Genomic DNA, 72,089 nt, shown 5'->3' on the forward strand with positions numbered 1-72,089 from the left:
GGCAGGGGATTGGGAATATGTGTTATTGTTCCGATGATCACACAAACAAACAAGGCTGGTGATTCAGGATCTGAAATGTATCCTGAGAATGGTTATGGCTGCAGATGGCTGGCTGGGGACTTCTGAGTGAGGTGTGTAATTGAGCTGCTGTGTTGTGTATTTGGATGGCTGCTGAGCCCCACTCCCCACCCAGTGTACGCCTCTAGTGAGGAGACCAATGAGGTGAGGTCTGGAGCCGAGAGGAGACCCCCTGAGGTGTAGCAATGAGGACTCAAGGCTTCCATGGTGGAAGAAAGACTCAGAAGAACAGTTCCCTCAGGAAGCAGGTGTGCACCTCAATGGGAGAAACACTCAGGGGGTCAGGCTTGGTGGCAAGGACTTTAGCCTGATGAGCCATCTCCCTTGCCCTTTTCTGGGTCTTCATGACTTTCTTCTGGTGACACCTAGCAGATTCTCCAAAGAGTCTCTGTGTAAATTCCAGAGGGACTCTCCAGTACCAGCTTCACGTCAGCACATACATTGGCTGCACAGGGGCAGGAGAGCTCAAGTCCTTTCCCTAGGCCCCTCAACACCCAAGAGGAAAGATCTACTTTTTCTAGCTGCAGCCTGATCTCTGTGCGGGTGTCAGAAGCTGGTGGAGATGAGGCACAGCCCCTGCACTGGCTGACTGTTGGCCCTGTGAGCCTCATTTGCTGGGCAGGTTCCAGGCTGCTGTAGGGGAGGCCATGCTGTAAGCTCCTGGGTCCTCTGCCTGCCTCCTGGGTCCTGGCATCTCCTGGACCCCTCAGTTCAAAATGGTATTCTCCCCTATTGCTCCCTGTCTATGTTGCCTCTGCTTCTGTCTACCTCTGGCTGTGAGACTCTAGGAACCCTGGGACCCTTGGGTTTCACCTCTGCCCAACATGGGTCTTCCTATTTCTGTAACTGGTCAAGATATGTGTGGCTTCAGCTCTCTCCAGTGAATGCCTCACACACACTTCAGTGAGAACCTCTAAGCCCAAGGTCAACAGGGAGATGGGAGATCTGAGACTGGCGACCTGAGCTGGAAGGAGTGGGGGTGGGGCAGCAATCCCAGATGGTAAGCCCCACCTTCTGCAGTCCAACATGTGTCTGTTTATCCAAAGCCCAGTGTTCAGAGGGTCACATGACTGAAGTCCACCTTTGTCAGATCAGTCTCCAGGGCAAGGGACAGTTCTTGACCTCAGAATCTTCAAGTAGAAGTGGCCCCTGTATGATATGGTGTGGTATGGACCTGGGTGCTTAACCCATCACCCCTGTACCTGTACCTGTATCTCTTAGCTGGGCAGGGACCCTGGGAATTAGCTACAGGGAATGTGCCCTCAGCACTGTGCGCAAAAGTATATATAGTCCCAGCTATACACATGGTTTCTGCTTGGTTTCTTCCTCATGGTTAGTGTTCCTATTTTTGATTAATTTATTTTTTATTTATTTATTTGTGTGTGTGTGTGTTCATGAGTTTGTGTGTGCAATGCAGGTTCAGGTGCCCACATACATAGGCTAGAAGAGGGTGTTGGATTCCCTGGAACTGGAATTACAGGTAGTTGTGAGCCAAATGCTTTGGGTAGTGGACACAGAGCCCTAGTCCTCTCTGCCAGAGCACTACTGCACTCTTAGCCATTGTGCAAGCTCTCTAACCCCTATTCCCAGTTTTCTGTTGTTTGTTTGTTTGTTTGTTTGTTAATAAGAAAGCCACAGTTTATTTGCCCAAACTAACTGGTCAATGTGCTTGAGAAATACTAAGCTCTGAACAAACTGAGGTGACAGAGATAAGGTGTCACCCTGCCTTCTTCTGCTCACTGTCCAGTAGAAAAGGGAGTCAGGCCAACTGGCCATCATCTCCAAGGAGTGGCGAGGCCAAAGTGGAGCTATGTCTGTTCTGGGAACATTCGGGAGGGGCAACATCTTAGCCTTGGGTCATGGGATGTGACAGAAGTCTCCTCAGCCATTGGAAGCACTTGGCACTTCAGGCCTAGTGCCAGCTTGCTAGTCTGGAGCCAGCAGAGATGCCTAAGACCTGGGGAGAGCCAAACCCATCAGCTCCATAGCAAAAGACAACTGCAAATCCAATTGTGCCAATGGTCCATTAAATGCCTCCAAACATACTATTATGTGAAGCAGTCGACTGCATCTCCACTCAACTCGTCCACGCTTACATATAAAATATACTTAATGTGGCATGTGGGTAAACTGAATGGGCTTGACGTGATCAGGGCTGAGGTCACCAGGAGACTAGCGCTGGAGGCCTAGGAGCATCTCAACACCAGCCTTGCTGCAGCAGCGCAGAGGAGGAGAATGTGAGGAAAGGCGGAGCAGGTGCAGAGTCAGGTGGGGGCCACAGCCCCTATCCCCCTCCCCCATTGCAGGGCCTGGCAGGAAACGAGTCGATGCATGCGTTGGGGGAGTAGGGGAGTGGAGGGCCCAAGCGGCAGCTGCATTCAAGGCACAGGGTGTTCTATACAGGTCCAACCGGCTTCTGCGCCGGGCCTTCGCATAGCTACAGAACTCGAGGGACAATCTCAATGTCCTCCACATTCCGGTGCCTCTTGGGCGTCCCTCCTGGCCACTGCCGGATGCCATCGAAGGAAACTGCGCATCCCACAATTCACCGAGGTTTGTTTTCCCCTCCAACTCCAGATGGCCTATCTGGGGACAGCAGAGGCCCCTAGGTGCGGGCCGTTGCAGTTTTTTGATGAGCTGCACACATATGGATACCCGAACATCTGGAGCGGCCATGTGCTGCTTGGGGCAGGCCAGCCCTGGTGAGCCAATCCAGGGGCCCCGGGGTGCCGGGAGGCAGCAGGGCCCAGCCAGTGAGCGCGGATAAATTATTCATGAACGAGTTATTTGTGGTGCAAGGGGTTCATCAGCTACTTTGATTAAAAGTCCAACGAGTAATGAATATGCAAACGCCAGCGACTGCTCCAAGCAACAGATTTGTCAAATTGTCTGTACTTCACCGAGATAAAGGAAAACCTCCCGGGGTCCCGAAATTGAAAAACCGCACCGTCAAGTCTCAGCATTATCTTAATTATCAAATCTCCTTGGCCTTGCAAATACCCCCGTGTGAAGCTGAGCAGGGTGCTGGCAAAAACTGGGAGAGAGTTATATATATTTGTCTCTAAAACAGGGGTTGGGGGGGTCTAGCTAAGTGAGAAACAGCTTAGCATGGAGCAGAAGAGATTTTAATTCACATAGTGACTCCGCAGCCATTTAATTATTTTAATTAGGCTTAATTAGTGGTAAATTTACAATGATATGCTTGATACCTGGCATTAAATCTTTCATGCATAAATGTTTTGTTAAAATGAGAAAAAAGGCAGGTGGCATTTCGCCAGCAATTACTGCCGAATGTTCTAATGAAGGATTAGGCTCGGTGGTGATTCATGAAGACAGCCGGGCACCAGACTTGTTTGTGAGGCGCCCTCACCCCATAACTCATGCGCGCCTGCTGCACCCTGAGGCAGCCTTGCTGTTTCAGGGAGCACCTGTTTTGGGTGAGGACAGGAGAGGTGGGGGAGCATTTGGCTCAGAGCCTTGAGGGTCTCAGTGGATGAAGAGACTCCAAGCTGTTCCTCTCTCTCTCTCTCTCTCTCTCTCTCTCTCTCTCTCTCTCTCTCTCTCTCTCTCTGTGTGTGTGTGTGTGTGTGTGTGTGTGTGTGTGTGTGTGTGTGTGTGTGTGTGTGCATCCCCAGGGAGTCAGCTGTCACATAGCAGGCTGATCGTGAGCTAGGTAATGTGAGTGCCTGAGATACTTTATATGCCTTTCTTGCTGGTCTGGGCCTGTGGAGCAGACATGCAGTCAAGGATGGTGGGAAAGGCTAGAAGGTGCCATAGGTCTTTTGCTCAAGAAAGCTGGGGCTCAGCTTTCTCAGACCCCCAAGATGTTTAAAAACTCTGAGCAGCACTGAGTTGTCCATCCGTGATCCTTATCTCCTGTTCCAAGACCCAGTGATTCCCCGTTTCTCTGAGTCCCTGCCATTACCAAGGAAGGAGGTCTGTTCCACGTTCTCGGCTCTCAGCCCTCAGCCCTTAGCTTCAGCTCCCACTACTCTCCTCATAGGAAACACAATTCACATACGGACCAAGATAGTGGGGCCAGAGCTGGCCAGAGTAAACCAGGTAGACAGAGGAGAGGGGCCAAGGACTTGAGCTGAGACACTCCCCCAGAACAAGTATCCTGATTACACACTCTAATGCAATCCTTGTCATTAGTCAGAAGTGTCATCTCTGGGCCACCTCCTCCCAAGGAAGGAGGAAGAAGCCAAGGCCCACAGGCCAGTGGCTCTCTCTGCAAGCTCTGCCTCCTGCCCCCTCCCCCCACTCTCAGCTCTTAGGCCAGTCCTTGATATGTAGTCTCCTCCTCTCCAACCTCCTCCACACTCACTCCCCTCTCATTAGCTCAGACTGCTCTGAGTTCATGGCTAATGACTTTGCCCCTGACTTAGAGGCTTCCCTGGAGAGTCCTGGTCTTACAATGGAGTCTGCTTTGCATTTATAGTCTACAGGGTCACACATCTCTGTTTGGCCTCTTCATGGCTTCTCGGAATTTTCTGCCCCAGCTTTCTTTCCCTTAACAAGAGCGGATATGACTATTAAGAAGTAACCCCATTAAGAAAATTATATATATGTCTTTTAAGCAAGTATTTGTATAGCCACATAAATATTTCTTTCTCCAGTGAAGTTCACTGCCTGCACCCACAAGGTGGGTCCTTCTGTGACATCAGACACTTGTTTGGTCTTGTTTCCTGTTGATGTCTATCATAGGGCCTGGCACACACTGCACCTGCAAGGATTCTTTGCTGAATTAATGAATAATTAAATTCTACACAGTATGTACAATCATTTCTCCATGGGAAAACATATTCAGGGATAATAAGAACATTCCCATTGCTGTAACTAAATACTTGATGCTGGGTAATAGATAAAGAAAAGAGGTTTCTTTAGCTTGCAGGTCTGGAGGTCTGAGATCATGGCTCTGGTTCTGGAGAAAGCCCCCATGGCTATGTCACATCATGGCAAACAATATCACTGAGAGAGAGAGAGAGAGAGAGAGAGAGAGAGAGAGAGAGATAGGGGAAGGCTCACCCTGCTCTTGCTCTTTCAGACTCTGCAGTCTGTGAGAATTACACTAATTCATGTTGAAGCAATGCTCCAGTGATGTGATCACCTTCCATTAGGCTCCGCCACGAAAACCACCACGCTGAAAACCAAGGTATCTATGTGTGAAACTTTCAGGGACTCACACTCAAATCAGGATTTCATCTCTGAGACTCCCTCACAGCTATAGCTCTCAGAGTCTGGAAAACACACGAGAGAGAGAGAGAGAGAGAGAGAGAGAGAGGAGAAAGTGTATATATACTTGTAAATAATTCTAATTATCCCAACAGAGCAACTCTTGGTGCCTATAATAACATCCTATATTAATTTGGTGACTTTGGTAGGATGCAGAACTGAAACCATCAGGTCCTGACTTTTTTCATAAGGCTTTTTTTTTTAATTGATTTTAACAAAACATTCTATTGATTCAATTCCATTTCTCATTAAATTAGTCTCTTCATCTTTTTCTGCCTTTTCATAGTTGGGTTCAGTAGGTTTATATTTTTAGGCATGTATCCATCTCTTTGAAGTCAACTAGTTTGGTGTGCTTTTATTCACAGTTCTCTCTCTCTCTCTCTCTCTCTCTCTCTCTCTCTCTCTCTCTTCACCCCCACCCCACGCCACCCCCAGCCTCTCTTATAATGAAAGGGAGTCTACTCCTTTTTCTTCTTAGTCTGACTGACACCTTGTCCATTTTGTCTAAGGAGATGGCTCAGTCAGTAAAGTGCTTGCTACTCAAGTAAGAGGACCTGAGTTCAAATCCCAGCACCAGTGTAACAACCCAAGGCTGGTGGTGGGCATGGCCTAGATGAGTCAGCAAACCCAGGATTTGCTGAGAAACCTTGTCTCAGAAAATAAATGGAGAGAGACTGGAAAGAGACGTGACCTTGACCTCTGACCCCCAAGTACAAGGGCAGTCCCCCGACTTTCACCCTAGGTTCTCATTTTGTGATCCTTTCCTGGGGTTTACTTAACCAGGCTCTGCTTTAGGAGTTGGTGTTTCCTCTGCTAACTCTGGGCTCAGTTTCTTCTTCCTGCTCTCTGGGGTGCAAGGTTGGATTGTTTGAAATCTTTTTTGCTTAGAGCAGGGTCTCCGCCAGTCTCCTCTTAGAACCGATTTTGCTGCCTGGATACATTTTGTTACTTTGTGTTCCCATTTCCCTTTGTGTCGACATTTTTTTCCCACTCAGATTTCCTTTTTGACTCCGTGGTTGTCACAGGGTGGTGTTGCTTAATTTCCACGGATCTTCAAGTTTTCTGGTTTCTTCCTGTTGCGGATTTCCCATTTCATGCTATTTCTGAGTGTGTAGTTTCATTGCAGCAAGAAAATATATTCGATATGATTTCAGCCTTCTTAAGTCGGCCAAGGCTTGGTTTCTGGCTGAACATGTTTATCCTGGAGAATGCTTCAGGCCTGTGCCCTTGAGAAGAGAGTCCTGCCTCGGACGGACGGATGGAGTAGTCCGAGTTTAGTGCACCTGGTGTCTTATCTTTGCTCATGTCTGCTGTGTCCAGGTTAATTTTCTGTCTAAATGGTGTGCCCAGTTTTTGAAAGGGGGGATTCTATGTATGCACTTCCTCAACATTCATGTGTCTAGTAATTAGTTCAGTTGGTGGAATGCTTGCCTAAGAAGCACAAAGCCCTGAGTTTGATCCCTAGCACTGCTTGTACCAGCTGCAGTGGTGCACATCTGTCATCTAGCTTTTGGAAAGTTGAGGTAAGAGGATCAGAAGGTCATTCTCAGCCACGTCGTGAGTTCAAGGCCAGCTTGAGCTTCATCAGACTCTCAGAACAACAAAATAAAAATGTGTTTGCTGAGACGTAAGATAATGTATCACAGGGTGAAGCCTATAGGAAGTGATTAAGTCATGTTAGAACTGGGACAAATGACTACAAAAGGTCTGCAGGGAGCTAGATGTATCCACTTTTACCTTTTACAATTTAGTTTGGAAAGGGCTTGGACTTCTGGGCCTTCCACAGAATGCTTGGCACCCTGTTTATAACCTGAGGCTGGTACTGTATGAACAAGGGCTTTGGCGCGTTGGGGGGGGTGGGCAAGGAAATCCTGAGTAAATGTGCAATAAGCAGATGAGATCTTGACTGAATGTATGCTGATGACTCGGGGCACAGCCAAGTCAAGGACCCAACGGCTCAAACCCATGGGACTGGCAAAGCCTTCCCTGGGTGAGGCTCAGAGGATGGCAAAGCCTTCCTCTTTTTCAAGTGTTAATGCTGACAGTATGCAAGTACGAGTCTTTACAAAATGATTGCCCAGTGTGTGCAGGAATTGTCAGCTACAGCTTCCTCCTTCCTGCTGCCCACAGCCTGAGACTGCTTGCCTGCTAAGACTAGCCAACCCCTCTTCCAGGGCTGTACCTAAGGTTCTGATTGTGATGGAGCACAGTAGGTATGCTCCATCAGATAGAGCACAGCCCATCTGACCTCAGCTTTTCTGTACATACATCTGTCCTTTCTTCATTCCCTGGCCTTCCCAGGTCCAGGTCAAGTCAAAAGCCAAGCTGCACAGGGACTTTTGATAGTGCTGGGTAATGAAGTTTAGAGAGACTTTGGACATCACCAACATTAGGTTCTGGAGCTTCTGAGTCTGGAATATTCCCTCCAAAGCAATGGACTAGATAGTCCGTCTTGTATCTGTCATTATCAAAGAAGAAGCACAGCGCTTGCTAAGCTTCTTATGGGTCCTGGAGTCAGTATATTAGATCCTCAGGAACATGGCTTTGACCCATCTACCATATAGCATGGGAGGCTGGTTCCTTTGAATGGAGTCCATCCAGGGTGGGAAAAGACTCTGCAGCACATCCAGGATATGGGTAAGTGGTCCTGCTATTTGAACGGCATCTCCTGTGACTTCCTAAGGCATTAGAAATGTTAAGACAAGATGCTACATAGAATGTATAGGAAACACCAATAAGAGATCGAAACGTGGATAAATAGGATTTTAGAGTAACAAAACTCCTTCCACAATTTCTGGTCCTCGTAGAGACAGATCTCAAGCGACCATTTGAGAGCAGCCCCTTAGTAGCTGAGCTTTAACTGAACATGGTGGCACACACCCCAGCCCATCATAAGAGGAGAACGAGGTCCAGATGGCAGACAACCAAGCTGCGTGAACAGGAGCCCCAGGTGCCATTTCTCTCCCTGCCGTGTGAGGGATCCCGTGCTGGCCCTTGCCTCTATCACCAGTACTTAGAATCAGCTGAGGGAGAAGAAGACAGGTCATTTTGGTTCACAGATGGGTCAGTTTGGGATACAGACACAGCTGACAATAGCTTGTCATTGTGCAACAGCTTAACTGAAATCTAGCTGTGAGGAGAGATCCCTCTGTGGACAGAACTGTAGGCTGCAGCTGGCCATCATTTTATGTAGAGAGAGAACTGACCCATGACAGAAATCTATACAGATGCACACAAGGGCAGCGGCCATCATCCCAGAAGGTGGTACTGATGGTTCTGAGATGCGAAAGAGGCAGGCACAGCAGGACCCCTCCTGTTTCCACTCTGATTGATCCACGGGAGGAGGCTCCCTGAAATTTTAGGCCCAGGCCTGGCACAGAGGAAACATGCTTCTACCAGAGACACTATGAGAATTCCATTAGTTCTAAGACTATGACCTGTTCACTGGCATCCCTGAGTCAAGAGCCCAGCACATGAAGGAATTTGGGAGTCACCATTTGGCAGGAGGTGGACAGTAACCATCGGGATGTGATTATTCTTATATCTGGAATCAAGGAAGCAGGTAGCTGCAGCCAGCTGATACGTGCATGTGTCTGAGTTTTGACAAGTAACAGAGGAGTTGCAGCATCCACAGATAGTGCAAGAAGGGTGGGATGACACAGGCTCAAGTCCCTCAGGGATGAGGGTCTGGGATGCGCTTGTGTTGCTCACAAGACCCTGTATAAACTCTCATCTAAAACAAGAGCAGAAAGCGCAGCTGAACGAGGCCCGGCATGTCGACTCAGAGTTGGCTCCGGCTTCAGCGTTGGGGGGAGTTATAATTTGCTGATTTTCACAGCATGTGCTCCGGAAAAGGGACCCCAAAGGACCAGAGCCATAGTGTGGTATATGAAGGTGATGGCTATGGAAGGTCACCCATGTTTTCCTTGCAGGAATGGGGTTCTTGGTACTCATGGCTCGAGTCTCATTCAGCTTCATTCTTACCTAAGGAGAATCCTCTTGCCAAGGTCTCTGCCTGAGGCAGGCACTCAGAAAAATGGCTATACTGGGCAACATAAGGCTTTTGGGGCAAGTGTATAATGGCCTCTGAAACACCCCCAACACCCTGCTCTGTCCCCTTTGTGCCCCTTTCTCTCCCATGAGCCCCTTCTCCTCCCATAGATGATTTTGGTTTTACTTGCATGACATCTGCACACACGTAATTTTGTGTATCTAGGTAAACTCCAGGACTCAAAAACGAGAGAAAACATGCAATATTTGTCTTTCTGAATCTGGCTTAATTGGCTTAATTATCTCTAGTTGTACCTCAGAAATAAAAATGGTCACCAAATGGTGCTGTGGTATGCAGAGGAGGATAAAGGGGATGTGTATGTGTGCACAGGTACCAGTGTGAGCATGGGAAGGAAGGAAGGAGAGAGGAAGAGAGAAACTGATTGACTGGTTGATTGATTGATTGGTTGATTGATTGATTATGAGAGTATAAAGAGTTCAAACCCTTACCTTTCTTTTTTTAAGGAAGAGTCTAATCTATTCCTAAGAACTTTTTGATGGGGGATCTGGGGAGATTGCTCAGTGGGTAGCGCGCACAGAGAACAAGGGTGAGAATCTGAGTTGGAATTCCCAGAACCCAAGGACATGCCAGGTGAGTGCAGCAGCCGTCCTGTAATCCCAGCGCTCAGAGAGCCAAGACAGGAGACGCCTGGAGTAAGCTGGCTGGCTTTGCTGGCTGAACTGGCCATGTCAAGGTCCAGAAAGAGGCCCTGTGTCAAGTACATAGAGTGGAGAACAATCGCAGGTGCACTCACCATACATGCATGCACACACATGTATCCATATACATGTAGACACTCATATACACACACATACATACACATACAAAGAAAAGAAAAGGGATTTAGATCAAGATACAAAAGCTTAACTATTTTGCTTACAAATTTGGCATTAATGTAAGAAGAAATAGCTAAAATCCAGGAATTGGTGGCTCTACGTTTTGAAAAATTGGGACCAAGGAGGGCAGAGGGGCAGCAAAGCTGGTCCTTTTAAGAAAATCTTGTGCAGTAATTTGACAGCTGAAATTATAACACCCGATGAGCTCATTAAATATGCAAATTAAAATTTAAAATTTAATTACAATGAGATTTGAAACCAAAAAAAAAAAAAAAAAAAAACCCTGGGCTGAAGTCCTAACTATTCCATCTAGTCCCAGAGTTACTTTAGGGTGATGCCTCAGTTTCCCCATCTGTCAGCTGCTCTGTCATGCTGTTCAAATGATTTTGAAGAAGGCTGGCTTTTGCCTGCAAGCTCTGGACCCACTAAGAGCTCATGGTTGGGAGTGGTTTGCCTCTCGCTGGGCTTGGCCTGCGGAAGAGACTGTGGGTTATGCACTATCTACAGCTGTGCTCAAAATGGCACATCCCTCTGGGTTGTGAAGGCTTTGCACGTCTCCTTCTGAGACAGATTGTCTCATCAGAAATACCAACATATCTGGATGATCTGCTAAACCAGCTACCAGCTAAATTTGCTGCCTCCCAAAATAGTTCTGGGATATCTCTAGGACAGGCCCAGCCCCAAACGCATTCATGAAGGCAGCCAAGACTGAATCCAGTACTCCCACACCCTCCAGGCCTACGGCTCTGCTGCTCTCCAGCCCCCACCCCAGACACCCAGTACCCTTGTCCCCAGCCCTCGACCGGCTCTCCCTTGAGGAGGGACTTAAAGCCTCACCACGGCAGAGGGATATAGTATTGGCCAGCAGTGGGTTCGAACAAACTGCCCATTTCCCAGGAAGATGCACATTTGAACGTGCAATCAAGTATTAAGTTAAAGAAGATAAATTCTAGTGGTGAATTAATGTAGCAAGTAGACATTAAGGAAGGGTATTTTGGGATGTGATGACATCCAAGCTCTTCTAAAATTATATCACACACATGAATACAGTTGGAACGTCTACTTCCACAGAGGCAACCATCTGACAGGCCTTGCTTGGAGGCCCCAGACAGCGCCTATGGCTAGGAGCCTTAGTGCTCTGCAGAGTCCTTGCATGGACTCTCCACAGAATGCCCTCCTGGTACAAGAGGGCCCTTCCACGGATCCCTTGTGTGTGGATATTCACTCTCTTTAGCCCCAGAAGAGCCCCTCTTCCTTCCATGGCTAACCTCTCAGTACAGATTGATGGATGTTTCTTGTTAGAAAAATCCTGTGTGACCTGAAGGTACTGTTTCCATTGCTATCTCTACTAAGTGTCCCTTCCAGGATGTTCCTGAGAGTCTGAGGAAATGGGTGGATGGTCAAACAGGGGACGGCTGGACTGGCTGAAGTCACACGATGTCTTTGCTGCAGGTCATTTTGAGCCTATGGCGAGGTAATGCACCAAATCTCACTCTCAGAATGGGGCCGAGAACTGGCTGCTGTTCGGGTCCTGTGAGCTTAGAATGCTCTTTAGCTGGGGGTCTTGTGGTATGAGCATTGGTGGGACCCCAGCTGTGCAACTAGCTCTGAAGTGGGCAAGCCTGGTGTTCAGAGGACCCCATGGACTCACCGGAGCCAAATGGCCATGCTCCCTTCAGCTCCGCAGGCTGGAATGTCACATGGGTTTTTTGAAACTGGCTCCTCTGTGTGTGGTCACATTGTGGAAATGGACTGTTAGTCCATTTGTCTGCCCCCATGACCAAATAAATTAGGAAAAGCAACATGGAAGAAAGACTTATTGGTCTTTTGGCTTCATAGGTTTGGGTCGCTTAGGGTGGGGGTGGGGAGCCGGGAGTGAGGTGGATCAGAGCAGCTCACACTGAAGCAGAGAGGAGTACCCTTTTGTTGAGCTTTCTCTTTTGTTGCTTTTTATTCTGGCCAGAACTCCAGCCTGCGGCATGTTTCTACCCCCATTCAAGGTGGGTCTTCCATCATTAACCCTTTCTGGGAATGCCCTTGAAGACTCTCCAGGGGTGCTTCATATCAATCTCTAGGCACTTCTCAATCAAGCCAAGTTGACAATCAAGCCAGCCCATCTCACTGGTCAGTCAGGGCTCTGTGCTCCCAGAGAGCGGCTGCTAAATCAGTAGCCTGATGTGGAGCCACTGGAACCAGACGACAGACCTGTCTCATCACCTCCTCACTATGATCTGAATTACTAAAAACAGGCCTTTGCTGCTTTGAGACAGGATCTGGGGGCTTCATCGCCAAATGAAGAGATCACGGTCTCCAAGTCATTTACTCCCACAGTGACTGCTGTAGCCCAAATGCCCCCATGAGGTAGGTCAGTGTTCCTTTCCAACAAAAGTCTCTGTTTCTCAGAGGGGACACCAGCCTCCAGAGATGGCCTGGACATTGGGAACTGGTAGGCCACAGAGCACTCATGCAAGGATCATACATGTAAAAAGGGTCAACTCTTGGACAAGGCTGGCCTTCCCAAGGTCCTCAAGATGACCTTGTTGCTGGTGTGGTCGCCCCCTGCCTATCACACATCAGCCATCACTGGGTGGGGAGAGAGTGATCTTTGATGTCATAGGAATCCAACTATCCCGTGGCCTTGAGAGAAATCTGCTTCCTTATCTAGCATGTGGTAAATAACAACACTTAGCTCTATGGTCGTTATCAACAGTAAATGAAAAATTGTGTTTGAAAAGCTACTGTCTGGCCCTCTGCAGCGGGCAGCCCTCATAAGCACTGGAGTGAGGATCGTGACAACATTCATTTCTCTTGTCGATGCCAGTAATGCTGTGCCCACAGCCTCATTGCCAGTTCTCCTGATCCCCAGCTGCTGTGAACGAGATATGCTAATGGCTCACAGATGCTAGTCTATTCCCTTTCTGTTGCCATGTTAAAACACCCCCACCAAAGACAAGCTGGGAAGGGAAGGGTTTATTTGGCTTACTCTTCCAGATCACAGTCCATCACTAAAAGAAGTCAAGGCTGAAATCTGAAAGCAGAAAACAAGAGAAATACTGCTCATTGGCTTATTCTCTGCCTTATCCACTGGCTTGTGCTTAGCTAGCTTTTTTTTTTTTTTTTTAAATTATTAAGTATACGGCCCATGACTGCCAGCCAAAGGAATGGTGACACTCACAGTGAGCTGGACCCTCCTACATTAATTAATAATCAAGACACTTCCTTTCAGACATTCCATAGAACAAACTTGATCTAGGCAATTCTTTAACTAAGACTTCTCCTCTCAGAGGACTCTAGACTGTGTCAAGTTGACAACTGAGAATAGCCAGGACAGCTCTCCTCAGGAATGTTCCCACAGTGGAGGGGAGGTTGCTTTCTAGGAGATGCCTGAAAGGTGTGAGGCCAAGACAGATGAAAGCTGAGACCTTTGAGGCTGGCAACACACACACACACACACACACACACACACACACACACACAAGTACATATGCACGGAGTTGAGAGAGGTCAGTTGGTAAACTGCCTGTCATACAAGCATGAGATCATAAGTTCGATTCTAAGAATCCACTTTAAAAAGCCAGTCATAGCTGTGTGTGCTTATAATCCCAGCACTGGGAAAGTAGACTTAGGCAGATCCCTAGAGCTTGCTGATCATCCAGCCTATTTGGTGAGTTCAAAGCCTGTGAAATACCTGTATCCAAAAGCTAGGTAGATGGCCTCCTGAGGCATGACATCCAAGGTGGCATGCATGCCAACTATGCACCCTCCAATTTATACACATGTGCTGAGTCCTTACATGGCTTGGGGCTTGGAAACCTGACTGGGGCTATAGAGGGAATGAAGAAAGGGCAGACAGACAGACATAGAGAAGCTGGGATTGGGTGGTCTGAGCCCTTGGATGGAGAAACTGCAGCAGCACCCTGGGGGCTTAATGTGTTATTATATAGAGTTGAGCGGGGTGATTGCACATGGCTGAATGGCGAGGGTTATGACGTTCAGATAGACACGGAGGCAGAGTTATTATATGTAGGTGATCAAAGGGATGAGTTTAGTTTATCTCTGTAGGAACAGTTTCAATAGAGGAGCAGTCTTAAGGCAATAAACACCTAGGCAGGGGAAGCTATGGGAGATATTTTCTGCACACTCTGTCAACATCCACACAGGAGCCAGAGGAAGGCTTGGCCATCCCTCTGAGCTTGCCACTTCTCTGGGGCTGAGGATTGTGGTCCTTAAGAAGACTATGTTCATATCAACGACATATATTCACTACAGACTCTGCTTGCTCCCTACACACATTAAGTGTAGCCTATGAAATCCTAGTCAAGACAGAATAGAACACAGACCAATCAAAATGGAATTTGGGGCTACAGCTACTCCGGGGTAATGGTAGGCAGCCATCTGGGAGTGAGAGACTTTGAACCTGTGCAGGGATTGAAGTGAGAGGCAAAAATTGCAGGTGGGACACTCACGTATCAGGCATACTAAGGTCAGACTAGAAAGTCTTGGTACCACCTCAGCCTGAGTTCTGGTCCTAAGGAGTCTCTCCTGACACTTTATAATTCAAGTCTGTCTTGTGACAGGCTGAAATGTGTCAGGATAGTCACTACTGCCATGCTCTGAGATGCCTTATTCATGTATAAACTAACCTAAAATGATACTAAGATGGAAAAGCATCAGGCAAAAGCAAACACAGGCAGTTTGCCAAAACCTGGGGTGCTCCCCATAGATAAAACTCTGGCATCAAAAGCAGCCATAGGATCTTATATAGCAAGATACACAATCTACCCTGCCACTAAGAAACCCAAAAGGAATCATATTAGCTACTAACCTCCTGTGCTCACAAGAACCACGGGCAGACAGAAAATAGTTTATAAAGATACGCTGAAGTGAATAAATGCCTAGAAGGAAGTTTGACCCTGAGACAAGGAACACGGGGGCTGGAGAGGGGCTCAGGGCTAAGAGTGCTTGCTGTTCTCAGAGGACCTGACTTCAGTTCCCAGCTTCCATGTCAGTCAGCCCTCTCCTGATGTCTGTGAGCACCTTTATTACGTGTGTGCTGTAGGCTTAGACTCTTAAAAGCCTCTAAAAATTTATTAAAGAGAAAGAGTGTAATATGAGAAAGGAGCCTTCATGATGCAAAACAAAACAGAACACAATGGAATGTACTAGAAAGAAAAAGACTAGACTGAATGAACAACACATAAAGTAGATGAATTAAAGTAAAGATTAGAAACAGTTGGAGAGAGAATTAACAGATGTGAAAGCGTGTCTGAGGGAAATAGTGTGCAAAGAGTTAAGACCACAGAGACAGGAAAGGAGAGTTAGGAGATATGGAAGACAGGATAGGAAGCTCCAGCCCTGACATCTAATGAGACTCAGGGAAGGGCTTTAAAGGGAAAAGGACAAAGAGCATGAAAGCCATGTGTGCTTCAGAATTACTGATGAGCGTGATCCCCAGGCTCAGGAGCACAGACAGCCCCAGTCTGGATAGAGAAAAAAATAAATAAAATCTGAAACCATTACACACTGCATTAATACAGAACACCAGAGACAAGAATATCTTTTATTTCTCCAAAAACTTCTACTCCCCTTTATTTATTTTGCACTTGTGTGTATGCGTATGGGCATATGCGAGCCATTGTATGAGTGGAGGTCAAAGGTCAACTGAAAGGAGTCAGTTCTCCCCTCCCACCCTGTGGGTCCTGGGGCTCAGACGCAGGCCATCACGCTTGGCAGCAAGCAGCTTCATTCACTGAGCCATAAGACCAGCCTCAAGACTGTTTGTGTGTTATGTAATAAGGACACATGATTCACTATGTTCATAGCAGCCTTATTTGTAATAGCTAGAAGCTGGAAAGAACCCAGATGTCCCTCAACAGAGGAATGGATACAGAAAATGTGGTACATTTACACAATGGAGTACTATGAAGCTATTAAAAACCATGGCAAGATAGTTCTTTTTTATTTTAATTTTTAATTTTCTTTTGGGGGTTACAAATATAGAGATGACAGGACTGTGAAATGAGGGGGGTTGGGTGTTTAATGTAAAATTCACAAAGAACTAATGAAAAATTATGAAAAAAAGTTGTAACAAGACACTTGCACATTCTATGATCTAGGAGCAGAATTCATCTTATATCTGTATCTATACCTGTATACCTTTATAACTACACCTACCGCTACATCTGTCTGTCTGTCTATCTATCTATCTATCTATCTATCTATCTATCTATCTATCTATCTAATCTATTCAGTCGTTGGAAGTGAAGAAGTCTTGTCATGTACATTCATTGTCTTAGTTAGGGTTTTACTGCTGTGAACAGACACCATGACCAAGGCAAGTCTTATAAAAATCATTTAATTGGGGCTGGCTTACAGGTTCAGAGGTTCAGTCCATTATCATCAAGGTGGGAGCATGGCAGCATCCAGGCAGGCATGACACAGGCAGAGCTGAGAGTTCTAAGTCTTCATCCAAAGGCTGTTAGTGGAAGACTGACTCCCAGGCACCTAGGGTAAGAGTATTAAGCCCACACCCACAGTGATACACACCTACTCCAACCAGGTCACACCTATTCCAACAAGGCCACACTTCCAAATGGTGCCACTCCCTGGTCCAAGAGTGTACAAACCATGACACTCCCACTAAAGCATCTTCTTAGCAAATAAAGAATACGCATGTGACAGAGATGACAGACCTCAAAAGGATGACAGACCTCAAAAGGAGCAGCTGTGGAAACTACAGAGATCACAGGAGAAAAAAATAATAACGTTTCAAGTAGCCAAGGAAAGTCTTAAGCCAGAATTTCAGTTAAGAGTTAGGGCTCGGTAGTGGTGGTTCCTAGCACTCAGGAGGCGGATGCAGGTGGATCTCTGTGAGTTCGAGGCCAGCCTGGTCTACAGAGTGAGTCCAGGACAGGCAGGGCTACATAGAAAATCTCTGTTTAGAGGCAAGGGCCGGGGGGTGGGTAGAAAAGGAGCCCATGATCTCAGCAATCTGGAAACGGAGGCAGAAGGATTGTTGAGAGTTCAAGAGCAATCTGGGTTACATAGCAACATCCTATCTAAAAAACTTTCAGGAAAACGGAAGCCTAAGTTATTATAAACAAAAGCCAGTAGCATGGGTCCTACTAGTGGGTCTATTCTCACAGATGTATGGAAGGGTTGTACTAAGAAGATATGCTCCTGGAAGCCAGGACTCTGCTTTATGAGAAGACTAAACATGAGAATCCAAGCAAGCATCTCCTGCACAAAACTACAGGGATGCCCCGGAGAGTCAGGGATGCTCCAGAGAGTCAGGGATGCTCCAGAGAGTCAGGGATGCTCCAGAGAGTCAGGGATGCTCCGGAGAGTCAGGGATGCTCTGGAGAGTTTACAGGCTGTAAAGCAGCGTGGATCTGAGGGCTTGGGCACAAGGACTGTGCAGGACCAGAAGGGGCCAGTATGGCCTTATACTGTTTGATTTCATTAACTTCAGACTTTATCAAATCAATTATATATGTCAGATGGTGAAAGGCAGGCCAGAGAGATGGCCTAGCAGGTGAAGGTGCTTGTTACCAAGCCTGACCACCTGAATTTTATTCCTGGGACTCAAGGGTTTAAAGGCAAGAACTAAGACTCAAGAGTTATCCTCTGACTTCCACATGTCACTGCATGTAAATATAGACAGACATATATACACACACATGCACATGCACATGCATACACACACCATGCCATGCATACACACACATGTGCACACCCATGTACATGTGTGCATATACACATATACTATAAATACAATTTTATTTTTACAATCAAGGAAAAGCAATTCCAGAATGTATGTGAACCAGTAAATCTAGGAACCAAAACCAGTCAAAGGAAAAAGACATTAAAAAAAGAAAAAACAAAAAACCAATCAAATAGAAGAAAAAACAAGACTTTTTTTTTTTTAAAGCAGATGCATAGTGTAACAAAAAGGGCAGAAATGAATCTTCATGGATTAGAAAGCACACTATGTCTCAATAAATGAGACTCTCTGGTTAAAATACAGAGATCGTCAGACTGGAGTTTTACATTTCCATCTCCATATTCTTGGTAAAATGTGCACGAAGGAGGAAGACACTGAAAAATTGAAAGTCAAAGAACAGAAGACATCACACGATGTGGGAAGACATTGTTGATGGGAGGAAAGGGAGAAGTTCTTGTTTGTTTCCACCGGCTTTGAGATCCTGTGTCTCTGCATCCTGTATCCCTGAAAAGGCGAGTGATGTAGGTCTGCCCACCTCCCACTCCTCCCTTCACTCTGTACGCTTGTTCAGTGTTTTCCTTCGAAGTCCAGGGCAGAAGTGCGCATGTGTGGAAACAACAAAACAAAACAAAGCAAAACAAAACAAAACAAAACACAGTTCTGGAGAAGATGTGGGAAGGGTCTCAGAAACCTGTATTCTGAGTTTGATTTAACTTTAACAGTGCCCATCTGGGGGCTGAGTAGATGCTCAGAAGGTGAGAGTACTTACTGCCCTTGCTGAGGGTCAGGGCTTGGTTCTCAACACCTAAGTAAGGCAGCTCATGATCACTGGTAATCCAGCTCCAAGGGATCCAATGTCCTCTTCAGGCCTCTGTGGGTTCCTGCACATATACATTTATACACACAAGCATGTTCACATAAAAATAGATTTGTGTATGTGTGTGTGTGTGTCTATGTGTGTGTGTGTGTGAGAGAGAGAGAGAGAGAGAGGGGAAGAGGAGGGGGAGGGGGAGGGGGAAGAAGAGGAGGAGGGAGAGGGAGAGGAGGAGGGGGAAGAAGAGGAGGAGGGAGAGGAAGAGGAGGAGAGGGAAGAAGGAGAGGGAGGAGAGAGGAAGGGGGAGGGGGAGAGAGCTTGAGACATTTGCCAAGAGACTTATTTCTCTGCCCAGAGGGATACTTCTGAAAAGACTTCAAAGGGCTCAGCCAATCCAACCCAACCCAACCAAACACTAAAAACATTTACACACAAGTCAGGAGGAATAGGTCAAAGAGGTGGGGTGTCTGGAATTGTAAGGAGCAGCAAGAGCTTAGTTAAGAGGCGTAAAGAATGACCCGTGCTCGAGATGGATTGCCTTACCTATTGCTAGGCAGAATTCTACCCAGGACCATGTGTGGGCGCAATGACAGGCACAGGGCATCTCCCCCCCCTCCTGAGTTATAGGAGACCAGTGGGTAGCTTGGCATCTCTTCTCATTTTGAAATTTCAAAACTATTCTTAGTCTTTTTTTCTTTTTCATATGTGGAAGTGTGTGTGTGTGTGTGTGTGTGTGTGAGAGAGAGAGAGAGAGAGAGAGAGAGACAGACAGAGAGAGAGAGAGAGACAGAGAGATGTGATCCCCAACCTGTTTGTGGTTCTGAGTTTCCCCATGTCCAACCACATCCCTGGGTGTCATTCTCTGCATACGTGACTGTTCATTCCTCCCTCCCTCCCTCCCTCCCTCCCCCTCCCCCTCCCCCTCCTCCTCCCCCTCCTCCTCCCCCTCCCCCTCCCCCTCCTCCTCCCCCTCCTCCTCCCCCTCCTCCTCCTCCTCCTCCTCCTCCTCCTCCTCCTTGGCTGCCTCCCTTTTTCTCTCCCCTGAAACTCTGTGAGACGCATGAACATTTCTCAGTTATGTGATGTTCTCAGCAGGAGGATGGAGCCAAATAATGGTGTTTCTAGTTATTACTCTGATGAATCACGGGGGAACAGCCTTCACCAAGGTAGAACGGCTTGCATAAAATATGTTCATTCAATTAAAAAAAAAAGAAATTGAAAAATAAGATACTGCCAACACGGGGCTCTGAGTTATGTAGGGTTTATGCAGCTATTCAATTTGCAATTCAAGCAAGAAATACACCAGAGAGGCACCTGTGAACAAGCTCCCTGGAGCTGGGGGAAGGGCTCCCTCTGACAAATAAAAGCCCCGTGCCTCTGATGAAGTTTATGGACCAGGAGAGGGAAGGATGGGTAGTCCTTGGCCTCCCCTAAGCTCGTCTAAACACAAGACGGTGCTAAGGATGCCCTGGCTCTTGGGAACCAGATTGGCTGACCTGTGAGCCAAAGGAGATGATGCCTAAGGATGCTTTGGACCACATGAGTCTCTGTCCCAGTGTCCTCAGGAGATTAACTCAGTGCCAGCATCTGACTCAGACACCAGAGGGGCCTATGAAGTGGCCTAGCACAAAGATGACTAACTATGCCAACCAAACTCTGATTCTCTCTGAATATGGTTTCTGGAAGTCGGGAGAGGAAAAAACAGGAAATAGTGGAGGTAGTGAATGAGGTTGTGAGGCCCTGCAGAGCAGCCTTGAGGGAGACGGCGCAGGGCCATGCTTGGCAGTTGTCTTAGAAGCTGGAAAGGAAGGCTCTCTCCTCCCAGAGAAGCTTATCTGATAGGCTGCATTTGCTGGGCGGATGCTCCCTTCCTGCTGTTCTTCATCACTTCCTGTCCCCAAGCCCCTCCTTATGCATCTTGGGACCATCAGTTCTTACTACAGGGTAAGAGTTAGGTTCCAAGCCAAAGAAACATGGCTGACATAGGCAAAGGAGAGGAAAGCAGTCAGGCATCCTCGGAGACTAGAAGTGTTATCAAAACTTTGCTCTCTCTCATCATCTGCCTCCGGCACACAGAACACACTTTACAGGGAACGTGGCTGCTCTCAACTCTTGTTTACCCACTCCTCCCTCAGATCCTCCAGGAGGACAGAATCATCTTAGGGAACAGTGCCCTGGGCTAAGCCTGGGTAAGGTGGACCCCAAGGCCAATCACTGTTTCCAGGAGACCAAAGCAGCATGGTTGGCTGCTTCATGTACATAGATAGGCACCTGTGGCCGGACCGGCAGACACTTCTACAATACAGGGCACTGGAGGGAAACTGCCAAAAGTCGTAAGTTACTGGAGTCCAATGCCAAGCCACACCGATGGCACACACAAGGCAGAGGCCAACCATGGCCCCCAGGCCCCTCACTCACTGTGGTCACCCCAGGACTGGTCAAGCCCTCAGAGACACGATTTACTAATCACCTCTGAGGGGGCAGCTGCTGGAATACATTAGGGTAACTCGATTGTAAGATTTTAATGACACAGCATTGAGACCTTGGTGGCCTGAGACCTGCAGTCGATCAATGCACGTTCCTTTCACTCAGGCCCAAGTGACTGAAAATCATTTTGCTCCCCAAGCTTTTAAAGGTCAGGAGTTGAATGCTTCAAGAAAAATCTTTCTCTATTACAGGGAAACCTCCTGCATTTAGCCGCCTGTCAATCAGCAGCTCGCCCCCAGGAGGCCTGACAAAGGGAGTGTAGAAAAAGAATACTGCCTGGCTTGTTCCTCCCGTTTTTTTCTTTTGACCAGGTTGCTTGTGCGTGTGTGCATATGTGTGTGTGTGTGTGTGTGTGTGTGTGTGTGCATGTGGGCATGTGTATGGATGCCTCTGCGTGTGTGTATGTTGTGCATGCGAGCATGCGAGTATGGTGCCTCTGTGTGTGCATATGTATATTGTGTGCCTGTGTGTATGTTGTATGTTCATGTGTATGTTCAGGTGTGCATGTACAAGTATCTATGCATATGTTGTATGTGTGCATGTATGTACATAGGCACAAGTTTGTGTATGGGCATGTATGTTGTATATACATGTATTTGTGTGTGTTTAATATGTGTGAGCATGTACTTTTATGCATGAGTACGTGGGTGCATGTGTGTTTATATGTGTCTGCCCCTGTGTTTGTATGTGTGTATGTTGTATGTGTGCATGTGCATGTATATGTGCTTCTATGTGGGTATGTATGTGCATCTGTATGCATGCCTGTTTGTGTATGCATGTATATGTATATGTGTATGCTGTGTGTGTGCATTTGTTTGAGTATGTTGTATGTGTGTGCATGTATGTATGTGTGTATCTTGTATTATGCACTTATACCTATGTTCATGAATGTGTGTACATGCATGTGAGTGCGTGTGTATGTATGCATTTTTAAAAGTATCAGTGTGGGTGTAGGTGTGCATGCCTGTGTGTATGTGTACATGTGTTATATATGTGTGCATATGTGGGAGCATTGTGTGTTTACATATGTATGCATGTGTGTGTGTGTTCCTTTGTGCAAGAGGGATTATGGTAGGCCATGTGCAGTGTATGGTATGTGGGTATTAGTAGGGGGAAAGTTGGATACGTCTGGGTTGTGGCTTAGCAGGTAAAGTGACTGATATGTAAGTAAGTATGAGGGCAAGAGTTGTGTGGAGTGTACCTGTAACCCCAACATTGAAGCAGAAGTATGGGGAATGCAGAGACAGGTCCTGGGGGGCTTGCTAGTCAGTCAATCTAGCCCAAACAGTGAGTCACAAGGTCAGCCAGAGAACCTTTCTCAAAAAATATCATGAAGAATGATAGAGGACACTCAAGTTGACCTCTGATTTCCACAAATGCACACAGGTGAACACTGGTGTGTGTGTGTGTGTGTGTGTGTGTGTGTGTGTGTGTAGTAGACTCCAGTTGACAGGCAGTGTCCCTCTTATTTGTATGTCTTTAAACCCCTAGGCCAGTTAGCAAAGGGGACACATAGCTTCAGTATCCCTGCCAAGCTGGGACACAGAGGTGCTGTAACCCCAGTGTCCACACCCACACACACCCACACACACACATGGAAAGAAAAAATTCAAACTAAGAGAAATTGTCTCCCTAGCTGTCACTTGGTGCTTAGTGGCCACTAGTGCCCTTAGGCCACTGAAGTGTGTCCTTGCTCTGCCTCCAAACTGCTTCAGCGTATGTCACAGAGAGGGAGGCAGGGAAGAGTTGGGGGGGGGGGTCGCTGTAGAAATGAGGGGCATCGCCTCAGGCCACCTCAGAGCCCCAGGCCTGCCTCAGAGAAAACCATTTGGCCCTTGTAGCCCAGGGCAGATGTCCAAAATGCAGATGAAGCTGCAGCACCTCTGTGTCCCAGCTTGGCAGGGACTCTGAAGTTATGTGTCCCCTTTGCTAACTGGCCTAGGGCTTAAACACATGCAAATAAGAGGGACACTGCTTGTCAACTGGGGCCTACTCCCTTTGTTCCTACCTGCCAGCCAAGCAGGCTTTTCTAAACCAGTTTTGGCTGCCTGGGCAGCTGCAGGGTTCTAATAGGGTGCTGGGCAGCAAGGCTGGTTGCCTGGTAACTGCAGGCTGCTCAGGGTCACAGGTGGCAGCTGGGCCCCTAGGGCTGCCCAAAAACACTAGGGCCTCCCATGTCTCCAAGACTAAGGGTCTTAGTGCTGCCTGATAATTTAAGAAGTATGTGACTTTGAGAAGGGGTCCTCCCTAATCTGAACCCCCTCCCCCCCACCCCCGTTCTCATCTCTGAAATCATCATCCTTACACAGTGTCTCACTAACCAGGAGACCCCGGCCAGCCCCATCTCTGACTCATCTCTGACCCAGCCTCAGCAGCTCAGTGCTTTCTGGCTTATTCGGAATAAAAGCAATTAAAAGATTCATCCTGGGGCTGGGGAGATGGCTCAGCTGACAAAGTGCTTGTTGTACAGGCACAAGGATCTGAGCTCAGATCTGCAGCACCCATTTAAGATGCCAAGCATGGTAGCTCTAGTGCTGGAGAGACAGAGATAGGTAGATCCCTGGAGCCCATTGGCCAGCCAGTTAGCCAGCTGGTGAGTATCAGGTTCTGTGAGAGACCCTGTCTCAAGAAATAAGGTGAAAAGTGAATGAGAAAGAACCAACCCCTCCTCTCTGTCTCTGTCTCTGTCTCTGTCTCTCTCTCTCTCTCTCTCTCACACACACACACACACACATTAGCGCACACACATGCACAGATATTTGCAACTGCATATGTGTATGGGCATGCATATACACAGATTCATCTGTCAAAATAGTGATCGAAAGACATAGGAAAGATAAGCTGATGTCTTCCTTCTTACAGAGAGCTCAGTTACAAGGGGAACCCTGGGGAGGCACATGCTGTCCCTCACTAGGGTGGGCTCTTCAGTGATGTGGTTTCCTTTGAGTCATTTATGCTCCTGTGAGCGACCCCTCATCTGTAGTCTCATAAATAACAGTAAACTCACTGGTTCAGCATGCTGGCTCTGAGTGGAATCACTTCTTAGGTCTGGCATCCGTGCCCGGTGTGGAGCAGAGACATTTGTTGGTGTCTCCCTAGAGGAGTGTATGATCCCTTGCTCCTTAAATGATATCCTGTATCTCAAATGCCACCTTCACTGTGCCAACTAGACATCACCCCACAGACATGCATTGATCAAGTGATTGTTGGGCACTTTAGGAGTGTACAATTCCATGCTTGCCACGGGCCATCTGGGGTCTGGAAAAGGACAGAGGCTGTCCACACATCTGACACACCCCGAGCAGAGAACTCACAAGTCTCAGGAGCAGGCCAGCTCTTTTGGAGCTTGACTCGAGCTATCAGGGAGCAGAGGCAGAGAAAGGAGAAGAGAGCTTTTGTAATTACAAGTCTATCTTTCCTTCTCTATGCCCAAGTCTTTCCTTAGTAAGCTCTCTAGGGGTAGGTTAGCCAAATGGCCATAATAGTCTGTCATAGAAACAAGCAAGCTGAGGTAGCTTGTAGGAGCAGAAAGATCAAAGGGAGCTTGCTTGGTGCCTCCACTCTTTCAGGGTCCTCTGTGCGTCTTCATTGTCACCGCTGGCCCTGCTCTGGTATGTCTGATGCCTTGGCGTGTCCCAGACCCCCAGTCACAGTCTATGCCAAGTTCTAGTTCTCCAAATTCTGCAGAAGATGAAAAACATCCCCTCAGATTTGCAGAGTGCCATGGCTTTGACTACTTCTAACTAAAGCGGAAGATGCCAGAGGGGATATTAACTATCTGTGGGGCATATTGATCTACTGGTCCCACACTAGTTAGGAAACAATTAGTGGTCAATATGCAACACAAAGTGAAACTTGTGGCTGTCAGAAATATCCCCCTGCCCGTACACCTCTATTTTATAGCAAGAGAAATCACTCGGGGAACAGAGGGTCTCACAATGTCCCTACATGGCCAGTTAGCCTGGCAGAGAGAGTGCTGACCAGAGAGACACAGGTCTGTACTGCTCTGCCGACTTCCTGTGGAGCCTGAGCAAGTCAGGTCTCCTCTTTGGGCTGGGACTTTTTCTCCTCTGAAAAGGTCAAGGTTGCGACCTGACTACAGAAGATGCTGTCCACCAACTGGGCTCAGAGGATTCCATGGGAATGCCTTCCTTAAAAGTTGTCAAGTCTCAGAGCACAGATGAAGTCTTTGTGCCCCTTCCCAGAGGGGGTGGGGGCTGTATGCATGCATATGTCCTCCTGCTTACCCATGCACTAGGTGTGGAGGCCTGAGGTCCGTATCAAGCATTTTTTTCATCACTGGCCTCATTACTTTTTGAGAAGTCTCCCACTAAACTTAGAACCCACTGCTTCAGCTAGGCTGGCTGGCCAGCTAGCCTGTAGGATCCACCTGTCTTCTCCTGGCCCCTCTCCTGCACCAGGACTGGGGTTATGGACACAAACCATCTTACCTAGCTCTTTTATATGTGTGCTGACCATTTAAATTCAGGTCCGTATGCTTGCACAAAAGTCAGGCTCCACACTGAGCCATCTCTGAGCCATCTCCCTGGCTTCTTCCCCTTCATTCCTCTCTCAGTGTCCTGTGCTGCCCTTCACCCGAGGCCTGGCTGTGCTCAGCCAATTGTCAGCTGACCCTTGGCTGAAGGATCCACTGACAATGGAGAATGTTACCTCTATCTAGAAGAACAGCTAGCTCTTCCTTGGTATTCTCAGAAGATGGATTCCGGGAACCCAGATCTGCAGATCCGCCAGTCCTTCGTATAAAATGGCTTAGCATTTGTAGATCATCATGTACGCACTCTTGTGCAGGTTCCTTTCAGCACTCATGTGATGTAAGAGCTGTGTTAATAGTGTTAGTGTTTAGAGAATAGTGATTTTTCTTTTTTGTTTTAAAGTTGTCCTGGCAGCTGTGCAGGATGTTGAAAGGAAAGCAGGCCCCGGGGGAAATTATGTCACACCAAGTCATCTTGACCACTGCCGTGAAGAAGCAGGAGGCTAAAAAGGTGGTGAGTTCTCTGACAAAACGCCTAAGCACTCCCACATTGGATAGGCCATCTACCGTAAAGAGACCTCGCCTGTGTTGTCATCAAAGGACCCGCTACACCAGGCTTCTGTGGCAAAGGCCTTCCTCTGTAAGTGGCTCAAAGTACCCTCTGTGATCAACCGGTTCACTCAGGCCTGGACCAGCAAGTACTCAGCTGCCTAAGCTCACCCACAAGTGCAGGCCAAAGCCAAGGTAGGAGAACAAAATTACCAGTGCCGAGAGGAAAGCTACTGGCAAAGGGGACATCTCCACCATCGGAAGACCTGTCCTTCCAGCAGGGATCAGTGTGGCCACTACTTTGCTGGAGAACAAGAAGGCTCATCTGGTAGTGATCGCATGTGATGAAGACACCATCAAGCTGGTGGTTCTCCCACCTGCCCTGTGTTATAAGATGGGGTCCCCCTACCGTATCATCAAGAGAAAGGCAGGGCTGGATGCCTCCCCACGGAAAGATATGCATGACTATAGCCTTCATGCACAATAACCTGGAAGACAAAGGCTTAAGCTGGTGGACGCTATCAGGACTGATTCCAGGGACAGATATGAAGAGATCCCCTGCTACCAGGGAGGAAATGTCCTAGTTCAAAAATCTGTGGCTCAGGTTGCCAAGCTGGAAAAGGCACAGGTCAAAGACCTTACCACTAAACTGAGTTAAATGCACACTGCTAAGCCTCCTGTACATAAATACAATTTAAAAATTGCCCTTCAAAATAGTCTATCTGTATTCAGTATGGAGCAACTACTTTTCTGAGTACTTTTTGACCTTTGGTTCAACCTGAGGACAGAGCACCCCTGGATATGGAGGTTCAGGTGCGCTTACAGTTTAGTGGGGGAGGCTGGGACAGCAAAAGCCATGATGAATGCTGAAAGGGAGGGTGGAGGGTCAGAGACAGTGGCACATGGAAACAACACAATGCTTAGAGAAGGGACGGAGAAGTGATGTGCTGAGCGTCAAACACTTCAGGACATTTCCACTGAGAAGGATGATGGTTTCTTGCACTGCAAGGCTCAGTGTCTTTGACCATTGCCTTCAGCATGCCGCAGACTTCATACAACGTGACATGTATAGGCTAGCATTCAGGCAAAACTGATGTGGCTAAGTCAGAGCTGATCTCCCTGCCTTGCATTGGACCTGCAAATTAAACGCCTGGGAGAGGCACACATATGAAGTTTGCTAAGGTGGGGCCCTGGTTCCCACCCCTGTTTTCAGGTGCGGGTGTCTACATCTCCTTCCTACTTGGAACTGACTACACTGTGGAGTCTAGTCCTGCCAAGGCCTGTGTCAAGCTTCTGCAAAGTCATCAACCTCCACCCAGCACCTCCAGGTACACCCAGCTAGTTGGATCTGGGCATCCCATCTCTTGCTTCCTTTTAGCACAGCTCTGGGAAGTCCCATGAGCCCCCAAGGAGACCCATGTAGGGGAACACAGCTCAGTTTGTTTCCTACTGGCTGGCTGGACTCCATCTGTCTTAGAATTTCTATTGTGTGATGAAACAGCATGGCCTAAATGCAAGTTAGGGAGGAAAGAGTTTATCTGGCTTACACTTTCCATATCTTTGCTCACCATGGAAGGAACTCAGGACAGGAACTCAAACAGGGCTGGAACCTGGAGGCAGGAGCTGGCACAGAAGTCATGGAAAGGTTCTGCTCACTGGCTTGCTTCCCCTGTCTTGCTTAGCCCTCTTTCATATAGAACCCAGGACCATAGCTCAGGGATGGCGCCACCCAAAATGGACTGCCCCCACCTTGCATCAATCAATCACTAGTTAAGAAAATGCCTTACAGGCTTGCTTATAACCGGTCTTATAGTAACCCTGACTGTTCTGGAACTGGCTCTGCAGACCAGGCTGGCCTCAAACTCAGGGAACCACTTGCCTCTGTGGAGGTATTGTGTTAATTGAGGTTCTCTCTCAGATGACTTTGGCCTGGTCAAGTTGACATAAAGTAGGCAGCCCTGGCATCCTTGGCCCACTGCTTGTGAGTAGCTGAGGCCTGGAGCCAGCAGCCAAGAGCATCATGCAGCTCTGGGAGGTCTAGCTTACCCTCCATCTCACAGAGTGCATTTGGGGACACATGTTCCCATGTCCCAGCCCCAGGCAGGACAGATGGACATAGACAGATGCTCTCTGATGCAATGAGAATGGAAGCTCTAGGGAAACAAGGAGATACCTTTGTCCTGTAACTCCTGCCTGCCATAAACAGTTCACAGGCCTGCATCCCATCCCAATCCCTAGTCTGTCTGTCTGTCTGTCTGTCTGTCTGTCTGTCTGTCTGTCTGTCATTAGAGGAGGCCTCAGGTTTCCCAGACTGGCCTTAAAGTCCTTATATAGTCCTTATAGTCCTTCTGCAGCTACCTTTGGAGAGCCAGGATTATAGCAGGAGCCCCATACTGTTTATGCTGGGGACAGGCAGGGCTGTGTGCTGGGCGAGTGCTTTGTCTATGAACTACATCTCCAGCTCCCTGACCTTTGCTTTTCCAATTTGTGGCAGGCACCCTGCCACCAGGGCCTACTCCATCTTCTGTTAATCTGGCAATAGCTTTCAGAACGTCCCCTCTGTTTCCATTAGACCTGCTCACCCAACCACAACCCCTGGGGCCGCTAGCCACTCACATCGTGAGTGTCATCCTTAGGCAGCACGTGATTCTCCCACATCTTGCTCCAAAGCGCCCCAGAAGTGACCATCTCTGGACTCTCAAAATACTAAAAAGAAGAAGAAAAATTAATGGTACCCTTAAAGGGTGATTTTATGGCATTTGGATTATATCTCACTAAAGCTACCACTAAAAAACTTAAGGAGCTACTGGGAGGATGGTTAAGAGGATAAAGTGCTTGCTATGCAAGCCTAAGGCCTGGGGTTCTGACCTGCAGAACTCATGTAAGACCAAATGTTGTACCAAGCACCTGGGATCCCAATACTGTTTAAGGAGAGGAGGTAGAGACCGGAGAGTTCTCAGAAGTGGGGATGGGGTGGGTAGGGGCTCACCGGGCATACAGAGTAGCAAACAAGAGATCCTACCTCAAACACTAAGGCTTGAAGGTTGCCCTCTGACCTCCGTGTGCAGACTATGGCATGAGCATGTGCATTCACATATACACACTACACACACACACACACACACACACACACACACACACACACGGGGGGGGGGTACTTCTTGGTACTCCTGGTACCTAAAAGTACTCTGATTTACTGCTACATTCATTCATTCATTCATTCATTCATTCATTCAGTTAGTAAACATTTCTTGTGTGTTTTCCATCCAGTTATCAATGCAGTAATAACTAAAATAGGAACAAGCAAGTTATCAACCAACTCAGCCAAGTAAAACATTTCCTGAAATTCTCTTGTTTTAATTAAAACTGCGTGTGTCTGTGCTTTCCGGTCAGTAACGTACCTGCAATCATTGAGTCTGCATAACAATTTGTACAAACCTGGCTCTGGAGGACGCCCCGCGGCCAGGCTGCACTGTGCTTGGGTCCCATCACCTGACCTTCGTGTGCAGAAGCTATCCATTCTCCACCAAGCTCCCCTCCGTGACTCCAGGGGCTTATTCTCCCCAGAGGACCAGAGGACATTCCTGATGTGTGTGAAGGTAACCATTTTGTTCTTTTTTTGCCAAAGAGCGGGTCGGCACAGGATGTGTGCTCCAGCTCTGGCTACTGGATAGAAAACTGGAAGACACTCATAAGAGATGCCAGTGGGAGTGGTGTTCCTTCCCTCCAGCCTACTAGAAACCAGTAAGGAAGCCTCCAGCTGTTCACAGCTCTCACAAGAGGCGATTAGACTCGGACTAGGAGAAGAAGGAAATTACCAAAAATCCGAGCTGAGCCCTGAGAAAACTGACCCATGCTTATCAGTGATCAGAGCCCATGTAATGTTGAAGCCTCAGTCTAAAGTCCGGTGGTATGCCCCTTGTCACGAGCGCCCTGATGACTAAGAAGACCTGTGGGTGAAAGGTTTCTAAGCCTTCTATAATCTGTAGCTGGGCCCCTCCCCTCCTCCTCGTGTTTTGGTGGATTTTCTGTCTCTTCTTCCTGCTGTTCCTTCAGACTGGACTCATCACACATTCCCTGTTAGCCTTTCCTCGCTTGCTGTTTGCTGTGCCTGTCCCTTAGAGCATTTCTGAAAGAGAAGGGAACCTGGGGCTGGCTTGAGTGGGAGACCTTGAGGGATGAGGAGAGACAGGGCCTGGAGAGTAGACTTGGAGACAGACAAGCCTAGGATGAGAGGAGGGGAAAGGGGGGGGGGGGCTGGTGGGTATTGGGAAAGGAGAGGCGAAAAGGAAGGAGGGCAGGGCAAGGGGCGTGAACAAGAAAGGATGGATGGAAGGAAAAGAGGGAACAGCCCAGCGGGGAGAGGAAGGATGCAGGAGGAGCCAGGGGGAGGGGCGAGGGGCGGGGGGAGACAGAGGGAGGGGCGCGCCTGGGGAGGGGGCGAGAGAGGGAGGGGTGAGGGATGAGGGGCGGGGGAGCACAGAGAAGGGCCAACAGAGCTGCAAGGGAGCGAGCGGAGCTGGCTTCCGCTGGGAGCAATTTCGTCAATAGCACTTTTACCACTCAAGTGCCTCTCATCACAGCTGGTGCCAGGTGGGCTGGGAACGGCAATAAAAAAAAAAAAATAGACCAACAAAAAACAGTTTTGTTTTGAAAAAATCATCCAGGTTATTTGAAGATTCAATATGCGCATATACCCTTTGAGACTCTGATGGGAGAGGCCAGGGTAGGCAGTCAGTCCTTCAAGGACATGGGGTGCAGCTCAGCCTGGTGGTGATGAGGACAGAGCTTCAAAACATACATCATACACACACACACACACACACACACACACACACCCCACAGGAGAATATGAATCGCCACTCCACTGTTCCGAAAGAACTTGGGCTCCATTGGTGGAGTCTAGCCAGCTCTGGAAGCCCAGAAGTCCATATACCAATAAATCTGGGGACCAGGACTAACCACCATACATATAGGATTCTGGGTTGTGAGAGTCGCTGTGTCTGCTGGATCAGGCCTGTCAGGCACACAGCCTATGGAGATAAGATTGCAATGTCACGATGAATCTAAGAAGGCTGAAAGAATGTCAAAAGTCATAAGATCACAAGAACTCATATTGGGCCCATAAATCATGGAAAGAGAAGTTGGGGAACTGGGGTTCCAGAAGGCATCTTATTGTACAGAGGAAAGGGAGCATGGTTAGTCATTGCTCTGTCGCTATGCCACCTGGGCTTCACCCTGGGCTTTTGCCAGTTTTCTTTTAATACTATATATAATAAATTAATAAAAGGCATAGGATGTGTGTGTGGGGGGGGAGTTTCTGATGTTTTTCACAACCCATTTTACAGATGGAGAAACTGAGGCCCCAGAAATCTCTTAGCTGGGTAGTGGCAGAGTCAGGATGTGCACCCCACTTTTAGAGGCTGTCCTGGCAACCTGAGTTGCTTACAACTATTTACAGGGAGCACAGGTTGGTTCCTGGGGCTGTGGAGGTGGGGTGAGCACCAGCCCGCAGGATCTTCCTGCTTCTATCTACCTCATTCTCCTCACCTGTCGTAAGGAACTGTCTCCACGGTGCATTTATGGACTCTAAACATCTGAGCGGGGGAGTCTTTCCCCCTTGTCTTTTTCTTGCTTTGAAAAACGAAGTGCCTCTCCAGTGCAGTTTGCCGAGTGAATATAAATTTTATTCCCCCACCCCACTTTTATTGCGTCGGGGAGATTATCGTGTAAATATTCCCCTGGATCCTAATGTTGCTTGCTCTGAGTGCAGAGTGGAGGTCTGTGAGCAGACTGTGTGCTACCCACAGGTTGGAAAACGCAGTGTTTAGAGTTTCCTTTGAAACTCAACAGAACAGCGCTTTGTGCTGGAACCCACATGTGCTAGCTTAACATGTTTCACTTTTCTAAGTACACACCCTCCCCACACCCCCCTACCTGGGAGTGCTTCAATTCCCACCCCACAAAAGAGGGAAACAAAGAGACCCCCCAAAATGCACGTTTCTCACACCATGTTAGAGTCACATTTCATGTGTTTATCTCAAGCAAGCCGTGCTGAACAAGGGAACCTTTGCTTTCACACTAGCAAGGGGCCGAGGCCCGGGAACGAGGGGCAGCTAGCTTCAGGATACAGACAAAGAACAAGAAACACAGAGACTGACATCCTAAGGGTGGAGGGACGCATGTCACTCAACTAGAGGGAGAAGGAGCAGAGGTAGAGGTAGGGGCTATCTGGTGGGAGGAAAGGGGAAAGTGGGGTAGGTGGTGTGGGGTGTGTGGGGTGGGGTGTGGGTGGTGGGGTGGGGAACACAAACAGTTAAGAGCCCAGTCTCCAGTCTATCCTCCCTCCCTCGGCAGAGCCTCATCTGGTACAGCTAGTGGTTGGCTCTGCATGGAGTTCACTTATCTTTCCATGTGATCAAAACCTAGCCAATCACAATGTACTGCTTCATTGAGCCCACAGATTGGTTGGGTTGCTGAGCCAATCAAAGCCCTTTCAGGATTTGGGGTAATTTTAGGGGGAGGGAGCTCATTCCGGTGAGTGTGTAAAGTCTGTGGTGCTCACCTCTGTGAGTGTCAGGGTGTGCAATGAAGAACCACATTGACACAGAAAAGCGGGATCCTGAGACTAAGGATATGAGACATCATGTCTTAAAGGAACTTTATTATTCAAGAATGCCTGAGTCAGTTTTCTTTGTGAACCTGAGATACCTTCTAAGTCAAGACCAGGAATTTATAACCTAAGACATCTTAACTTGTGGGGCATTTGGGCTATGCACAGACAGGCTAGTCTCCAGTTGAGCTGAGGTCTGAACCCCGAAGTCATAATTCACCTTCTTGACACGGTAGGTGTTCCCCCATGCTCCTGGAACTCTGGCTCCTGCCTAAGTTACCCCCTCCCCCATATCCCCACAAGAAAAGCATGACTAGAAGTCACATAGGCAACGGCCCAAGCTTCTGACCTTCAGGCTAAACTCCTCCCCAGTTACCTAGCAACAGTAAAGACCATAAAAAGGGCTGTTCAGCCCCACCTCGCTCTTACTTCTCACTGCTCTCCTCTTACTCTTCTCACTTTCACCCTCTCTCCCCTGTCTCTGTCTTCTCTGCTCTCTCTTTGTCTTCTCCTCTCCTCTCTCCTCTCTTCTCTCTCTCTTATTCTCTTTCTCTCTAGCCTTTCCTTTCTCTCTCTTTCTCTCTCTCTCTCTCTCTCTCTCTCTCTCTCTCTCTCTCTCTCTCTCTCTCTCTCTCCCCCCCCCCTTTGTCTTTCCCCCTGCATTTCTATAATAAAGCTCTAAAACCGTAGAATGTCTCTGCTCATCAAGGCCCACAATGCTTGGAGGATGGGACAGGCTTTCTCCTAATAAGCCGTTTCTAATCTCCCGTTAGAAGGCCTTCCTGTGCTCCAGTCAAGATCTGCTGCCTTTACTCTTGCAGGTGTTGGGAAACTCTTCCCTCATCCCTCTCTCCTATAAGCCCGGTGGCTTTAGCAAGGTAGCTCTGGGAATCCTAGGTAGGGCTGCCCCTTGGCCACCCTCTGAAGAGTGGGATAGAGGAATGCCTACCCAGGGATGAGTGGAAGGTATATGGCAGCCCTCCCACGCCTGACTGACCAGAGAATAGGTAGAACTCTGGCAGGGTGTGTGTTTTTCCTCCCCCTCTTCCCCTGGGCCCCCTTTTTAGTTCCCAACATTAACTAATGAAAAGAGTGGGCTGTTAATAATTTACCTAGATTCAGGTTCACTCACTTCTCTCCAGGTGCCTCGTCACCTCCAGAAATGTTTGATTTAATTTTTAATGCCTTAATTTCCCATACCCAGAGCACTGACGCCCGAGTGCTCCCCTCCCCCAGGCTCCATGCAGAATCCCCTCAGTCCGATCCCTTTGTCCGGCATGATCTTCCATCCAGGCTCAGCATTCTGCATGCTTTACCTTCGTGCTCCAGGCCTCTCAGGCTGTGTGCTGCCATAGACTCATATTTTTGAACACTTGTTCCTCACTTTTCGGAACTGTTTGGGAAGGACCAGGAGGTGTGGCCATGTTGGCAATGGTTTCAAAAGTCCATACCATTTCCAGTTATCGCACTGCCTTTGAGCTGTTGTCTCAATCTGTAGGTTTCTCCACTAATACTCCAGCATCACGCTGGCCTGCCTGCTTACTTGCCTGTCTACTCTTCCCCCACCCCCACCCCCGACCCCACTGTGATGGTCATGGACTCTAACATTCTGGAACTGTGGGCCCCAAATTAAATGCTTCCTTTTATAAGTTCCCTTGGACATGGTGTATTATCATGGTAATAGGGAAGTAATCAAGACAGATGTGTTAGTTATTTCTCCTCATAGCTAGTCTGGGTAGATGGGGGATGGGAAGATGGGTGTGTGAGTCAGGGGATGGGTGGATGAATGAATGAATGAATGAATGAAGAAAGGAAGGAATGAAGGATGGATGGGGGATTGGTTATTTATCCCCCTACCTAGACTTGGTGAGAGAATGAGAAGGTGGGTAGGTGAATTTTTGGATAGGCAAGTGCAGAGATACAATGATTGATATGTGAAGGGACTGGTGGGCAGTTAGATCTGTAGTGAATGCTTAGGTGAGCATACATACAAATGACAGGCGTGTGTCAACTAGTAGGCATAGGTGTACTATTCCCCAGAAGAGAGACATGATCTAACGTAGCCCTTCATCTTATTGATATATGTCACTTTGGACAAATGCCCGTGAAACTTCTCTGTGCCTCAGTTTCCTCACTTATAAAATGGACAGGACAGTGGCACCTGTCTGGTAGCACTTCTACAAAGAGATCATGTGCACCATATCCTTAGAGCAGTGCTTGGGGACCAATGCACAGCCATTGAGTGGCAGGCATAGCATTGAGATTGATATCGTCGTGACACGCCCCCATCCTTAGACAATAGCATTCTTCAGGATGACATCGATGTGGAGGTCTGCAAACAAGGGAGCCTGCTCACTTTCCCTCAGGCTCAAGGGAGCTATGCCCGGCTCTCCCTTGAGTAGGCATGGACGATCGGTCAGCCATGTGTGCTCTTCCAGACACAGGCTTGTCAGATAGAATTTTGAGCAACTGAGATTGCATACATCCCCGTGAAGAGATTACTGTCAGCTCAACTGGAACGCTCTCCAGCCTAGCACTGTTGTGTCTCACAGACTGGGGCTCATGACTGTTCTTGATATTCACCTTGTCCTGTCTAGCCTGGATATCCATTTATGTGGTGACTGAGACCATTGCTCCTCAGTCCAGCCTGTCTGTCTAGGTCCTTTGCAAATGGGCTACTCATATTAGCTCCTATCTACTTGCCCTACTCACCCTGGCCCTTCCCACAATCCTTGGAGGAAGCAGCTGGCGAGAAGAGACACAGAAAGTGTGTGACACTGTCCCTGTTCAGCTCTGAAGCTGAGATCACCTGGATTCCCCCCCCCACACACACACCCATTCCCCACCCAATCGCTTCTTCATCCACCAGCTACAAGCCTCCTCTGTGCCACTATCTCTACCATCCCAATTGCAGAGAACTTTCTAAAATTGGCCTCTGACCATCCAATTCCCCAACCCGCACCCCCTGCCATGGACGCTCTGGGGAAAATTTGACTCCTGACTAGTACCTTCCCTTTCATGATGCTCACCACAAAAGCATCAGCTGGAACAGCTGGACCCACCTCTCCCAGACCCACGCCAGGGAGCTCCATCCTTGAACCTTTTTTTCAGGTGTTCTCCCAGGTTCCTGCCAGGCCTCCCTTTAACCCACCTGCACTTTGCCCAAGTGGCTTCTAGTCGTCTTTAAGTGCCAGCTGGGCTCACACTGGCTCAGCCAGGCCTCCCTGATTTGGGCCACATCTGCTGGAAGTGAGGCTTAATTCTCTATTTCATCCCTCTCGACAAAGACAGCCAACACACATTTGGACTTTGGGCTTCTTGTTCTTCCACGTTATTGGCACCTCACCCCAACAACGGTGCAGGGGTTAGTTCTGATTTATCTGTCAGAGGGCAGAAATCAAGATGGCAGTATTATGACTGATGAACGCTGGGATAGAGATGTGGCTCCCAGGTTTGGCCGAGCTATCACATCCACCCCTGCCTCACTACCAGGCCCGCTTGCTTTTGGGGAGTGCAGAGAGGTATTGGGCCTCTCAGAACCATTGTCTGCTTCAGGGAACAGAAGGAGGGAAAGAGGTTGGATGTGCTGGCCTCTGATTGGGTCAGGAGGATCAGACACTAAGGTCTGGCCCAATCAGCTGTGTCTAGCTAAGCAGGTCATTAAGAAGAGGCAACCTCACCGGAAGTCCTCGGTTGGATTTGGGGAAGGTGCCTTTCTCAGGAAAAAGTAAAGGGAAGATGAAGCGGAGACTAGCAGCTGTCTCCTTCTTGAGACCCAGGAAGTCTTTAAAGCTGTCCCTTCTCTGAACAACACCCTTTAAAGAGAAGTGTTTCCAAATGGCATTTGCGGCCTACAAGTGCAAGGTAGGCCTGTTTGTAAGAGCACATCCCGGGCTGGGATTCCTTTGTCTACCATGCATGAGGCCCTGCATCTAATCCCCAGAACAGGATAAAACAGTGCGGTGTGCACACCTGTAATCCACACACTCCCGAGGCAGGAGGATTGATATTTCATAGGCATCCTTGGCTTCCCATCCAGTTTAAGGCCAGCCTTGGCTACCTGAGACTCTCTCAAGATAAGCAAACAAACCGACAGACCCTCACATTCTGTCTTCTACCATCACATTTCCCAGGATACCGTGATAATTGTGTTTCTTTAATCAAAGCTTCATGCTTAAAGCGACGCATCCTTTATTATTAATGCACACTCTCTCCTCTCCCACGTCCTTAGTTAGCAGATTCATTGTTTGAGCCTGATGCAGCCAGAATAACAGACTGCATTTTGAAGAATCCCCTTGTAGCTGGGGAATGACCTTATGGTCAAACGCTGAGAGAAGAAAGCTTCGCCTGTCACATCTGGGGAATCCGAGATGAGGCGCACACCTTCCTTCCCACCTTTCTTCTCCTCTGGAACACAGGCCTGACAGCTGCAACTTCAACACTCATTTTAGACTGGGAAGATAAAAGCCACATTCCGAAGATTGTAGCAGAGAGGGAGATGGAAATTCCCATTTCTTTTTAAGTTTTATTTATTTTTAATGTTCATATTTGCATATGTAAACTATACATAATAGTTGGTTTGCCATGATAGTTTCATACATTTATGTAACACATTTGATAATATCCAGGCCCCAATACCATCTCTTCCCCCTCCCTGCTTCTGTTCAGCCCCTTCCTCTTCTCAAATAGTTTGTCTCCTACTTTCACATCTTTTTAAAAAATTTTATGTCTGTCTGTCTATCTGTCTGTCTGTCTCAGTGTGGTAGTTAGAAAGAGAATGACCCCCATAGGCACATGTGTTTGAATGTGTGGTCCCCAGTTGCTAGACCAGCTTGGAAGGGGTTAGGATTTGCTCTCTCTTCCTGTGGCTGCTGTTTCAAGCTGGAGCTCTCAGTTCAAGCCTAGCCTGCTGCCCGAGCTCCTGCCATGGGGGCCACGGACTCTCTGAAACTGTAAACTCTAAAAAGCTCCTTTAGAAGTTGCTTTGGTCTTGGTGTCTTATCACAACAATAGAGAAATAACTAAGAGAGTGTGTGTGCATGGGTCACAGCATGCTTGTAGATGAAAGCTTGCTGGAGTTGGTTTTTCCCTTCTATCATATGGGTCATGGAAACTAAAGTCACATTGTCAGATTAGGTGACAAGCACTCATACTAGCCGAGCCCAGTCCCCCTCTCTTTTTTTCTTTTTCTTTTTCTTTTTCTTTTTCTTTTTCTTTTTCTTTTTCTTTCTCTCTCTTTCTCTTTCTCTCTCTTTCTCTTTTCCTTCCTTCCTTCCTTCCTTCCTTCCTTCCTTCCTTCCTTCCTTCCTTCCTTCCTTCCTCTCTCTCTCTCTCTCTCTCTCTCTCTCTCTCTCTCTTCTTCATTTTTTGTGACCCAACATATTTCATTAGGATTGTTTACAAGAAACAGGTACCAGTGGCTACAACATTGCACAAAACACCTCTTTCTTCTGGACAACCATTAGCAGTCTATAGCTCCTCAGGGAGGGGTGGGGCCTGAAAACCCCACCTACTCCACTAATTCCACTTCACAGAGCTGCTGTGTTGTCTTAGGCTGCTCTTTTAGGCGAAAGAATAACATCAATCTTAAACTACCGCTGTTTGGACTCTTCCCCCCCCCCCCTTTTTTTTTTACACAACTGGATCTAACCCTGAAGAAAGCACTACCAAGAGAGCTGGAGAACTCTTGAATGGGGCTTTTGGGTGCTTGTGGCCTCGACTTCCTAGCAAGCAGCTGAACTAGAAAACAATTATACTGAAGGGTGGAGACTGTTGCCTAGCAACACATCCCCCAGGAAGGGAGTGATAAGTGCTTAGGTAATGGGTGAGTAGGTTCAGACACACACCTAAGAGGACCAGCCCCGGAGAAGAACGTGAAAACCCTAGGATGCTCTATGGCATAGAAATTACTGAAAAGTGGCTAAGAGGGATTACTTGTATAAGCATGGGATCTGACTTCAAATCCACAGCACCATGTAAGCAACAAACATGGTTGTACATTCCTGCCTGTAACTTCAGTGCTATGACGGATAAAGATGGTTTCCAGCCCCCCTCCAGGTTCACACGCGCTCATGCACACACACACACACACAGATGGAATTCTGTCAGACAAGTTCCTTGTGCATTTCTTGAGTCAGACAGGCTTAGCAGGGCAACAGAGCCAGAAGCATGGGTCAACACAGCAGAGACTGCTGAATAGGTGTTTCAAAAATAAAGTTCATGGAAAAGTAAAAAAAGAACCTGGGTGTGGTAGCTGATGCCAGTAACCCCAGCACCCAGGAGACTGAGTCAGGAGGCTTGCTTCAAGTTTGAGGCTAGCCTGGTTTACATAGTGAGTTCCAGGCCAGCCTGGACTTGAGAAAAGACCCTATCTCAACAAGCAAACAAATGATAATAACAGCAAAGAGACAAGACAATTAAAAAAAGAAAATTAAAAAACAGTCTCTCCATCTCTTTAAAATTTCGGATTCCTCTGTAGTTCCCAGAAGTCTAGAAGAACTGCTGGCACATAGGAGGTGTCCAAATGCACCCCTACTAAGTAAGTAAATGCATGGGAATTATGGCCACAGACCAGCTTCTGAGTTGTTTCTAGCAAAATAAAGAACAGGTATGTTGATTGAAAGAAATAAACTTCCTTTTCTGCTTGAGAGAAGATGGCATTGGTACTGTTGGCCGTGGGGTGTCCCTGGGAGGCAGGATAGAGAGAGACGTCCCAGCACTTGGAGTGCAATTGAAAGAAAATAAAACTTGAGACCTGTGATTCATGTAATTTATGTCAAATAGCCCAAAGAATTGTTTGTGAGCTTTGAAACCTGGGGCTGAGAACACAGCAGAACAGGCCAGGACATGCCCGGGCAAGCCCGTCGTTAAGACATTCCTGAGGGTGCTTGGCCATAAAGATAAAGAGAATGACATGTCTGGACTGGCCCAGCGCCTCCCTATCTTCTGCCCTTCTGACCTAAGTTCAATGTTATCTGCCTGTACAGTCTGCTGATGTTTAAATGGACCAATCATGTGAAACCGTGCCAATGCCTCCCTCAGCCCCAGCCCCTTTTGTATAAAAACCCCTAGCTTCCAAGCCTCGTGGTCGAATCCACTGTCTCCTGCATTAGATACGTTTAGACCTGGAGCTCCGCCATTAAACTACCTCATGTTTTTACATCAAGGCGTTCTGTTTGTTCGTGATTCTTGGGTGCACGCCGAATTGGGAATTGAGTGGGGGTTTCCCCATTAGGTTCTTTCACAATGCTTTTTGTGGTACATTTGGAGTAGTCATCACCCTCAGGACACTTTCTGAGGTGTCTGCAAGGGACTTGTCTCCTCTGTGTCCCAGAGTCCATGCTGACCCCATAAGAGCTAATGTCCTTCTCCCTGTGCAACTCCCACCAAGGGGTCACCTTGGCAGAGGGAGGGAGGAGGGGTGAGGAGGAAGCCATTTCTTTGCCTTTGATTTCTGCCAAGGTGGGAAGGAAAGGGGGTAGACAATCTGAAATGGATGGTAACCATGAGGGAGGAAAAACAGGAAAAAAAGTACAATTAAAGATGTTTTTAACATCTAGAAAGAAGACACTAAGTAGACTGTGGCTCTTTCCAGCAAGAGCTCAGAGCTCAGAGCTCAGCATCAGAATGGCTAACTTCTGCTGATGTGTGCTTGAGGCTCCCAAGGGCCTGGTCTCCCTCAGTAGAGGTGAGTTTCATCATCTTTGCTCACCTCTACTAGTGCCTCTTTCTTCTTGTAGCTCCCCAGGATCCCAAGGACATGCTGTCTCTTTCTTACCCAAAAGATGGGATGAGAGCATTAGATGGGAAATCTACCCTAGGAGTAATCTCTCCAAATCCCTAGGACTGCAATTTGAAAGAACCACTAACCTATGTGGGTAATGGGCTGGGATAGCAGGGGGCTCCAGGGACCTCTGGAACTTGAAAGCTCAAGGCCACCCTGCCTTTCTATTATCCTCAGAGTTCACACACACACACACACACACACACACACACACACACACACACACACACGATCCTCACAGACTTTAGAATCCAGATCCACAGCAAGGTAGAAAACCATAAGTATATTCCTGCTGCCTGGGAAGAGAGAGTAGTGCCATCCACTTGGGCTGGCAGTTGTCCTAGCCAACCAAGCTGACCCAGGAAGATAGCCACAGCAAGGGAAATGAACCTGTTGGCTTTGCTGCCTCCTACAGAGAGGAGATGCTGTTAGTGCAGAGTCTCCCACAGATAGCAGGAGAGCTGAGCTCCTTGCTTCTCCTGGCCTGAGCCCACACCAACCTTGAAGCAGAAGCTGGCAGCAGGGGAAGAGATCTATGGGACCTCGTTGAGATTTCACACGCAATAAAGTTGACTTGTGATCGGAATAAGAAAAAGAACAGGCCAGCATCTTCCTGCGGCCTCTCCCCAGCTTCAACATGACCATCCGGGGGCAGGGGGGGGTGCAGGGGAGTGATCAGTTTACTTGCCTCAAGCCAGGGAGCTATAGCTACCCTGGTCCCTTGCCCGCACTGTACCATGCAAGGTTGAAAAAGGAGCATCCGGACAGTTCAGCAGATACAGGCATGTCCACCAAGCGTTTGATGCGCAGAACCCACACAGTAGAAGGAGAGAACCGATTCCTGCAAGTTCCCCTCCCAACCTCCATTTGCACCACAACCCCTCATGTGTACACAGGGCATGCACACACATAGACAATGATAACACATTTTATTATTATTATTATTTCAAGAAGAATTAGCACACATACTTTTTTTCTCCTCACAAATAGGCTTTTTTTTTTTTACTGTGGAAACCAGGCTAAATAAAGTTTAAAAATTTAAAAAGAGATGGTAAAATATGAGATGACATCAACATGTGTCAGCTCTGAACCTTACAGGGAGTTGGCCCTGGTGGGCTTGAGGGGATGGGGGTTCATTAGGAGCAGAGATCAAGATGAGGAACAGAGGGTAAGTGTTGTATGTGTGTGTGGGTGGGGGGGGGGTGTCCCAATATTCTTGGGAACAGGTCTGCCAACCATGGCTGCCCTTTCATCCACAGGCCTCCCTGCCTTGGCACCCACTTTCTGTGCAGAACTGAGCCTGGCCAGCAACGTCTGACTGCAGTACCAGGTGACCTTGACACAGTCACCTGACTGCAGTACCAGGTGACCTTGACAGTCACACCTTTAGAAGCATCAAAGCCAGGGTAGGCGTGCTCCAGCCATGCCCAAGTCCAAGTTTCTGCCCCATACCTGCTGCCAGACAAGAACTGAGCAAGGAGCCTAGCCCACCCCATGTCCAAAGCCTCTTTTCTTGATCAGCACGAAGCCCAATCCAGGTGGGTCCTGGATTGATATTAATTAATTAGCAAAGTTTTCCCTCTTGCCAGAGCAGCTCTGACTGGTGGTGTCAGGTGGGTAGGGGTGAGGGTGTTGTCCTCAGGAGTCCTAAATCCAAGCCCCAGGGCATCACTAAAACAGTGCACAGGGCCTTAGACTGGCTGCCTCCTCCCTCTCTTCAGGGACCTGGGATAAGACCCAGCTTCCAGCATTCCTGTTCCAAGTGACAAGGGCACAAGCCCTTGTCAAAGCACAGCCTTCCTTCATCCCTCTCTGCTGTGCTGAACTGCCTATCGTGACAGTCCCCCAACCCTGCACCACAGGGAGACCCAGAAACCCAGCCAGAACCCTGCCTAACGAGAAGGCAAGTGCTTGACACCACGTCCTGTTCCACAGGCAGTCTCCTGCCGGGAGACATGGGGGCACTTCTGGGAAATAAGCTGTGGACAACAAGGGTGCCTTTGTATTTTAGACCTGCTGCCACTCTCTGGCTGGGTGACCTGGGGCAAATTAATTACCCTCTCTGAGCCTTGGTTCACCCTCAGTCCTAAGAATAATCACAACCTCAAGGGATAATTGTAGAGTGGAAAGAGATGAATACCAAGCACTTAAAGCACTCAGCCCCTCCTCCCTCCAGGCCAAGCATCTTGTTTACCCTTGCTTTAGGCACAGGACTGCACAGAGTAGTCTCTGTGTTCCCTTCTTTCTAAAGAAAAGACGAAATACACTGGGCCATTGTCACTCTTGCCAATACATTGTCTCATTCAGTTCCCATAGCAGCCTGGCATGGTCCAGCACTTGCTGTCCATGGGTCTCAAGTGCAGGAATTCAATCACCCATGGTTTGAAAATATTTGGAAAAAAACATATTGGGTTTGTATTGAAGAAGCACTGGCCCTCTCCCTTACTATCCTTTAGCAGAGCATTTAAACATAATAGCACAACTATTTACGTCCCATCGTGTCGTTTTATTGGGGTAGCTTATGGAGTGTGGAGATGCTGTGAAGGGTGAGAGGAAGTAAAGAGATATGCAAATCATATGCAAATATAGCACCACCTCAGAGGAGGGGCTTCAGGACCTGTGGCTTTGCCATCCATCATGGAGACTATGGATGGAGGTTAATATACAGTTAGGGAAATCATTGTGTCATCAGGCCAAGAGCTCACTGACAGTGGTCCCTAGGTGGGCCTATGTGTAGGACACATAAGCTATTGTGTCTAAGGTCCTAAGCTAAGGGTAGGACCATGGATATCGGTGAAGTTAAGAAAGGGAGGAAAGGAGCTAAAACCTGCCTGTGAAAGAGCTGATGGTCACCAGCAGGGATGCCTGTACTGGACATCCCAGGGATGGTGCAGGACACAGCCACTTAGATGGCCTGGACCCCGCTGAGACTGCCTTAAACATCCCCATGATGTCCGTAGGTGGGGGATTGCCTGACATGGACCCCTAAGTGTCTAGCTCTTTGCATGACTCTCCTGAAATCTGATCCCAAAGAGCCCACACTGGCCTCGAGGCTAAGGACACCTCACCTGAACTAAGCTCCATCACTGGTCAAACTATTCTCTTCTCCAAATCTCAGTTACCCTCTGTGAAATGGGTGTAAGCATAGGATCTGCTCCTCGTGGCTGTTAGGATGCTAAACATGAACAAATGTGTCACCAGTGTACCACATAAACAAGCCTCCTTGCCAGCAAATGTCGGCCATTGATATTTGCTCCTATTGCTGAAGCAACAGAGGACTGACTTGGTGTCACCTGCCTCTCTCCCTCAGAATGTGGTGGGCCACACCTGCCACAGAAGTTCAGGGGATTAGGCCTCTCAAGTCTCCCACTCTCTCACAGCAAGCTCAGCTTCCATTCGGAACTTGCTCGGGATTCGTGTGGTGTGGGACGCACTGGATCCCAGAACCACTGCAAAGCACACGGGAGGCTGTAGGACTAATGTGCCTTGCCTCATCTCTGCTCTCTTCTCCCTCAGTCACCAAAATCCTAGCGCTCTCAGCTTCTTCCTCTTGTTCCAGACTAGATAACGAGGCTCCAAAGAGCACATGATGAATTCGCTCACTCTGGGAGACAGATGGCTGAGAGCCACTTGACATACTCTTTCCCCGAGAGGTTTATTTTATTTCTAAGAAGAATGGAAACTTGATCTGGGGAGATGGCTCAGTCAATAAGGAGCTTGCCTTGCAAGTACACGACAGCCTGAATCTGTTCCCAAAACCCACATCGAAAAGACAGGGGCAGGGGAGATGGCTCGGCAGCTAAGAGCACTTGTTCCTCTTGCATGTGACATGGGTTCTAGTGCCAGCACTCACAAGGTGGCTCACAACTATCCTTAACTCCAGTTTCAGAGGAGCCAACATCTTCTGACCTCTGCAGGCGCTGAGCACACACAGGGTTCACAGATAATCATGCAGGCAAAGCATTCATTTAGGTAAAATAAAATAAAAATAAATATAAAATAAATAGATAAAATAAATATAAAAAACCCAACAAATTAACCAAATAAATAAACGACAACACCCTCCCCCAATACACCAAGCACAGCATCAATGACTCATGTTTGTAACTCCAGAACTGGGAGGCATAGACAGGCAGATCCCAGGGGCTCACTGGCCTGCCAGCCAATCTATGCTGCTTGATGAGCTCCAGGCCAGTGAGAGACCCTGTCTCAAAAAGTAAGGTGGATGGCTCCTGAGGCGTGACATCTGGGAGTGTCTTCTTTCCTCCACATACATGGGCACACACAAGCAACAACTCCCCCCCTCAGGCGTGCACGCATGCACTCGAGTGAGCGCGCGCACACACACACACACTCACACACACTCACATACTCTCACACACACACACACTCACACATACTCTCACACACTCTCACATACTCACACACACACACTCTCACACACTCATTCACACACTCTCTCACACACTCACACTCTCACACACACACACACACACATATACACATACACACATGTCCAGTGCTTATGCTTGATGAACACTTAAGGCAAGTGCTCTGAACCTGGGCCCGTGAAGGTTTGAAAGAAGGTATAGTGAGCATGCTTGCACAGTTCTATTCTAGGAGTAAAAAGTTCTTATCTTTTTACCAGACTCACTATTGGCCTGTGGACCAATCAGATTTGAAAAGTGTTTCTTCCAGGGCAGCTGGAAGCAGTATTCTTAAAACATGTGTCTTATTATCTCTGGCCACCTGAAATATAACTAATGCAAACGGGGCTGAAGTTTTAGTTCTATTTATATAGGTTAACCTTGACTTAAATCTAAATAGTACTTGTGGCTGGCCATTACCATATCACACGACATGAGATGGTGGGAAGGCATGTGGAGGAGGAGTCATCGGCCATTACAGGGAAGCACGGATTGCCTTGCCCATGGCTTAGTAAGGGCTCAGGGTCGACTATCAGTGTAACTATTGAGAGAGTGCCCACCAGGAAAAAGAGAGACGGAGGGAGTGCCAAAGTGACTGAAGCTGCTGAACACTGCAAAATGGATGTGGTTCAGTGTATGCTTGCCTGGCATGCAGGAAGTCATGGGTTCAGTCCCCAGCACCACACACACCACATCCACCTCATGTGTGGCGGCACACACCTCAAAGCCCAGAACTTGGGAGATGGAGGCAAGAGGATCGGAATTCAGGGTCATCCTAAGCTACATAGAAAATTTGAAGCTATCCTGGGCTATATTGAGACCTCATCTCAAACAAGCAAAGCAACAAGTAGAAGCACATGAAAGCCGAGCACCAGGCCCACAGAGGACCACAGAGCAAAGGCCAACTAGATGAGAATCACTGACTCTACAGGAATCATAAGGAGGCCTCCGTGGACTTCGGATTGTGTCCATGCTGGCTTGCCGTGCCAGCTTTGAGATCACATATTTGAGCCCTGAATTCTCACATGGGAATCGACTGGATATGACTGAGCCCCTTCAGCCGCGGGGCTCTGAGAACCACCTGTCTCTGGCTGGGTCTTTTTTAGCACTACACACACATACACACACACACACACACACACACAGAGAGAGAGAGAGAGAGAGAGAGAGAGAGAGAGAGAGAGAGAGAGAGAGAGTGAGAGAGAGAGAGAGAGGCAACAAGTACCAGCACTGTACAACGGAACACACACAGAGCCCAGGGTTGCATTCCAAATGATAAGTTTCACAGCAGTGCAAGCATTTCCAGTAGTATTTATTAAGAGCATCCCTCCCAAGATGGTCGGCTCTGGGGGACTTCTGTGAATGCACTCTAGAGGCACCACAGCCCCTGCCGGCGAAAGGGTGGGCCAGCATCCGTGGACTTAGACAAAACAACCCCAAGGAGTCCAAGTTACACACTATAGAATTCTAAAAAACTTGTTAGTGTGAATGGCCTGCTTTGTATGCAGCTGTTGTCAGCTGGGCACAGTTACAGCTCCCTTCTGCTGGCAGCCTAATGCGCTCAGTGTGGCCTCTGTCTTGTCAACATGAAGCCCTTTGGCCTTCAATGCTATTGTTTTAGTTAAAATGTCAGGCTCACTCTTCTGATTATTATTGATCTTTAATTTTTTATTGCATTAATTAATTTATGCATGTGTCAGGGGCAGCACACACATGCCACGGTATACACATGGAGGTCAGAAGACAACTTTTGGAAGCCGGTTCTCTCCTTCTACCATCAGGGTTTTCAGGATTGAACTTAAGACATCAGGCCTGGAGCAGGTGTCTTTATCCACTGAGCTACGTTGCCAGGCCCATTATTGGGTTTATAACCTCCTAGGAGAGGAGTTAAAATGTAGCTGCAGAAATAGTTTAGACAGTAAAGCCTTACAAAGCTTGAGGGACCCGAGTCTGGTCCTCTGTAAATGCTGGGGAGGACGGCAGGTGCTGATGCTTACTGGCCATCCAGGTTAGTCTACTTGCTGAGTCCCAGGCCAAGCAAGAGTTGTCTCGAAAACAAGATGGACAACCTTTGAGGAATGGCAGCTGAAACTGTTCTCTGGCTCCGTCATCCATGTACACACACACATGCATACACACTTGCACATAAGCACATACACACAAAGGGGTAGGGGAGGGAAGAACAGAAGTCAAGTAGGCCGGCTCACTATTCGAGGAAGGGACATCATTTTGGGATAGGGAACAGAGGGGAAGGGTGGCCTCTGGTGAGGTCACTGAAAGACTCCATTCTGCAAACGTCCAGAGAATGTTCTGGGTGCCTGAACAGGGACTGGACTGTAGGAAGGAATTCGAGTTGGCATCTCTTGGAATGATCTCAGCCTCTGGAGAGTCTTCCAGATTAGCTATTTCTGAAAAGCGACAACCCCAGCTGCTCTGACTACGCAAGGCTATTGATGTTTGTCCTTCCCTCTGTCAGCCACTGAGTCATACTGGAGTTCATGGGAGCGGGGAGGGAATTCAAGCCTTGGCAAATGTGGCGGCCCACTCACCTCCTAGCTATGTACTTGTCAAGCCTGCCTGTCTCTTTGAGCCTCCTTTTCTTAGCTACGAATGGGGAACCCTAAAGTCCATCATGTCCATCACTGGAAGGCAGCATACACATCTTCAAAAGAGTCACACACTAAAAGGGGAATTTCTGTTATTATTATTGAACATCTGTATTCAGAATTATTTCTTTGAGGACCCTGGTGAGGCCCACTCATCTTGGCTTTTTTTTTTTAAACCCATAAAATCATACTTATTTATTTAACTGTGTATGGGTGTGGGGAAATACATGTCATGGTGCGTGCATGTGTGCATGCATGTGTAGGTGCATGCATGTGTGTGTGTGTGTGTGTGTGCATGTATGTGTGCGTGCGTGTTAGTCAGAGGACAATGAGGGATTCAATTTTTTTCCTTCTACCATGTGGATCCCAAGGGATGGAACTAGGTTGTCAGGCTTGGTGGCATCTTGCCAGCTCCGTCCTGAGTTCCTTGAAAGAGCCCTCTTTTTACCCTCCTCGGGAAGCTTCACACAACTCTTGTATGTAACTCAAAGAACTCCTGGCTTCGTATCATTGTTGCTTGGTCCTGGGCCACGCACCTCGTTGTACCAATTGGACACACTGGCAAACTCTGACAAACATTTGACATTCCACTTTTATTAAGTGTCTGCTCAGACACTATGATGGCGCTTCTCGGTTGTCAGCTTGACATACCTGGGAAGAGGAAGCCTAAATTGAAAAATCCCCTCCATCAGCTTGGCCTGCAGGGATGTCTGTGGGGAGTTTTCTTGATTACTGAGAGATATAAGAGGGCCTAGCTCACTGGGGGCAGTACCAACCTTAGGCAGGTGGGCCTGGCCTAAAAGAGAACGATACTGAATTGTGAGCCTGAGAGCAAGCCAGGAAATGGTGGTGCTCTGTGTGTGGTGTCGGCTTCAAGCGCTTGCCTTGCGTTCCTACTGTAGCTTCTCTCTATGATGGACTGTAACCTTTAAGAGGAAGAAAAGCCTTTCCTCCCCAAGTCTGCTTCAGTCAATGTTTTATCACAGCAACAGAGAAGCAAACTAGGGCAGACATCTGAATGGTGCACAGAGCCCACCAGTAGGCAGAACAGACTCATTTTGTCTCCAGAGCATAGAAAAACATTAACTGTAATTCCGAAGTCTACTATGTTGGGTGTTTTTTTTGTTTTGTTTTGTTTTGTTTTTTTGTTTTGTTTTGTTTTTGTTTTGTTTTCTTTTGTTTTTTCTGAAAATTGGGGAAGAGATGAAAGGTAAGGTAGATCTGGCAAGAGTGGAATGAGCATGCCTCAGAGGGTGTGCACAGCAGTGGAAAATGGGATGTGTAGGGTGGTTTCACAGACAAAAGAAAATTTGAACAGCCATGGTAGAGATGAGGTTGTCAGTCCAGGAGACAAGTGGTGGAGGAGCTGTTTAGAGAGAGTGATCTACTGAGCTCTGGGATCTACTGACTGAGCAGAGCTCAGAAGACGGAGCCCACAGTCTCAAGGGCAGGACGGAGCTGCTAGGGCAAAGGTCAAATGCACGGAGCTGAGAGGATGTGCAGATCACAGAGAGCTTTGTCGGCCATCTTGAGGGACCTTGCTCTGCATGGTGTGGAAGATCGTTGCGTGGTTCTGAGCACAAGAGACTTGAACTATTTTTCCAAAGGCTCTGCGGTTCCATACTAAACAGATCTGGGGCTGAGAAGACAGCTCGTTCAGTGAGTAAAGTTCTTGTCATGCAAGAGCCAGGACCTGAGTTCCATTTCCAACACAAACATGAAAGGTGAGGCAGGAGGGTGAGCGAACTGAGCGAGTGAGCTCTTGAACTCTGAGCATCAATGAGGCAGAAACAGCAGATTCTTAGTGGCTCACTGGCCAGCCATCCTGCCCCCAACTAGAGAGAGCGGGTAGGGTGACAGAAATGGGACCTGGGAGACTCAGGAAATAATGTGCTCATAATGTTGGGCACCTTATATGGTGACAGTGGCTTGCACTGGGGGGTGGTGTGGCTTAGCAGGGAAGTAGGGACAGTGGCCAGAGTGTGGATCCAGCTGAAGCTGCTTTATTGGACATGGGGGGGGGAGGGTGGAGGAGGCACCAAATATTTCAGATGAGCAGTAGGCTAGAGGTGTTACTGGTGCCGTAGGGAGGCTGTGGGTGGAGAGGGTTTGGGGAGGGGGTGGCTTAGGGACTTTGGATTTGTGGAGTTTGTGATGCCTGTTAGACATCTAAGTCAAGATGTTGAGTGGGTGTTCGGATATATCGACTGACGTCCAGGAAAGAGGTCTGAGCTGGAAATATAAATGTGGGCGGCATTAGCATAGAGCTGGTATTTAAAGCCACAAGACTAGGTTGCCATGAGCCTTCCTCCCACATGGCTTCTGATCGGCCTATAGCCAAAGCTGTTCAGAAGACAAGCAAGACCCCACTGGTAGTAACACCCAGATCTCACAGGTTCCTTGTCCTCAACTGCTACTCCTTAGGGAGTCTTCCAGGGAGCCTTGGCCAGGCCACGAGTCCCATTGCCTTCTGATACAGGCTCAGCCTCCCAATCATCACAGTCCCTAATGTGTGCTAGGAGGATCGCCACCATCCTTACACCACAGCTCTCAAGGTCCAGAGACTAGACGTACACAGGGACACATGTCTTCTTGCCTCTTTCAGACTTGTGTGTTGGAGACTTACGAAGCTCTTGTGAGTTCAGGTCTAAGCTCTGGGTGGCCTGTTCGTTCCCCCAACTCCATGCATTTGACCCTTCTCTTGGAGCTGTCTGATGCCACACAGAGTATACCAGGGAGGGCACAGTGTCATGAAGTCAACACGGCACATCTTAATCATGTGTCAGTGTTCTTGACGAGTAAAATAAAAGATAGAATAACTAAATATCCTAATAATGATAACAATTTTTTGAAAATTAAAGCCTCAAATTAGATTAGAAGCTGATATCAACTCCAGATTCACCTGTATATGCGTCCATTGTAGCTCTTCCTCAGATATCCCTAGGACCTCGTAATACCTTCCCATGGGTGGTGAACGATGCAATTTGAAGTTCTAGATGCTGTCAGTGATTGTAAAGAGAGCAAGAGGGGAAGGTGGGGGAGAGCTGTGAGTTAAGTTTCTTAGCTGGGTGGGGTTAAGATAGCAGTTCCTGGAAAAGAACTCAAAGGAGACGGAAGTGACAAAAAGGGGCAGTGGATTCCACCAGAGGGAAAACTACATAGGAAGTAGTGTTTCCCAAAGTCCTTTTAATGAGGGCTCCCAGGATCACCCAAATCTGAAATCAACACTAGGTCACTGACAGTTCAAGGTTCAAGGATGAGGCTTCCTTGGGAGGCAAAGTCAATACTTTTCAAAGTCAAGAAGGCAGGAGGCTCATTGACCCGATCAAGGACAAGTCAGGAAGAGACTGAGTGTCAGATGTGACAGGTGCCATGTGTGCTACATGTGCATGGAAACATGCAGGAGTTCCAGGGAACACGGCCCATGCCCATCCCCTCAGTCAGGCAGCCCATACCCTGTACCCAATGAGCGATCCCCAGAGCCAAACTCAGCATCAAGGTCTAAGCCATGAGTTCCAAGTGACGCAAGAGTCAGATCACCAGCACTTTGGAGCCTGTTAAATATACTCGTCTCTGGTCTCCTCTTTTAGACCTGAGTCATAACCTAAGACATGTTTTGGAAGTGCCTTAGGTCTCCCGGGTTAAGTTCCACGTCTCTGCAAATGTCTCACATGGGGTGTGGTCCGGTTCTTGATGTCCACCGCCTGGGTACTGTGCCAGGGAATGGACTGCATCCAGGGAAAGTAGAAAGCTATGTAAGACGCGGACGGTGCCCTCAGCTAGTTCAGAGACACGAAGAGAAAGACAAATGGTAACTTCAGGAATGAATCCAAGGCGACGGAATTATGCCTCTCCAAGCAATGCTACTGGGAACTAGGGAATGTGACCCACTCAAAGGCTATGAGATCATAGGACGGCCTGAGCCAGGCTCTCTCATTAACTGGCCAAGGGATTCTCAAACTGTGGTGCAGACACTGAGCCAGAATTCCAGCTGGCCCAGAGGGGAGTCTGGGTCTCATTGTGTCTGCTGGCCTGATGGGCTGGCAACGCCACAGGGAGAATAACTGCCTGGGGGCGGGTGGGGGGGGTGTCATGGTTGGACCAGCTTGTCCCTAGATGTTGAGAACAGATGTGAGGCACACAGAACGAGAGGCAAGGGTCTTCCTCTTGGCCCAGCTCTGCCAAATGCTGTGGTGCAGAGTCTTTGGGATAACCCCAGGACTTCTGCTTCCCCGACTCAGGCAGAGCAGAGCTATCTGTGAGGTAATTTTCCTGCTCGTGGATAGAAGTGCATGTTTCTCCCCTGCTTTGCAGCCTAGGAGAACTGCAGGCATCGTGATAGTTATTCACAGAGCAGTGGACACGTTTGAACACGAAACGTTCCCCCACTAGGGCTGTGACTCAACACAGCACTGATAGGAGATGAGAGGAAGAGAGGAGAAAATCCTTGCAACTCGTGGGTCAGCTGGGCTGGTGTGTATATGTTGGGGAACAATAAGGAGACATGTCAAACAAGGTGGGAGGCAAGGACCAACTCTGGAGGTTGTCTTCTGACACCCATATGTACACTGTGGTTTGAATGTGTCAATAGTGACAGACATGAACACACACATTAAAAAATGAAAATATTGAAGGGTTGGTCCCCAGCAGACATGCCATTTGGAAGGTGCTTGATGTTTTAGAAGGTAGGGCCTATGTGGAGGAAGTAGGCCCTGAGGGCACATCCTTTGTGGCTCTATCCTGTCAAGGACCACTCTCTGTCTTGCTCTCTGCCTCCCATCATTCGTGAGATTGATGGCTTCCTCCTTAAGCTTCTCTATGACGCTCTCTCCACTTTACCTCACTCTCAGAACCACCAGAGCCAAGCCCGGGGACCCAAATTCACCGCTGTGTGACAACACAGGCTCCCCTTCCTTTCAGCTGTTTCGGGTTTTTAATCGTAATGTTTTAAGTTTTATTTTATAAAATGTATATACAACAAATTTGCAAATAAAAATACCACTAAAAATTAACCAGACCCTCAAAATCGATATAACTCAGTGAAGTCCCACACAGTTAGAATGGGTGTTCAGAACGGGAGCTGTAGGGTTAACACAATCCCTGTTACCACTGTTACATTTTACCCTCTCACCAATGGGTGCATCTAGCACCAAACCCCCAAATGTCTGTGACAGAGTTAGACTTAGAATAACTTTATATCGTCGATCATGACTTGTGTCTGTCACCTGCACTGAGCCTTCAGTCTCTCCTCACCCCCTCATGTTTAGCCTTTCTTTTTTCTACATGTTATATGTACTCATGTGTACAGTGGCTTACATATACACATATGCTATTGGTTAGATTCTGCATATGAGAAAGAACATGCAGGTTTTTTTTTTGGTTTTGAGATATGTGATCTCACTTATACATTCTAAGTCCAATTATTTCCTGTAAATTCTTAAACTTCTTTTCCTTTAGTATTTAATAGTATTCTATTCTATTCCACACACATATGTATATTTACCAATTTTTCATTATCTGTTTTCTGTTGATGGACAATGAGGTTGTTATAGCATCCCAAATGTAACACAAACATCAGGGGAGACTGATTCCAGACTAGGGTACAATTCTTAGCAAAAATGTAGCATAAGAGAGTTAATGCCCAGTGTCCATGTCCACTTTTTGTGGGTGGCAGCAAGACGGACATCTGGGATCTCCACTTGAGACTTTTCCTGTGTATCCTCAGAAATACTTTTACAAGGAGGAGATTCCTGGCACAGAGCCCCACACCAGCAGGTGAACAGAAAGATTCAGAAGAGTCTGGTTGGTACTACTCGATGATAAGGATTTTTGTGAACCAACAAACTGATGGAGCCCAGAGAAATTCAGTGGGTCACAAAAATGGTCAGACTGTGGGGGCATGGGAGGTGGGGTTGGGAACACTCAGCATCTTCGTGGGCCATAGACAGAGGCAGTGGTCTCAGCCCAGCGCCTCCCCGGAGGAGGCGTCCTTCAGCTGTCTGAGGGTCTGAAAGCCTGTGTGACGTAGTTCTGCTGATTCCCACCGACCACGCACCAACCTCACAGCACCTGAAGTCACTTAGGAAACAAAGTTCTGCGTGTGTCTGTGTGGAAGCTTCCAGATCAGGTTCTTGGGGAGATCCAACCTGACTGTGGTGGCGCCATCCCATTGGCTGGAGACCCAGACGGAATGCAAAGGAGGCAGGAAACTGAGCAGCAGCGTCCACCTCTCGATGCTTCCTGACTGGGGATGTCACATGACCATCTGCCTCAGGCTCCAGCCATAATGTACTCAGTCTATGAACTGTGAGCTAAAATAAGTCCTTTCTGAGTAGGACTTAATACAGAGGTACTTGTAAAGACAGGGCAGAGTATGTGGAAACCACTGGCTATCTCCATATTGCTTACCCAAGGCACCTGGCAAATGGCCCACCTGAAAGGTGGACACAGATTAGCATCTTCTCTGGGAAGGGTCCCCTGAAGATGGATTCCCATATACCATCAGCAGGTACTTCACTCACCACAGAAGTTCCTAGCTGGCTGCCAGGAGCCATGTTGGGAATGCAGTCTTATCATTTATCCCATTATGTCTCAGGTGATCTCTACCTCAAATACTCACAGGGAGGGCTGTGCTTGTCAAATAAGCCACTCGATCTACAGACAGAATATAATCAGGGCCCTGGAAAAAGTTCTCTGAGCCACTAATGACTCCATTCCCTCTCCTTACGCTATTTAGCAAGCGCCTGGCATCAGCCTCAGCCCCCCAGATCCTGACAGGAGGTAGAAGGCTGTGAGATCCACCGGGGAGATTAATGGCTCCGTCTAATTTGTTCTGAGCTTCCCGGGAGCCGCAGGGAAGATCTCAGAATCGCCTCCTCCTCTGAAATACAGAAGAAAATAAAATAAAAGGTTGTGACAGAGATTTAAATGAGAATAAAATGCCAATTAACTCAGAGGTATTGAGCTAGACTCTGCTTCTCAGAAGGTTCCCAGGTCTCACTTGGCGGATCAGTTTCAATTCTGCCACCCCCACCCCCCAAGCACCAATGGCCACACTGGGAAGCCGGCCTCAGAGCAATCCAGAACCCGGTTGGTGCCAGACCCACGACTTATCACTTTAATTGACAGTTACACCCTACGATGCTCCTATCTTTACCAAATGGGTTCAATTTAATTTGAAATGGTGAGTTTTTCTTTTCCCCTACTGAAATATTTAGTTCAGCGGGCTTTCCCATCTTCACACGCCACTACTCTCCCATTCTGTTCCAAACACACACACACACACACACACACACACACACACACACACACATATGAACCCCTCTGCCCATGATTTATTTAGAAAAGATCTGACTTTCACCCACTCTGTAATTATACAGCCTATCGACCCGAGCACCTATCCTTTGGATGGGCTAATGGGATAGATGGGAAAGCAAATCTCATCCACTATCTATCCTGCGGTCTTCAATGTGAAACAAACAAGCACAAGGCTGTTGAAAGTGGACTCGGGATGGGCAAGGCACCTCATCTACCAAGTAGGGAGCATGGTTCTCTTGCAGCCCACCCAGAACTCCCACCTCAGGCTAACCAGGGTGAAAAAGGTCTAGAATCCTGGACCATCAAAAGAAAGCAGGCAGGGTCTCCCCCAATCTCACCAGGTGGGGTCCCCTCTCACCAGGTGGGGTCCCCCTGCCCCCAGGCAGGGTTCCCCTCTAACCCCTACCCCCAGTCCTGTGTTTATTATCACTGGCAGACAGAGCAGAAGCATCTCTTACCCTGGGGTGTTACATACTGATACACTGACAGGCAATTATCTTCCGAGATAGTGTTAAAACACAGTAATTAATTGGAAGAACAAGTGAGAGAATGAACGGTGGCCACAGGCCGAGGCAGACAGTTATTTCTAAAAAAAAAAAAAAAAAAAAAAAAACGCTCCATGAGGCTGGTAATTTTGCTTCAATGGGTCATTTGATTTCTGTCACCTCCCCAGCCGCCCCTCCCCAAACCTTCCCAATGCCTTGCCTTTTCAAAAGCTTTGTCCTTGAATATGTCTCCTATGTCATTAAAGTGCAAGCCAGCCTCCCTAGCAACTTTCCAAAATGGTGCCTGGCACTAAGGAGGCCCACCATTCCGCAGAGATGGCTCACACAGCCAGCCTTTGTGACAGGCCCGCTAGTGCCCAGGCTGCTGTGGCCGCATGTCTTTGTTTCAAACCCAGGCTGACGCATGTCTGCTGAAAGAAAACATTCCCACTTCAGCTGACTGATTCGGTGGGAACAAGAAGTTCACACACCAAAGTGTGGGCCGACCCCAGCGACCCCCTCACCAGCAGGAGGCGGGAGGGATGAGGGCATTGTGGTCTCTCATCACTAACAAGCCTTGCCTAGCACCAACCAGGGTCCTTTCTCTTGTTTGTTTCCCTGAGGTGGCATCCATTGACCTATATTTGATATTCTGCATAATATACATGTGTCAATCAGCTCAGGTTTGATTGAGAAAAGGGACAAAGAAGACGGATGCAGGAATGGGTTTGCCGGTCAGCAAAATCTTGAATTTGCTGTAAAGAATTCTTTGATTACAAGAGGCTTAGAAGCCAGCCAGACTTAGCTCCAAAGGAGAAAATGGTGGCTTATTTCATACATAGAGATGACTAACAACGTCTCAAAGGAAGCCTGCCCCCGGCTCAGGAAGTGGGCCTACTAAGAAGTCATTTTGGCTTTCTGTCTCTTGTGCTGCTCAGAAGGTCCTTTGCCTTGTTAGTCTGGGTGGTGGTAGACTGTCCACCTTCCGCCTACCAAGCCCACATGTGGAGGTTGCACCAGGTGAGCATGTCAGATTTTAGTCAGGTGTCCATGCCTGCTCCAACAGCCTTGACACCAAAATTTGTCGCAGAGGCAGGATAGCTTAGAAACTCACCAGTCAGCTACAGGGCATGCCTAGTTTGCGCATAGAGGATCCTGGAATCTCAACTTCCTCTGAAACAAAAATAAAGTTAAAAACAAAACAAGACAAAACAAAGCTTCTGGTTTGTTCTAGAAAGTGAATCTCACTTACTTTGAGCAAAAGAGTTGTGCAGGGGGCCGGTGAGACGGCTCAGTGGGTAAGGGTGCTTGCCTTCAAAGCTCAGGATCTGAGCTCCATCCCTGAATCCTACATGGTGGAAGGAGAGAACTGCTCCTAAAAGCTGTTCTCTGACCTCCACACATGCATCATGACACATGTGTACACCTCCAACAAGTGTAAGAAGAAAACTTCTGTTGCATGAACGAAGAGGAAAGAAAGTAATTTCATTGCTATAACAAGAGGCGTTTGTTTCCCATTCATTCTAGAGGCTGGAAGGCCCAGGTCAAAGTGCAAGCCAGGGTGAGCCCTGTGGAGACCCTGTCCATTCCATTCCTGGCTTTCAGATGAACAGCTAGCTGCTTTCTTACAGTCTGTTCATGTGCTCTCTCTCTCTCTCTCTCTCTCTCTCTCTCTCTCTCTCTCTGTGTGTGTGTGTGTGTGTGTGTGTGTGTGTGTGTGTGTGTGTGCATGTGTGTGTAGATAGGGTGAGGGTGAGAGGCAGCTAAAGAACAATATTTATAAAATTAAATTTATTTTTATACAAAAATGTAAATTTGTACATGTTAATAGGGCACACATGCTTCGTCCATCCATGTATACTCTGTGTGCTCTTAGGCTGGGCTAAGCTGCTCTTTCTCCCAACTTCTGCAGGTAGACATCAGGCCCCAGCTCTTCATGGCTGCCCATTGTGCAGCAGCCTGCAGACATTCATTTTCTTGTGATGGGCTCAGTACCCGTTGCCCAGCCTCTCTCTACCTCCCTAGGCTTCTGGAACTACTGTTCCACTTCCAAACTCTTTACTTTGTCTTGTGTATGTGTGTGTGTGTTTAAACACTCTAAACATGCACATCTGCATGTTTGTGAGTGTGTGCAGGTACATGAGGTACATGCCATGTGTATGCACACATGATTCATGCAACTTTTTTGGATTTGTTTGTTTGGTTTTCTTCTTGTTTGTTCTAGACTGGGAAGTTTAGACAGGGTTTCTCTGTGTAGCTCTAGTTGACCTGGAACTCACTGTGTAGACCAGGCTGGACTCAAATTTACAGAAATTCACCTACCTCTGCCTCCCAAGTGTTGGGATTAAAGGCGAGTGCTACCATACCCAGCCACATTGTTTTTCTGAGATGGTATCTCTCACTGGGACCTGGGGCTCACAGAGTAGTCTAGGCTGGCAGATCATATCTGTCTGCTTCCCTGGCACTGAGATTACAGTGTGAGATTACACTGATATATTGTATAGCTTGTGGGGACCCAATTCAGGTCCTCATGCTTGTGTGACAAGCACTGTCACCCCAATACTTCTCTCTCAGTCCCTTTGGATTATATTTTAACTATTGAAAACATGAGGGCTATTTAACATGGATGCCAAATCTGAACTGTGGTGGGTGATTTGAAGAAAGCTCACGAGCAGAAGTCAGGGGCCAGTATTTGCAGCCTGCCTTCCACACCCCAGCAGAGGTGGACCCACAGTTGCCCACTGGCCAGTGCGTCTTTTCTGTGGAGAGGCAGTTAGCTCTTAGCTGCAAGGTTCAGGCTAACTGAGCTTGTCAACCTCTTTTGGGCTGCCTGTGAAGGAATGATCTAGTTGAAGCATTGCCAGACCTATAACTCCAAGTTTCATGTGCTAGGTATCCAAGTCAGGCCGGCTTTAAAAAATAAGAGGGAGCATGTCACAACAGCCACAACTAGAAAGTCCCCAAGGAGGGTTCATTACTGCATTTTCCTCTTACTGTAATAAAACACTTGAGGCTGAGTACCATGTTTAAAAAAAAATGAGCTCACATTTCTGCAAGTCCAAGAGCATGGTGCCAGCTGCTGTTTGGATGTGGTGAGGACCTGTGACAGACAGCATCAAAAAGGAGCATCGTGTGAGGGGGATCCAGTAACAAGCCAGGAAGTAGGAAACTGGCTGCTCTTGCCCCTTGATAACAAGCCATTCTTTTTGTTTTGTTTTTTAAAAAAAGATTTATTTATTTTATGTATACGAGTACACTGTTGCTCTCTTCATACACACCAGAAGAGGGCATTAGATACCATTACAGATGGTTGTGAGCCACCATGTGGTTGCTGGGAATTGGACTGAGGACCTCTGGAAGAGCAATTGGTATTCTTAACCACTGAGCCATCTCTCTAGCCCCTATAAAAAGACATTCTATTGAGAGATCACCTGCCTCCTAAACCAGTCTTAATCCTTTCTGAGGGTGCTGCTCTCAGTAAAACAATTATTAGATTCCCACTGAGGGCTCCACCATGCCTTAACACTACTTTTAGGGACCAAATTTCCAACATATGATCCTGAGGGGACAGAACATAGTGAAAAAACCAGAGCCCACAGGGAAGGATACATGCAGAAGAAAATGTGTGTGTGTGTGTGTGTGTGTGTGTGTGTGTGTGTGTGTGTGTGTGTGTGTGTGTGTGTGTGTGTGTGTGTGTTGTATGTACACATGTGTATGTAGGTACACATATATATATAGTGTGTGCAGAGGCCAGAGGATAACCTTGGGTGTCTTCCTCAGTCACTACCTACCTGTTTTTTGAGACAGGGTCTCCCACTGGGACTTGCCAAGTAGCCAGGCTAGCTAGCCAGGGAGCCCAGGGATCTGCCTGTCTCTAGGACTACAGACACAGGCCACCACTGCCTTGTATGTGTGTTCTGGGGATTGAACTTGGGTTCCTATGCTTGCAAGGCAAGCACTTTAAGGACTGAGCCATCTCCCCAACCTGAAAATCAAGATTGTTGACAAGAGTTCTTTTCCCTCCTCTGCCTCTCAAAGCCAATCCCCCCCTCTTGTTGGTGCCATTCACTTCTAGTGACATCATTTTTCTTCTGTGTTAGAGAAGATTGACCCTTGCAACCCAACATCTCCTCTACAAACCACCAAGTCTCAGCCAAACGGCAGTTCCAGTAGACAAGTTCTTACAAGACTGACTGGTCTAGCCTCAGACACATACTCCATCCTCTGCCAATCACTGCAGCCAGGGTTAACTCAGGCCATAGGTCTCCCAAACCCCCATGGAGTATGAGTCTTCAGGTGACATACTATAGAGCCTCTTCAAGCCATAGAAAATGGAAGGGCTATGCATGCACACACACACACACACACACACACACACACACACACACACACACACACACTACACACACTGTATATACACACACTACCCACATTGTACACACGCTATACACACACACACCTACACACACTATACACACACTGTACACACACATACACTGCACACACACATATACACACATACAATACACACTATACACACATTGCATACACACACACTACACACACATACATACACACACTACACATACTGTGCACACACATATACTACATATACATACATACATACATACATAACACATACTGACACACACCACACACACATACACTACATACATATACACATTACACACACTGTAAACACACATATACTGCATACACACACACACACACACTACACACACTGTACATATACATACACTGCATACACACACACACACACACACACACTACACAGAGATACACTGAATGCACACACAAACACTAGACACACTGTAAACATACATACACTGCATACACACACATACACACACACTGCACACACTGTACACTTACACTGCGCACACACACACACACACACACAATTTGGCCTCAGGTGTTCATCCTGTGTATTCCAGTTGGATATTGAGGAAGCATACAAAACAATAAACAGCTTTGGTACCACGGTGCCAGATCCATCTCGCAGGATGTTTAGAGGCCATAGGTTCTTGGGAATCTTCCACCATGCTAAGAGCTCAGAAGTATGTGGGACTACCCATCAGCCCTTCTAAGAGTAAACACCCAAGGTTAGTGCTGACTGTGTCTTGCAACGAGTTTTCTCGGATCCTGAACACATCTATTATGGGATCTGGTTTTCCATGACAGTGGACAAAACTGTCCACTGTAGAAGGTTTGGGAAGAAAACATTTTCATGCCTAAGACCTTTCATTAGCCAGTGCTTCCTTAACTCTTATGAGCTGAGTATTGATCTCCATGCAGCCAGAAGAACGAATACAAAGAGATCTTCCTTCCCCATCTCTAAAGGGTCCCCAATCAATGGTAACATCTTCCAGGATGGAAGCAGAGCATAGTCACAGTCAGCTGTAGCCCCCGAATCTTGCTCAGATACCCCTCAGTTCTATGAGCACCCATTTGAAGACTAGATTTCAGTGTGCACAGATTTTTCTAGAAAGCTGTTTCTTTTAGCAAGTGTTGATGCTATATTCATTACGGGAACAATAACATCTTCATGGATTCTCTATGCAGATGGTCCCTGCTTTTCTCAAGCAGTTGAGGGAGGGTATAATCTAGAATCTTAGCTAAAGGAACAGTGACTAGAGTTTATAGGATTGAAACACACAGGGTGTTCTCCATTCAGCCCCATTATGGAGATGTCTCAGTGGTTAAGAATACTCATTGCTCTTCCAGAGGAGCTGGGTTTAATTTCCAGCACAACATGGTGGCTTACAACCACCTGGAACTCCAGTTTCCTCTTCTGGCTTCTGCAAACACCTGGCATAGATACACGGTACACAAACATACATGTAGGCAAGACACCCAGACATGTACATGGTTGAAAAATAATTTTTAAGAAGTTCTTATAAAGCAGTGTGTTGTACCCAGCAGGCCACCACACAAGGGACAGAGGCTTCTGGAAGTGGACAGGGAGTCTGTAGCTGTGATATAGATTGCAAGATGTTCTGTGTTCCCAATTGAGAATGTTCATGTAGTGGGCACTAGAGACCCAAGGGTAAGACTTGGGGAAGATATATTTTGGGGCTAAATGTAGGGTTGTTTAGGAAGGAAGGAAGGAAAAGTAAACCAGGAGCAGAGAGAGAGAGAGAGAGACAGACAGACAGACAGACAGAGACAGAGAGAGACAGACAGAGAGAGACAGAGACAGAGAGACAGACAGACAGACAGAGAGAGACAGAGAGAGACAGAGACAGAGAGACAGAGAGAGACACACAGAGAGAGACAGAGAGAGAGAGAGAGAGAGACAGAGAGAGACAGAGAGAGACAGAGAGAGATTAAAGAGCTGAAGCTGAGCTGGAGAACCAAGAAAAAGGGAGATGTAAGATGTATGGGGCTTTGCACTTGGCCCCTCACATGTGCACTCATGTGCATGTATGTTTGCACTCAAGTGTACATGTCTGCGCATGCATCCATGTAACATACACAATTTAATGTCCTTTATCTATTCAAAGATCCAACTGAGAACCTACTTGTTTAGGTAGGTGAGCCCTGTGTTTGACTCCTTTGTTTAGATGAACTAGTCAATATCCAATAAAATTGTTGATTGGTGTGTGGAGGCTCTTACCTCTGGGTTTGGAACCATTTTTTTTTTCAGAAGAAGGGATGGGCTAGGGGTCACCAACACTCCAAAGTGTTGTTATATCTTAGTTACTTTTCTGTTGTGACAAAAACCATGAACGAGGTGACTTATGAACAAGGAGACTTATAGACAGAAGGGCTTGTCTGTGCATGGTCCCAGAGGGCTCTAGTCAATCGTGGTGGGGACAGCATGGGGCAGGCAGCAGATGTTGAGAGCTGAGAACTCACATCCTCAACCACAAGCATGAAGCAGAGAGAGCATCTGGAAATGGTGTCAGTCTTTAAACATCTAAGCCTGCCTCCAGTGACGTACTTCCTTCAGCAAGGCCACACCTCCCAAATCTTCCAAATAGCACCACCCACTGGGGATCGGGAGTTAAAACACATGAGCCTGTGGGGGGCATTCTCGTTCAGACTACACATCTCATTTTCGATTTGTAAATGTTTCTAGATTCTGCTAGGGGTGATTGGTCAGGGGCTTCTTCTGAGGCAAAGGATCACTAGACTCTCCAAGCCCCTTTCCAGATTTTGAAGACAGGATAGGAGGGGCTTCTGCTTGAGCCTGGCTCCTTCACTCTAGGCTCAGGATCTGCTGGGTGTCAGACGGTGATGGAGGGGCTGCTGTAGTATCTTTGTAAGGAAGAGTGAGACTCTCTCTGGAAACAAGTATTCCAAGGTTTCTGTGTTGGAGGAGTAAAGAATCAGCTGAGTCCCAGAAAAAGCCTCAGTGTGATGGAGAGGGCCCCAGGGAGCAGAAATGGGTTCCTCCACTCCAGCATGGCTACAGTAGAGAGGCCCCACAGTGTTAGTTGGGTGGTCTATGAGCAGCAGCGGTGTGGCAGGGCAGGGAAGGACACCACAGGGACATAGTGGGAATAGCAGTGTCACAGATAATCTGCAGGAAATGAGACTGGTGCTGAACTCCAGTCTGGGACCCCTGTAATGGCAGCCTGTGCTCTTGAAGGCCAGAGGTCATCTTGAGAGAGGCAGGCTATAGTCACCAGTGCAGGCTAGGTGGACATGTGTGAGAAGAAAGGCCCTCACCTCCCTGGCAATAAGACTTGTTTGTAACTAGGAAGGGCAAGGTGGATGGAAGGACTCAGAAGCTTACCAAGAGGAGACAGCTTCCTCCTCCTCCTCCTCCTCCTCCTCCTCCTTCTCCTCCTCCTCCTCCTCTTCATTCTCCCTTCCCCCACCTCTTCCTCTTTCCTTCTCTCCATTTATTCCTTTCTTCCCTCTCCTCTCTTCTCTTCACTTTCTCTTTCATCCCCCCTTTCTCTTTCTTTCCTTTCCTCTATCCCCTTCTCTTTCCTTTTTCTTTCTTTCTCTCCTCTCTTCCAGCTCTCCTTTCTTTCTTGGTTATCTATACGTTGACCTCACCTTTCTGCCTCCAAGGCTTTCTCCATGTGACAGAGAATGATCCCAGTGGCTCTGGCACAGACATTATGACACACAGGTCAAGGGAAGAGTGCCTCTGGCTGTTAATGGCTTTTTAATACCTGTTTGGAGTTTTCTTTTAACCCAAATAGTTGAGACTGGACTATTATATTTATTTAACAAGCTTTAAGGGCACAACAATTGAGCAGTATTACTCTATCTATTTTAATCCTCTTTGCTTATCTGGCTACCTCCCAGCCAAAACCCCTGAGATACTTGTATTTTATGGCCTTTTTTTTTTCATGGTGTCTCCTGAACTCTCTCCTTGGGGCCAGGTATCCTTACTTCCTCTCCCTCCTGCCCCTTCCCCTGTCTGGGAGGAAGTCCAATCCTATTCTCTCTCCTGCTCAGTCATTGCCTGATCAGCTTCTTTATTGACCAATCAGGGAATATTTGGAGAGCAATGTTTTGCAACTAGATATGGGGACACAGAGTTTGGGATTTGAATAATACAAGGATAATCTTTACACAGAGCATATTATGTCTACATCTGGCCATGTGCTAGAATTAATTCCTATTGACAGGTCATGTGTCCATTACTGTGGCCAAGATAACAGGCATGGCTGGCATCCTCGTGGCTGTCCCATGGATACCATGCCAAGTTGGGTGCCTTTACCAGGAGTGCTGGAGGTTGCTGGGTATCCAGAATCCACTAGAATCTTCATCCTGTTCCTGTAGAGACCTTAGGTAAGAAAGCTCGTCCCTGTCAGACTCTCTTGACCTCCCTCACCTCTACTCAAAGCTGCTATGCTGCATTTCCTGTCACAACAAGTCACCAAAATCTTAGGACCCAGTTAGTGTGGAGCCCATGGCCTCTACCACACCTAAGGCTCTACCACATCAGTGCCTTCTTATAGAAAAGGAGGGTCCTCATCGGGGGAGCAGGGCCTGCAGTGTCCTCTCACCCCATCCTGTGAACAAAGCCTGGCTGACATTCTCAAAAGAGAAAGCTAATAGGGTTAGCTGTGAACCAGGCTGGGCTAACTGAGCTTTGGCAAGCCTTCTTGTGGAGCAGCTCCTACAGCCTTAGCTCTTAAGGAGACTGATACCCGTTGTCTACACCAATGTCTCACCCATCTACCCGCCAATGTGTTGGACCCCAGACTCCAAAGATTCTGTAGCCTGGAGCTGCCTGACCAGGGTCCCAACCTAATTCCAAGCACAGCTTCCTTCCTCAAGCTCCAGGAAGCCTTTCCAGCTTCATTCCCTCACTGTCCTCTGATGGCCTCTGCGAACCCCATGACAGGTTACATCAGTTTTTTGGGACCCTGGCACCTGTGGTATTTGCTTACTCTATCCCAATGTCAGCCTTTTGGAAGGAGCTGCCACATGGCTTGGGACATCTGGCTGTCAAAGCATGTTTGGTGGTGAGCACCATGGAGTCTGTAAGTTGTCAGTCAGCTTCTGTGACAAAGACTTGGGTCCTCTTATCTTCCTGGTCCAGTGAATGAGTCACGGGAACTGTGACTGCCTAGGCCTCTTGATGAGACAGCACAGGGGCTTACGCAGAAGTTGTTCATCCAGAGCTATGACAGGAGAATGGAGCAGGTTGAGAGAAAGCCAGCCTAGGTGCAGATCCTCAGGTCTCAAGGGGTTAAATGAATTTCTTGACTTTGGATTTAACAGGGGTCTAGGGGTACAACTGTTTTACCTTGAGTATCATATGGGATAATGACATGTGATATACAGACATACCTAGAGACAACTGCCACCTGGGACAATAAGCAGATGGCAAATACCAAACTCCTACATAATCAGAAGGGACCATCTAGTCCATCCCTTAAGAGAAACAAGGCCAGAATCTCATAACTTTTTGGCAGAGTTGAGGCTGTGGGACCCAGCAGAAATGAAAATCTTGGAGGTAGAGAGTCAGGAGGCTTGGAAGTGACCCTCAATGGCTTGTCAACTGTGTGAGCTTGGGTTAGTCCCATATCCCCAGGTCTACACAGCCTTGCCTGAGAAACAGCAGTTCAGGTCTTGTCCTGTTGAATCATTGCCTGACATGAGCACTGGCCAAGAGTTCCCAGCCTAGGGCGTATAAAGGACCCCGGTTCACTTTGATTTAAGTGGCCTGTGCCTTCCCCAAGTCCCAAGCAACCATCTTCAGAGGTTTCCCTCAACTCCACTGACCTCTGTTTGACCACTCTGCACTCCAGAGGAAGAAGACATACAACTCCTAGCTGTGACTGCCTTAGCCTGGCATTGCGAGTTCTGTGGAGACAGACCCAGGAGAGGGCAAATTGTCTCACCTGGTGACTGTCTGGGAACAGGCATGGAGCCAAGCTCAGTCCTGTCCCCATACTTTCTCCATGAACTTAGTCCTCTGTGCAGTTTGTGAGAACTACCCTGTCTATTCCACAGGGAAAAGAGACAGAGATACCAAAGGCCAAGGTCATGGAATCAGAGTTTGAATTCTTGGGTGGCCTAGGCCTGGATCTCCATCTTTCTACCAGCAGAGATGGTGCAGGAGTTGGGGGCTGGGGCCTCTGCCTTTGGAGCCCTGTTTATATCAAGAGGCTTTTGAGCATCTGCCAGCCAGAGCTTCTCGTACTGACAACTGGGGGTGGAAATGACAGGTGGGATCACCTGGTAGCCTCGGGAGAGGGCAAGAAAGGCACTGGGGACAGGAGAGGACATCCGCGGAACACCCTGGCATCCCTTTCCCATACTCTTGTCCTCACGGTTGTGTGCATTTTTTCCTATGCATCCAACGCCCCGTGGGTAAACCTGTCCTCAGCTTCTTCATCTAGACCCTTTTGAGCATCAGGGCTCAGGAGGAGCACGGGCCATCACTCCCCTGCCTTATAAGGAACAATGATGCCCTCTTATCCCATTTGCCACCCTCCCAGGGCTGCCAAGATGAGGAATAGGCGTTGATTGAAGCCACAGCAAACCGGGCCAGAGCTGCCCACGGTGCAGAGAAACAGGCGCTGCTCTGAAAGCACATTCTGTTCTCTCGTCTCCTCTCTAATGAAAACCCTCCTGTAATCTGCTGGTGCCGGGCACTGGAGCATGAATTATTCAGAGAAGTCTCTGTGCTACGTTATCTCCCCTCCCCCGGGACGCCCCTACCATTGTCCGCCCTGATGGGTCATTACGCACTCTGTGAATTTAATCTTTTAGGCTATCCACCGCACAGGGGGAAAAATGTATGAATAACAATTTTCCTGTAATAACCTTCAACTAACCTTTCAACCAGACTGAGTCATTCCCGTCCTATTTTCGCATCAAGAGGAGTCAAAGGCAGGCAATTACCTCTTATCTGTTTCCAAGGCTGCCCCCGCCCCTGCTGCACCCTTAATTTTTAAAGGGGTGTTGAAGAATGTGGTAGGAGCCAGGAAATGAAGGAGGCGGGAGGGAGGGCTGCGAAGGATTGCACGGTAAGAGGCAGGCGTGGAGATGCCAAGGCCAAGTCTGAAGGAGGAGTCTTGAATCTCAGCCTTCCATTAAGGACTTGGGATGTGACCTACCCGTGTCCCATAACACTATCAGAGTTTCCTCTCACAGGCTAGGAAGGCTGGTTTTCATTTCTTACTAAGACGGGTGTCTCCCGGGCCCAGAGACTTCCACAGATCTCTTCCAGGTATGGCAAGGTATGGCAGATTCAGAATTCTGACTCCTAGCAAGAGATTTTGGTCATCATGCTGCTGACATGGGAGAGTGGGGGGGGGGGGGGGAGGCAGGTCTTCGTTCATCCACCAGAGATGCCTCATTTACCTTAAGCTCTCTGCAAGGCAAACACATGGAAGAACCTTTGGTAAGTCTCTATTCTGAGCCTGGGAAGAGCAGGTTGTCAGTAGAACAGGATAGGAAAAGAGTCGGTTCCAGTCAGTACCGCCTGGGTCAGACATCTTCGTGAAGCTTCCCCTAACCATTTCTCCTGCTGTAGTTCCCTTTTTGTTACTATGACTTGGATCAAAAGAAACTCAGAGGAGGGGAAGGTTTCTTTCAGCTTACAGGTTGCATTCCATCATGGAGGAAACTCAAGGTAGGAACCTGAGGGCAGGACTTGAGAACTTAGAGCTGAAGGAGTATAGCAGAAACCATGGAGAAGTGTTGCCTTCTCATTCATAGCTAGCCTTCTTAGACAGCCCAGGACCACCTGCCTAGGGAATGGCACCGCCCACAGTGTTGAAATACACACACACACACACACACACACACACACACACACACACACACACACCACACCACACCACACCCATGCATATAAATACCTAACAGCCAAGACAATGCATACACACAGGCCACTTTGATGAGGCTACCTCTAACCTGTTACTCCATTCTCAGGTTATTCTCAGCTAAATTGAATGAACAGTTAACGCTAGCTAGGACACGCCCCTAAGTTGAGTTCGACCTGGTTCTGAGTTCACCTGTCTGTTCCTCAGGTCCTCAGTACCCAGGGAGAATCTAATTCAAATCTTAAACAGAAGCTTCTGGTTGTTGAGACAATCAGATAAGAGTGCGAGACGTGGGTGGAGGTGAGTGTGTCAGGGATATTGTTGATGCTTATTTTGAAGGGCCTTGCAGGCGATGCGCCCAACCTTTTATTCCTGGACTGAAACTTTCAATCTGCCTTTTCTGGTTTGCCTTGCATCAATTTTTTTCTTTTAATTATCAAATAAAGAGAAACACAAGGCCAGAATGTGAAACAACTTCACCAATTTACAATCACTAGGGGACAGATTTTGGCATAGACATTTGTGTCCTGGCTCCTCCCTGATGCTCTCTAGCCATCCTATAGCTCTGGTGGCCTGATGGTATCAGGTTGGAGGGGGGTGTCCATGTCCGTCCTTAGCTTAAGCCGTGTTTGCTCAGCTGTGGTGAGTCTCTTCTGTCTGTTGACAGAAGGAGGGATGCTCAGGGTAAGAAGGACCCCAAGGTTGGTCTCTAGGCAGTGGCTGTCACTGGCTATTGTTTTTCAGACGCCAGGCAGCTGGAGCCCATGTTCCTAGCACACCTAGAGCAAACTATGGAGTTTTGAGAACTAGGGAGTCTTTCTTAGCTATTAGTGACTATAACTGGGGGCAGCTACATGGTCAGGAGCACCCTACCTACCCTAATTCAATGGCTTCTTGTTTCACTGTCTCACACCCATGGAGCATAAGGAAGGACTCATGGGCAGAGAGTAAGCAAAGTGGCCATGATTTATTAAGGAAAACTGAGATACTCCTGAGTGAGGCCGGAGAGGCTCCAAGGAAGGACTACCACCACGTGGCCCTGCCTGGTGGCCTTTCAGTGGCTCTGAGGGCAGAATCTGGATACTAGTGGAAGTTGCCTTTTCTAAAATGATCATTTTTGAGCCAGTTAGGAGTCTACATGCCAACAGTCAGAGAATCACTCCTCATTCAGAGGAGAGGCCAAATTTGCTACATTAGCAGCTCTTGACAAACCATAAGCCCCACCCTTGTTTCCTAAGAGCATCTAGATCCTGTCTCAGTAAGAACATGGCCTCCTAATGTGCCTATCTCCAATCTGTCCCCCATCCCAGCTCCACCCAGCGCCCTACAGGCTCCTGCTGTTTCCAGTCTGGAAACCCAACTCCTTCTTTGATGCTCTGAGAAGCAGCTTCCCGTGATCAACCCCCGACCTCGTTTTCAACTGCTGTGCCCCTGTCACATACTCAAACATTTAATGACAGGAGGAGGATAGCACTCTGATGCTAAGCCTCTGCCACGCAGGCAATCACTCATTGCCTGGCACAACATGGGCTCTGTGTTGCCTGATCTTGCAGGCCTTCCCTCGCTCCCCACCCCCACCCCACCAGGAAGCAAAGAAATTGTTTCTTGTGATTTAAAAAAAAATGAGTTTAGTTTTTTAATGTTGTTAGCTAATATGGAGGAAGTGTCTAAATGCTCTGAGAGAATTAAGTCAAGAATGTTAAAACTTTCCTGAGAGATGCCCAGAAGACAATACCCAGAAGTATACCATGTTCTTGGATGGGGAGGTGTGTACATCATCTGTCAGTCACTTAATTCATTGTCATGATAAGTGTCTCTGACAACAGTGACTTAAGTGTCCGGGACTTATTTTTGACTCACAGTTTTAGAGTCCAGCCCATTGCTGTGGGAGAATCATGGTAGCAGGTGTGTGAGCCAGCTGGTTAGGAAGCAGAGATAGATAAATTTTTGTAGCTTCTCTTTTTTCTTCTCAGACTAGGACCCCAGTCCGTTGACTACTCATGTAACCCAATCTAGAAACTTCCTGACAGACATTCTCAGAAACTCTAAGCACATCTAAGCCTATGAACTGACAGTGATTATATGGATGGGATTTTTTTTCATATATTATTTTGTCACAAGAGGGCTTGGATGCCACAGCAACACGTGGAAGTCAGAGAACAATTTGTAGGAGTCAATTCTACCATGTGGATTCAAGAGAGACGACTCGGGTCAACAGGTTTGGTAGGCAGCACCTTTAGCTGCTGAGTTATCTCACTGGATCCATGATGACAATTTTAAGGGCAGTCCCCATTCTATCTTTTCTCTCACTTGGGATCTGACAGTGACACACATGTGTGCGAGAGAAAAGGGAGAGAATTCAAGATGGTGGCAGAGGACAACAAGGACAAACCCAGGAGGCTGTTGTTGGGACTCAAGGTTTAAGACTTGTGACTGATCGGCTGATGTGAAGTCTGCTTGGATACCTGGATAGAAGTCGCTTACAGGCTCTGTGTGTAGGAAGTAGATCCCTAGGGCCGACCTTTCCTGGTCATGTTCAAGGAGGTTCTGGGTCCCAGTGGATTTCCCCCTAGCTGTCATTACAACTTGTACTGGCTGAGTTTGTGTGTCAATTTGATGCCAGCCAGAGCCATCAGAGAGGAAGGAGCCTCATTTGAGGAAATGCCTCCATAAGACCCCGCACTAAGACATTTTTTTTCAATTAGTGATTAACCACTTAGCTCGTTGTGGGTGGTACCATCCCTGGCCTGGTGGTTCTAGCTTCTATAAGAAAGCAGACTGAGCAAGGCATAGGGAGCAAGCTAGTAACCAGCATCCCTCCATGGTCTCTGTATTAGCTTTTGCCTCTTGGATCCTGCCGTTTGACTTCCTTGGATAATGAATAGCAGTATAGGAGTGTTAGCCAAATAAACCCTTCCCTCCCAACTCGCTTTTTAGACATGGTATTTCATCGCAGCAATAAAAAACCTAGCTGAGACATAGCTAGAGTGGTCTCAGCCTTAACCCTGCTGTCTCCAGTGGATAAGCCTCAGGGCATCATCAGCCTTACAAGTCTGGAGAATTCGCCCTGAAGTCTGGCACAGATTCTTAGGGAGGGACACCCAGCAAGGTGAGGAGGAAGCGCTCTCAGCTGCTGTGTGTGTTCACTCAGATGGTCTGTGTTTGAGTGCACAGAAAATAACAAAATGTACTGAAGAGCCAACACACGAACTAGGAAGCCACACCACACAACAGCTCTTACCTTTCCCCAGAGAAATCAGGTTGTAAATATGTAGCTGTGTTCTTCCTCCCACCCTGTGGGTGTGGAAGTGTTACATTTTAATGCCTCAATCTGGGCATTTTGGTTTAGAAAAAGAACTGTAACGCTGATGGCCAAATCTCCCTCCACACAGTCTCAGAGAACTTAAGTTCATGTTTAAATTTTCTGCACTGCAGTTAAATACACGGTGCCCAGGAGCAGATGTTCCAGGCAGACACATCCCTAGCTCCACTCTGAAAGAAAACAGAGACACAAACACCACCCCCGTTTCATTGCATCCAATGTATGTATAGCTACAGCACAGACGATCTCCCCTGCTCTTTCCACAGCCAGGATGTCATGAGCACGTGGACCACGCCACAGTGCAGATGGCTAACAGGTGAGGCTAGGGAAATGAGCAAGCAGAGGACAATAATGAAGAGGTGGCAGAGAAGGGCCCGCCATTCCTATAACCTTGCCCACACCCTCCTTTCCTGAGTTCCAGCAAGAGCAAGGACATCAATCACTGTAACAATATTCAATTCCTAGTATTTTACATTTCCAAGGCTCGGCTCTGGTGGGACAGATGAGGGGACCTAGCTGTCCTCTTGAGCTCCTGAGGTAGTCATTCTTGAGAAAGGCCAAATATACTCTCTATTGCCCAGTGGTTATGAAACCTACTAGTCCTGCATCCCTGCAAGATTCCCAGGTTCTCTGGAAACATTCAATTCTGTACATCTGCCCCACCCCTTTTTCTGATCTGAAAGATTCAACAGGGATTGCCTCCCAGATCAAGGTCACACACGATTCACTGAGGATGACCTTGCAGTCACACAACGAGACAGAGGCAGAAAATCAAGTAACCTTCTACTGCTCCTACTGTGGAGAGGCCCAGGATCACTCAGGGGACAGGATGGCTGGCCCCGGGGGACAGGCAGGTCTACCTCACTCACAGTAGACCCGAAACCCTTGAAGTGGGGAGGAAAGGTTGCTGTGAGACACTGACATCTCCCAAAGATACCTTAGGCAGAGCCTGTGTCCCTGGGACCAATAAAAATTCCAATGGGCTCTGTGCTTTGGCCCCAA

The 72,089-nt window shown here is 47.8% G+C and overlaps 1 long non-coding RNA gene across 1 annotated transcript; it reads left to right on the forward strand.

Annotated features, from left to right (window-relative positions):
- The first annotated feature begins 2,439 nt into the window (after window positions 1-2,439).
- Window positions 2,440-26,973, forward strand: Gm34424. The gene is made up of 5 exons (XR_379518.1): window positions 2,440-2,631; window positions 5,126-5,233; window positions 11,566-11,674; window positions 12,164-12,561; window positions 26,120-26,973. It is a non-coding gene; the product is annotated as a predicted gene, 34424 (long non-coding RNA).
- Window positions 26,974-72,089: the final 45,116 nt, after the last annotated feature.

The sequence above is a fragment of the Mus musculus genome, chromosome 9 (genome assembly GCF_000001635.26).
Source record: "Mus musculus strain C57BL/6J chromosome 9, GRCm38.p6 C57BL/6J".
Taxonomy (NCBI): Eukaryota; Metazoa; Chordata; class Mammalia; order Rodentia; family Muridae; genus Mus; species Mus musculus.